We start from the raw sequence: 72,089 nt of genomic DNA on the forward strand, positions 1-72,089 counted from the left end.
CTGCACTGATGAAGATATCCCCATTCAATATGTCCTCCTCCAGGAAGACCCTCAGTGTATCCGCCAGGTGCAGTGGATTCCGACTCCACAAAGGGCTCTGGCACCTGACATCAAAGTGAGCCTGTAATTGCAACACTGATATCTTAAGAAGAAAACGTTGAAGCCAAAATGGCCTTTCTCTCCCCTCCATGCCCCCACCCAGCTTTCACTCTGGAATTCACCAAAGCCAGACTGAAAGAATGTGATGACATCCTAAAAGCCTGTGATTAATTTGTGCTGGTCCCCAAGCCTTGCCCCTCTGTGCCACATGGCGAAGCAGTTACCACCACCTGGTTTTCCTCCTCAGCTAGACAGCACTGTCAAGAATTCCAGTCATCACTTGCATAGAGATAGGCTTGAGTGTGTCAAATGTCTCAGAGTGCCCATATGCAAATCTCTTTTATCCACGCCCCAGGCACCCTGCATAAACAACTCTGTCTATGAAGAGTTATTTACACATGTAACTGATTGCTTTTTTTGTTTTAATGAACTGGTCAATGCGGAGATTCTAGCTCCCTGTTCTAATGTTTTTGTACAAGTAGGAGTCTGAGGTGGCAGGAAATGGCAGTTCCCCGGAGAAGTCTCCGTGATAAATGAGGCCATGTAAGCCTATTTACATACAGGAAGCGACACTAGCAAAGGAATGAGCCAATTCCTCAAAGTTTCCAAGTTGCTTTCAAATGAGTAAGTGGATTTTTTTCCTTTTCGCCAAATCAAAATTTTTGAAAAATGTAGAGATTTTATTGTTTTTTTAAAAAATCAAGATTTACAAGATTTAGTTTATTATCATTATTTAGCATATATAAATATCTCTTTAAGGCAGATATAGAGATAAATATATGATGGATGACAAATAGGTAAGTAGATGGATAGACGAGAGATAGAAAGTAAATGAGATAAATGATAGATGATTAATAGATGATAGATATGCATATATATACACATGTCTGGATGTGAACACTCCTCTTAGAAAGCATAAAATAGGACAACTGGAGCCAGATAAAATATCACTGGATTTTTATTAACATGTTGGGCAATGCCAAGAGGTAGAGAGAATATAAAAGAGCAGAGAGCTTCTGACAGAGGAAGGAGTATAGAATTCTGGATGGTTCTGAATGGCTTTGGTGGTCTGCAAGAGCACAGGTCAGGACCAAGCAGGTGAGGTGTCCACTAATGACCTTGCCTTCTCAACAGCTAAGACTGGGCTGAGATGACCACAGAGCTAAGCAATGGAGAGGCTTCCTTGTATCTGCCTGAGCCCAGTCTCTATATAACAAGGCAAGATCCCTTCTTCCTTAAGTCCACAGCCAACATCGAGTTTTCCTCAGCTGACTTTAGGGCTGTCGTTTGAGGTCACGGTTCTAGGGCTGAACCTCAACCACCATCCCTGACCATGGGTCACTGGTAAAGGAAGGGCATTGTCATGGACTCATGACTCCAAGCTAGGATACAGGGCATCCAGCTCAGGGCTCAGCTCTTCCTGATCTAGAAGAATCAAAAATTCATTCAGTTAATTCCAGAATGTTCTGGAATTTGTTGACCCTGGAACCTGATGGCTGTTTAGATTCTGGATGTAATAAAGCTGAGTAAAACTATCTCAGTGAATATAGAGTGAGATCTTTCTAGAACCTTTAAAAAAATTATTGTAATTATAAAGGTGATGTACAGAGGGGTTACAATTACGTAAGTCAGATAAAGAATAAATTTCTTTTTGGACAATGTCACCCCTTCCCTCACTCTCTCACAGTTTTTCCCTCCCATCTCCACTCACAAGTTGCACTGTTCATTTTCCGCCTAGTATCTAGTGAGTACCACTGCTGTATTTGTTCACCCTTTGTCCCTCTATCTCTAGAACCTTTGGATTATCTTGTAGCCATGTCAGCTTCAGTCCCCAGAGTCCCTCTGGTTTCAACTTAGATTCCTGTGAACAATATGAATGACCAGGACAAGACTTATCCAGAGGTAAGCTGGGGTTCCACATTCCATCCGATGGAGGACTTGCAAGTGCCTCCAGCTTGCTCCAGATTCTCCGGCACGGGGTAAGGGAGGGCTCCAGATCTCACTATGGAGTTGGGAAGTCTCCAAAAGTCAGAGATCCTCCACTCACAGACTCCCTTCCTCGCCTCTTCCCAGCCTCCCTGCTCCCATTGAACCTCCTTATCCACAACCCACTTTTACCAAGTGCTGGCAAGACTTCCTGGCCATAGAGTCTGCTGGGCACTTTCTGGTCTTCTTTGGGTCTGTCTTCTCTGAGACCCTGGATGGCATCCTTTTTAGATCAGTGCTCCTGTCACACACAGTTTTTCCTTCTCCTTCACCTCTCTGGTCACTTCTGCCTGGACTTCTCTTCCTTTGCTAGTCTCCTCTAAGCGTTTTTTAAAACTGTTCCCTCTCACTCACTCATTTCCAAGGAATTGACGCACTCCAAAGTACCCTGGGCCCTCCTGAGTTCCGAGGTTTGAACTCAGCGACAGACCTTGAGCTTTTTTGCTAAGTGTAGCACTCTACTATTTGAGCTATAGCTCCACTTCTGGCTTTTTGTTGGTTACTTGAAGATAACAGTCTTGTGGACCTTTCTGCCAGGGCTGGTTTGAACCACAATCCTCAGATCTCAGCCTGGGTAGTTAAGATTACAGGCATGTGGCCTTGCCTGGCTCCTAGTAATTCTTGGATGTAAATCTTCTTATTCAACCTAGACTCCATCCTCTGGATGTATATTCCCAGTTGCATACTTTGAAAGAGTGAATTTTATGGTGTGTAAATTATATCCTAATAAAGATATTAAAAGGAAAAAAATTCAGTGCTAACCCATTGACGTACTCAAGTATGATGCCTGGCATATTAGCCTTAGCCTCACCACCTGTGGCCACAGCTTCAGTTCCTACCGCTCCCACCACTGCATGATACATTTCAGATGTAGCAATTCATGACCACTTAAAATAGTTCCCACCAGGTGCCTGTGGCCCATGCCTATATTCCTAGCTACATAGGAGGCTATGATCTGAAGATCACGATTCAAAGCCAGTCTGAGCATGAAAGTTTATGAAACTCTTACCACTAACCAGCAAACAGCAAGAGTGGAGCTGTGGCTCAAGTAGTACAACACTAGCCTTGAGTGAAACAGCTGAGGGAAAGTGCAGAGCCCTGAGTTCAAGTCCCAGTACTAGCATCAAAAATAAATAAAATGATGTTTACAAAACATTGAAAAACATTTCTTAAACATTAAGTATCAAGTATCTAGAACATAAACTATTAAAGGATATCCCATTTAGAGTTACAAAGGTAATAATAAAAATGTCCAGGATAAACTAAACAACAACAATGAAAGGATCTATCTGAGAAACACCTTAAATTTCTGAATAACATAAAGGACATTGGCTGTGACCTTGAATATTCTTAAAGATCAACTTGCATCCTTACCACTTAAGCCATACCTCCTCTTCTAGTTTTTTTTGCCTGCTAACTGGAGATGAGAGTCTCACTGACTTTCTTGCCCAGGCTGGCTTCAAAGCATGATTCTTAGTGTAGTTAGGATAACTGAGATGAGCTGCAAGCCCCAGCAAGATATTAAAACAGATTTAAAAGCTGTGCTAATTACAATTCAGGCTGCAAAGCAGACATGGACAAGTTGATCATTAGGAGAGTCCAGAACTAAATCTGTATCAGATTGTAGAATGTTGGGATGGCAGAGTCTAAACTCCTTGGAGAAACATAGATTGCTAATTAAATGACAATGAGTAACTGCACTCATGAGACAAAAAAATCTGGTTCTCATCTCTCCCCTGCATTCATCTCCTCTTCCCAGTGAATCAAAGAGTGAAATTTTCAGAAAGACAACTGTGAAAATTTTGGAGGGAAAGAAAAGGTAAATTAAGCTTGATGTTTTGTTCAGAAAGTATTTAAACCAGAAAGAGAAGCTAGAGCTGCTAAAAAAAAAAAAAAACCAAGTCCAATGCCAGTGGCTCACGCTGTTAATCCTAGCTACTCAGGAGGCTGAGATCTTAGAATCGCAGTTCAAAGCTAGCCTAGGAAGAAAAGACTGTGAAACTCCAATTAATCACCAAAAAGCCCAAAGTAGAAGTGTGGCTCAAGTGATAAAGTGCTATCCTTGAGCAGAAAAAAAAGCTCAAGCCATGGTTCAAGCCCACGGACCAGAGTACACACACACACACACACACACACACACAAATAATGTAATAAATAATATTGATGATGATGATAATGCAATCAAAATCAAAAGGTTTATAAAATAAAAACAGAAAAATGTTAAAACAAAGATTCTAAGATTTAAAAATTGTTGATACGTGGAAAATCTGCAAGTCACTACAAAAAAAATTGAAAATTGGGAAGAAAAGCAATTCACTTTAATAAAATACATTTAATCACACATAACAGGAAGGACATGTAAAAGCCTAAGTGATCTCATTGAAGGGCATTGTATTCAAATAAATAAATAATTTCTCAACTGCTTGTGAATCTCTTAGTCTTGGTTTTGCCTGTGCACGTGTTCTAATTGTGATAATTAATTGATTCTGACTTTGGTAACAATACAGACAGGAAACAAGCAAGCTACTAATAGAGGTCTATTTGAAGAAGTCACATAATGGTCTCACAGTGAAATATAGTGTAGTCATGAAAAGGGTGGCATTAGTCCAATCTGTCTGATGTAGTTTAGATATGGTGAGGTTCCTATGCTTGAAATCCAGTTCTCACGATGAGCATGTTGAAAGGTGATAGGAACTTTAACAACGGGGGCCTACCTGGGAAAACGAGGGCCCTGATCTTAGGAGGGACTAATGTAGCTCTTGAGTGATCCCAGTCTCCAGAAGGGCATAACTTTCATGAAAAAAGCGAGTCTGTCCCCTGAACCACCCAGATTCCAGTCCTGTGACATGATCCTCCCTTTCTGAGTGTGTCCCCACCATGATACCATGCTCCAAATTTTGATGCTGCAAGAAACTGTCTCCTGAAGCTGAACAGAAGACCATCTTGGACTTTCTACTTCCCAAACTGTGAACTAAATAAACCTCATTTCTGCACAAAGTATTCAGCCACTGGCATTTTATTATAGCAGCAGAAAACAGACTGATGCAATATCCTAACAGGATCATACCTAAGACCAAGTTGAAAAGGAAAAGCAACGGTAAAATACTCCCAGCTGCACACAGAGATAACTAAATTTGCCTTAATGTGTTTAATTTCTTTTTAGAGGAATGCATAAGAAAATACTGGTACTATACCTTAGGGAAATGGAGACTCTGGGAAGACAGGGAATTTGTCTTCTTTTTATTCTCCTTGTGTGCATTCAAAATGTCATACTATAGGTAGATATTTTCTCCAAGAAATACTTCTCTATTTTTAGAATAACATTATGAAAAGGATTTAGTATTTCTCCTTGAATTAATATACAGTTTAATCAGTATATGCAATATGTTTTTTATTCAAAGATGATATTCTGGTTGCTTTTTTAGTATACTCTTTAAAATTCCCCTCCATCTTATCATGAGGCTTAATCGCCACCACTCTTGGATATGAGCCTGACTCCTGCTTTGTTGGAATGGCTGACTTTGTTTCAGACACAGAGCAAGACTCTCCAGGGTCACCGCTCCATGCATGGGCCGCAGACTACTCTTCTAACATGAGCTGGGTGACTCTGGTTTGACATTTTCTCCTCATTCACCTTCCTGGGATTGCTGCAGCCTCCTGCAAGTCAGTGTGCTTGGAGCTAATGGATCCATCAGACCATGTGCTCAGACATCTTCCGTGGCGTCACAGAAAGTAACAAACATGAGGCCAGTGGCATGGTGGCACTTCACATCCCCGCACTCCTGGGTATGTCTCAGGATGAGCCTCCTCCTCTGCTCCTCGTTGGTCATGTGACCTCTGGCAACAAAGCCCTCCACACACACTCCTCCTACCCCAGTTTTGCTGCGGGGACTGTCCTTTTCACACAGTCACTGCTGTTCCCTGGCCTCTCCACAGAACAGAACTGAGCTCCTGTCAGTGCTGACACACAGCACTACTCTGAGAAACCCACCAGTCCTAGGTCTTCTCAAGTGGATCACGAGTGTCCTCTGTAGGAGGGTTGGTTTTCTCTTTATTACTGTCTGTTCTCAATGTTGTTGGGTTTATTATATTTATTTTTTGGAACCAGTGGTGAGGTTTGAACTCAAGGCCTGGGTACAGTCACTGAGCAGCGTGTGTGTGTGTGTGTGTGTGTGTGTGTGTGTGTGTGTGTGTGTGTGTGTGTGTGCAAAGCTAATACTCTACCTCTTGTGTCACAGCTCTACTTCAAGCTTTTTGGTGGTTAATTGGAGATGGAAGTCTCACATTTTCCTCCCTAGGCTGGCTTCAAACTGTGACTCTCAGATCTCCGCCTCCTAAGTAGCTAGTTTACAGGTGTGTGCAACTGACACTCACTGATGTTCTTTTATTTTTACCCAGCATTTTTACTTCCTTCTATCTATCGCCTCCCATGGCTCATTCATTCATCTTCCCATTGATGACCATACTACTTTTTGGCCTTTCTTTCTCTCTCCTCTCACCCTTGGCTCACCAACTGCCCTTCTCATCCATCAACCATCAATCACCTCCTCTTATTTCAGTGTTCATGTGGCTCCCACATCAATCCCTGAGTCTGACATTCTTCAGTGGCATTATCCTTTAGCTACCTACTTCCTATCGTCCAGGGAGGAGGCCCTTACTGGGTACCACTCTATCTCAGACACTTGAATTCCAGCACCCAGAGAGATAAAGCCAAGCTTGAAAATTGGAAGAGCATTGGAAAGCATTGAGTGATAAAGCAGGTTTGAACAGTACCACCTAGACAAGCCAAAGAATTTTAAACATGAAAAAAAGAATGACGACTTCATAAAAGGAGAATCCATTAAATCAATGACTGATTTTTGATAGGAACAGTCAATAAACAACAAAAATATGACGTGAGAAAATAACTGCCAACTAGAGAAAAGTTTATTTAAGACTATGATTCAAATATACACATTTTCAGGTAAACAAGGGCATATTTTGCCACCTGAACTTCTGTGAAGGTACAATTATCAAGATTTGTTCAACAAGCAAGAATATGAACTTTGAGGACAGATATATATAGGTAAGATACTGTTCATCCATAAAGGAGGAAATCAGCCATAAAAGATGTTGTTGAATGGGGCTGGATATCATCACATGAAGTCAAAATAAGCCAAACTCAGAAAGACAAATATAGCATGTTTCCTCTCATATCTAGACTTAGGGGGAAAAAATACCTAAAAGAATAGTAACTAACTGGGAACTGGAAGGGGATCAGGAAGGAAGAAAGGAGGGACAAGAGAAAGTAACAAGGAGATGAATATGGTCAGAGTATATCAGAGGTAGATGTGAAAATGTCACAATGAAACTCATTCTTTCCTACAATTACTTACACTAATAATGAGGGAGAAAAATATGAACTAGAAGGGTGGCTCCAAGTGGTATAGCACCAGCCTTGAGGGAATAGTCAAATGATAGTGCAAGGCCCTGAGTTCAAGCCTAGTATCAACAGGAAGGAAGGAAGGAAGGAAGGAAGGAAGGAAGGAAGGAAGGAAGGAAGGAAGGAAGGAAGGAAGGAAGGAAGGAAAGAAGGAAAGAAGGAAGGAAGGGAAGGAGAGAAAAATAAGAAGAAAGGAAAGAAGGAAGGAAAATGAAGGAAGAAAAAATATAAGAAGAAAAATGCATTTATTAGTAAGTATCTAAAATAAATCATGGAAATTATAAAAAGAGACAAGAGAAAGCCTTTGAACTATAACCTAAGTGTACACAAGTTAAAAAAGTATTGTGGCCAGGCACTGGTGGCTCACACCTGTAATCCTAACCACTCAGGAAGCTAATATCTGAGGCTCACAGTTCAAAGCTAGCCCTGGTAGGAAGTGAGATTTTTATCTCCAGAAAACCAGAAGTGGAACTGTAGTTCAAAGTGGTAGAGTCTTGAACACTAGCCTTAACCAGAAAAACTCAAGGATAGCACCTAGGCCCCGTGTTCAAGCCCCATGCCTGACCACCCCCCCCACCACCAAAAAAAAAAGGAAGGAAGGAAGGAAGGAAGGAAGGAAAGAAGGAAGGAAGGAGGGAGGGGAGGAGGGAAGGGAAGGGGAGGGGAGGGGAGGGGAGGGAAGGGGAGGGGAGAGGAGGAAAAGGGAAGGGAAAGGAAGAAGGGAAGGGAAGAAAAAGTATTATGAATGATCAACCATCTATCCCTTTTGGTTTTAGTTGGATCCCACATTTCACCTCTTAAAGCTCATATATACACAACTTTCTCAAACTTAACTAAATTCTTAGCCAGGCACCAGTGGCTCATGCCTGTAATCCAGTCTATAATCCTAGCCCAGGCAGGAATGTCCATGAGATTCTTATCTCCAATTAACCACCTAAACAAAAACAAACAAACCCCCAGAAGTGCCACTCAAGCAGTAGAGCACCAGCCTCTAAAAAACATTGAACCTGAGTTTTGGAGGGGGCATTCAAGCCATGGCAGGGACTCTCCCAACACAGCTCAGCTCAGTCATTGCACAGGGAGGTCAGGAGTCTCCATCTGCCACTTGGCATTGTTCTCAAATGCTTCACTGCAGGCTGGACGTAACAGAGAGGACTCATACGAGCAGGTGGGCGACTGAGACACGGAGAACCCCACAGTTCCAGGTCAGCAGTGGTCCTGGGCATATCCTGGGCATATCCCAGGCACGCCCCGGCCCTCTGGACTGCCTGGCAGTGGTAACTGGAGTCTGTGTGTAGAATATGGCAATGTATACACATGTTAATTATAACTGAACCAAGTCCACTTGGTTAGAGATGATAATAGCAACAGTTTTATTCGGTACCTTACCCACACTGTGCGGATTCCTTTCACCCACCTTGGGTGCACCTTGCCCAGCTATGCAGAGCATGTATTTAATCACACCACGTGGAAAGCTCTTTTCCCAGCAAGAGCTGTCAGCATGGGGTGCTTCCTTCCACTCCACTGCAGGACAAGCCTGCATCTGAGCACCACCTTCCCCAAACAGCTTCACCACACACTGTACTTAAGTAAGCCTGTGATGATTTATGGCCTGCAGGCCAAGAGATATAAAAAAGCCTGCCAGATTGATAAATTCTAAGATCCATTATGCTTTCATCATAAGGACTCAAAGAAGGGGGTAGGGGAAGGGGAGGGGAGAGAGAAGGTGATTTCCTATGGAATGGAAGTGTCTAGAAGATTATTTGGGGTCTTAGGAGATCAAGAATTCCTGTTCCAGACTCTGGCAATGTGTGTGTGAGTGAACCTCTGACTCTATCTGGCGGCTCCTGGTAGCAGGAAATCATGGCTAGCACAAAAGCTCCTCCACTTTGGCAAGGGAGTCAATGTTATGTCAACCACTCCTCTGGATCCGGGACTCCTCTCTGTTCTTTCCTCCATCAATCTCTTTCGATGACTTTTATGTGTAAGCTGCTGTGATTGGATGAAGAGCACTTTTTATGTGTAAGCTGCTGTGATTGGATGATGAGTACTTTCTATGTGTAAGTGGCTATGATTGGATGATAAGGATGCTCCCTTAACTAGAACCAAAGACACTTTGAAAGAAACAGACACCAGGCAGTGCTATACAACATTTCATCAGGAATGAGACAGAACCTTTTATGGCTGCTGAATCCATTAAGGGATGTGCTGGCCACTAGAAATACAACATAATCACCCCATATAGGTTGAATTATTTTATGGCTATGCTTTTTTTTTTAGTTTAAAAAGATGAAATCAATTTTAATAATATATCTTAAACTTGTAAAAATTAATATTCCAGATTCAGTACACACACACACAATATAGACAGACAGATAGATAGATAGATAGATAGATAGATAGATAGATAGATAGATAGATAGATAATTTGTGTGTGTGTGTATGCGTGTGTGTGTGCCAGTCATGGGCTTGAACTCAGGACCTACATGCTTTCCCTAAGCTTTTTCACTCAAAGCTAGCACTCTACCATTTGAGCCACAGTTCCACTTCTGGTTTTTGGTGGTTAATTGGAGATAAGAGTCTCACTGACTTTCCTTCCTGGGCTGGCTTTGAACCACAGTCCCCAGCTCTCAGCCTCCTGAGTAGCTAGGATTACTGGCTTGAGCCACTGGTGCCTGACATAATATATACATACACACACACACACACATATATATGTGTATATATATAATACTAAATTTTCTGTGCAGTTTGCAGCTCAGAGACTCTACTTTTCTGTGAGTACTGGCCATGTTTCCAGATCTTACATCCCTGAGGAACTAAGAACTACTGTCCCTGGGTAGGGGAGGAGGGGGACCTGGGGCTGCTGGGATGGAAATGCATTTACTAAAAGGGTTTTACTGAGGCTAAGAGGAAAGGGGGGTGAAAAGGTAAGGAGGAGAGGGTCCTCTAGAGAAAAGACCCTCCAGAGAAGGAAGTGAGTGTGTGCAGACTGTCCACGTGGAATATAGAGCTTGCTAGGCTCAGGCACTGGTCCTGGGGAGCTAGAGCAGAGGTGGGGAACAGGGCAGAGAGCATGCACGGTGTGAGCCAAAGGGTCAGGAGGCAGAGCTTTAAGGAAACTTTTCGCAGTCATCTGCCCATGCTCCATGGCAGTGGGCTGGGAATGGGTGGGCAATAAGAGGACTTGGTCACATGAGCATTTTTAGACAATCTAGAAAGTGCAAAAGACCGGACTCCGTGACAGAAATATCACATGAAATGAAAATCAGCCAGGCTATAAATTATGGTTTCTTGTAGGCAAACAGGTACCAAGATTCTAGAGAATGTAAATGATTAAAGCAAAATTATTCAATGACTGGATTGATCTGGTTTGAGCTTGTCCTAACAAGCAAGGCACATGCTGAGACAGGCTGCCAGCATCCTAGTTTGAGTCTCTCTTCTTACAAAGCCATCAATATCATCATAGGAGCCCCCGCCACCCCCCAATTACCTCTTAAAGTCCTACTTCCAAATTCCATCAATGCACGAGTTTGGGGATTGAGTTTCCATCACAAAAAACTTTGGGGACATTCCAACATCGTGGAGAGAGCAAGGGGAAGCTGTGGGGCCCATATCATCTCTGCTCTCAGTCCAGTCTTCTCAGAGGGATGACAGGACTCCCTGCAGAAAGTGCTTCCAGGTCATCGGCATGCCTGCCATCGGTAGCAGGTCAAGGGCCTGGTTACCAGCACTAATGCCCAGGCTGCAGAAGACCAAAGCCAAACTTGTTCCGGAAACTTGGGCTTTCCTGAATTTGGTCCCAGGACTCCCAGAATATTTGGGACAGTCCCTCCCAGACATCTCCTCCTAAGTCCCTCTAGTCTGTCTTCCTTTCAACACCCTCTTTCTACTCCCTCTTACGATTTTCCTGAATAAAATACTCCAGTCCACCCCAACACTGGCTCTTGTGTCAGGGAGCTTGGCCGAACCACTGTCTCTGACTAGCTCCCTTCTGGACTCTTGATGGTTTTCATTTCACAGATTGAAAGGCAAGAAAATATGTCAGCGAAACCTTGGTCACACGTTTGCTGCAAACACTTCCCCTAGTTTGTTATGTGTTTTGAGAATTCCACGCATGGTACATTTTGTTGTTGTTGTATTAAATTTTTGCAAAATTCCAATCCGTTTCCCCATGGGTATCTTCTCTGACCCCACCAAAATCTCACACTCCCTCCCTTCCATGGCACTGGGCCCAAGCTCTGTACCCATATTAGGGGGCTCCCAGTGGAACAGAATCCCCATCTTCCTGGAAGATGGCTTTGCAGTCCCCATGCTCATGCTCTCTTCCCGGGGGGGGGGGGGGGGGGGGGGGGGGGAGGGGGGTGATATTAAAAGGCATCTTTTCCAAATTATTAGCATACTCTTTCCAGGTCTTCCCAGGTAGAGGAGGGGGTTTGTGGGGAATTAATTTTCCCCAAAGTATTTTAATGACAATGCCCATGTTCATTCTGGAATGTGATAAATATTCATCTCTCCATCTAGTTTGCTTACATTGCTTCACTTTTACAATATATGCATATTGGAATGCCCTCTCAGATGATTCTCTAATAAGAAATTTGCAACTCCTTTATTTTTCTCTAAATACATTTATTGTTTCGGTATTTGTCCAGCCATCATGTTAGCCCCAAGCAGAGAAGCACACACACCTGGTTAAGCTGTGTGTGCAGCGGCAGCAAGCCAGGCCTGGAAGGGTCCTGGAACTGGGCCAGGCCCCATCAAGATAGGGCAGGCCCTGGAGGAGAACAGGTGAGAGCTCATCCCAGCAGTCTTCAGTGAGGTGGCAGGTGTCCCTCAGCGGTCCAGGAAAGGTCTAGCCATAGAGAGCCCCAGCCCTTCAGAGGGCAAGTATCTGGCCGGGTAAAAGAACAGGCTCCATAGGCCAAGGGTCAGCCAGTAAGGTGAGGGGTAGGGACACTTCAGGATCCCACTGTCAAGAAGGATCCAGAACACTCTTCATATATATGCAGATGGCTAGTGTCAGAAGCAAAATGGAAAATATAAAGTGTGAAGAAGATGCGGAACCCATGAGCATTGCTGGTAGAAATGCAAAATAATGTAACCACTGTGGAAGACAGTCTGGTGATTCCTCAAAAGTGTTATGGGGCTGGGGGGGGGGGGTAGAGGGGGGGAGGAGTGTAGTGGAGATGGGAGGGAAGGGATGGTAGGGGAAAAACAAAGGAGGAAACAACAATGCTTGATAAGAAATGTACTCATTACCTTGCTCATGTAACTGTAAACTCCTCTGTACAGTATTCTCACAATAAAAAAAAAAGAAAGAAAGAAAGAAAAGAAAAGCATTATACAGAGAGCCCTGGTGATCCAGCAGCTCCCCTGGTCAGTGCTCCAAACAATTCAAAGCAAGGGTTTAAAGAGATTTGTCTACACCCATTGTTATGGGGTGTCATTTACAGCAGGTGGATGCACCCCACATTTCCAGCAATTAGTGAATGGGTAGGCAAACGAGGGATGCACATCCAATGTTATATATTTGATTCACTCTTTTTTTTCTTTTTTTTCAGTCATGAGGCTTGAACTCTAGGCCTGGTCACTGTCCCTGAGCTCTTCAGCTCAAAGAAAGTGCTCTACCACTTGAGCCACAGTGCCACTCCCAGTTTTCTGGTGGTTAATTGAAGATAAGAGTCTCCTGCCCAGGCTGGCTTTAAACCAGATACTCAGTTCTCAGCCTCCTGAGTAGCTAGGATTATAGGTATATTTGAATCATTCTTAAAAGGAGAAGGCATTCTTATTCTGGGCCATGCATGGGTCTCGAGGACATTGTGTGCCAATCACAAAAGGACAAAAATGGTCCCATTCCATTCCTGTGTCATACCTAGAGAAGCCATCACACTCTGAAATAAAAGCATAATGGCATTTTCAAGTTTGGGAGCTTGAAGCCAATAGGAAGTGTAGAGTTTGGTTTTATAAGATAAAGAGTTCTAGCTGGATGTAGCTCACGCCTGTTAATCCTAGCTACTCAAAAGGCTGAGATCTGAGGATTGAGGTTCAAAGCCACCCAGGCAGACAAATCCATGAGACCCTTATCTGCAATTAACCAACCAAAAGCCAGCAGTGGATACATGACTCAAGAGGTAGAACACCAGCTTTAAGTGGAAAAGCTAAGCAAGACCATAAGGCCCTGCATTCAAGCTCTAGTACTGGTATAAATAAATATATAAATAAACCAACGAATAAATGATAAAGAGTGCTGGCAACCCAAGGTTGTGGTAATTGCACAATGTTTGAATTTATTTGTTGTCACTGAACTGTATTTGTTTTTTACCATAACAATGAATTTTAAAAAGAATCCAAGCCAAGCACTGGTGGCTCTAGCTTATAATCCAAGCAACTCAGGAGACTGAGACCTAAGGATTGGGGTTTGAAGTCAGCCTGGCCAGTAAAGTCTCTGAGACTTTAACCACCAAAAAAGTTGTAAGTAGACCAGTAGCTCAAGTACTAGAGTGCTAGCCATGAGCACAAAAGCTCAGAGACATTGCCCAGGTCTTGAGTTCAAGCCTCAGTTCTCTCTCTCTCTCTCTCTCTCTCTCTCTCTCTCTCTCTCTCTCTCTCTCTCTCACACACACACACACACACACACACACACACACACACACACACTATTATCCATTCTAATTGTACCTTCCTAAAAACAAAAACAAAATTAAAAGCTATGGGAAAGAAAGGTAAACACAGACCTGTCACTGCTCAGGTCTTGCAAATCTACTCCTGGAGATGCTCTTGCACACCAGGCAGCTGGGGAGGAAAGTATCCTTTCCTCCCCTTGAATTAATATTTAAAGGTAGGCCACAGAGTAGGAATCTATGACCTTAAAAATAAAAAAGAACTATCTTATCCTCCATTAGAAGAAAGCAAAAATGTAGAAGACATTCCAGAAAGTGCTCTGTACGTGATAATTAAGCATGGTTGGGGCTCTATATGTCATTGAAATGAAGCCTCCAAGGTGAAAGTAACTAAATTTTTGGCTCTACTTATCTATTTCTGTGTTTTAATTTCTTTTAAGAAAGTAGATAGGGCATTGCTGCAGCTGGGAGCGTTTTATTTATTGCTTCCCAAACTATTTCTTTGGATTACAGCTTTCCATTCAATGAAACTTCATCAAATTTCACAATACTACTCTATAATAGTATCTGTGCATGTGTGTTTGTGTGTGTGTGTGTGTGTGTATGTGAATGTGCGTGCACTCGCATGAGCATGCCAGAACCAGGGCTTGAACTAGGGCCTCACACTCTTCCTTACCTTTTTCACTCAAGGCTGGTGCTCTACCACTTGAGTCACACCTCCACTTCTAGCTCATTGCTGATTAACTAGATATAAGTCTCTCTCAAATTTGCCTGCCTAGGCTGGCTTTGTACCTTAATCCTCAGATCTCAGCCTTTTGAGTAGCTAAGATTACAGAATTGAGTCACTGGCACCTGGTAATGGTTATACTTTTATGTATGTGCCAAGAGAGTCTAGTTTGTAAAAGTTTGGAAAGTATCAGCATTCACTTTGTTGAGTCTAAGCCAAGCAGAAGCAGAGCACATCTTTTGTTGCTTGTCTGAGATAATTTTCAGATACAAGAAACGATTTGCAGCAGCAAACAACCTAGCCAGTAGGGCAGGGGGATGGGGCAGGGAGGCTTGAAGACCAGATGGAGTAGCAAGCCTCATTTGCACCTAGCTGTGGGACCTTGACTAAGAGACCATGGGTCCCTGGTGTTCAGTGGCGCCTTTTTGTGACAAACATATTTGACCACTTGCTAGTTCACTGGGCTCCGCTTTCTAGAAACACCTGATCAGATCCTTTATCTCTCTGGTCTTAAAGAATGAGTCCAGCCTGGCACTGGTTGCTCATGCCTGTAATCCTAGCTATCCAGGAGGCAGAATTCTGAGTATCAAGGTTCAAAGCTAGCTCAGGCAGGAAAGTCTATGGGACTCTTATCCCCAATTATCCATCAGAAAAAAGAAAACAAAGATGAGCTGTGGCTCAGGTTGTAAAGCACTAGCCTTGAGCAGAAAAGATCAGGGACAGTGTCCAGGCCCTGTGTTCGGGCCTCAAGAATGGCACAAAGAAAAGAAAGAAAGAAATAGAGAGAAAGGAGGGAAGGAGGGAAGGAAGTAGGAAAGAAGGAAGGAAGGAAGAGAGGGAGGGAGGGAAGGAGGGAAGGAGGGAGGGAGGGAAAGCAAAAAGAGGATAAATGAAGAAAAAACTATGGCCCTCGTGATAGTTGTTATCTCCTAGGTTTTCTCAGTGCCTTGAACCCCATCTGTCTTCCAGTTCCCACAGCTCCCAGGCTAGCAAACCAGACTTAGCTCCACTAACAGAACATTCCTTACTGGGGAACAGGGGCTGGCCCTTTGCAAAGCCAAAATGGTTCTGCTATCAGTGATCCCATCAAATGGCCCAAGCATCAGGTTTAAAAGAAAGTGGCAAGCCAGGCACCAGTGGCTCACACCTATAGTCCAAGATACTCAGGAGGTTGAGATCTGTGGATCAGTGTTTGAAGCCAGCCAAGGACAGAAAAGTGAAGACTCATATTCAATCATCCACCAAAAAGCCAGAAGTGGAGCTATGGCTCAAGTGGTAAAGCATCAGCCTTGAGTGGAAATGCTAAGGGACGATGCCCAGGCCCTGAGTTCAAGCCACCAAAAGAAAGATATTGTTTAACAAAAGTAAACTGAGATTCCACTCCATGTTTCATCATTATAACACACTTTTGAATGTCACATTTCTGATTGTTTTTGACAGGGAATGAATTTCCCTCTCCCCCAAATGTTTCCTGTGGTTTGCTGAACGTATTGCATAGTTTTAAACAAGCTGGTCAGCAGCTTTGAGATTTTGGTGTGATTTCTCCTATTGCAATCCTTCCCAAGAATTTCAAATAAATCACCAAACCTCCTACGATACGATAACAGTTTCTCAACCCTCCAGATGGCAGAAGGTGCTATAATTCTAAAACATGTTCTCTCCCTTCTTCCCTCTGCTCTCAAGTTACTATGGTCTGGGTTTGGAGAACAAGTGACATTTTTCTTGGTGGTCCTTGGAGAAGGCTTGGGAGGTTAGTCCTAGGTTTTGTGGCTTCTAGAAATGGCTTGATGAGAATGAGATTCAATACATGTGGAGCAGAGTTCAATGCAGAGGGAGCACAAGGTGCCAGCCCCACTGCTCCTCCTGGCTCTCCAGGTCTTGGGTAGCACATGGGACAAGAAGAGCTGCAAGACCAGCGTGTCCACCATCTCATGCGCCCAAAGCTTAGATCACATGAGGAGGATGGACGTACAGGTCCAGCCTAACAACAAGCACCAAGAGTTGATTAGCCTAGTCCTGGAATCCACTTCTGGTGCTGTAGTGTCCAGCAGATCAACTATACCTTACAACATTTTATATTCCAAAACAACTAGAAGATAGCAAATTTCCTACCCTGTAGAAATGATCAATATTTAAAGAGATGGGAATGTATTAATTTTACCTTGATTTTATCAATACACTTTATATACAAACATGTATAGTACAATTCAAATATTTTATATATTTATATATAAATATATTTATAAGTTAGAATACATTATACATTTATATGTTACATTTATATTGTAATATTTCAATATATTATATGTATATTTCAACATATTATACATATTATGTAAAATATATATAATATTATTATACATATGATATATATTACATATTATATATAATATACCACATATGGTGTTTACTGTATATGCATTATGCCTAAATCTATATATAAATTATGTTACATATGAGGTATATATTATTTTATGTATTATACATAACATATAATGTCTCACATATGATATATGTTAAATATATGTAATATATTTGAATGATACTATATAATATATTGATATACAATATAATGCATAATATATAATATACATTTAAATTGCTAGATTATTCTCTAATAAACATGAACAAATACTATATGTCCATTAACTTCTTTTTAATAAACAAGTTTTGAAAGCAGAAACATAGGATGGTAGACATAGGAGGATTACAGTTCCAGACTAACAGGACACAGTCAGTGGAAAAGCTTATCTGAAAAACAAACACAAGTGTCTGGAGCCAGGCTCCCAGACTCCCAGGCACCAGTGGCTCACGCCTGTAATCCCAGCTATGGAGGAAACTGAGATGCAAGGATCAAGGACTTGTCCTGACAAGAAACTGCTGGACAGTGAGACCTCCAGTCACTTAGAGAACTGTTATGTTACCATAGCAACGCATGCATCCAAGAGCTAGATGAACAGTGAGAAAGGAGGGAGTCTGGAGTCCATGTACCAACACAGGGGACAGGACATGCCTCCTCCTCCACACCTGTGGGCTCTGGAGGAGAAAGGGTGAGCCTTTCTGGATGAGCTGAGCAGAGAGGTGCTGAGCAGGTGCTGACCTCACAAACCCTCGCTCTCTTCTTGGCTTCTGGGGCAGAGCAGAGCCAGAGGTGCTGGTTTCTTATTTCTGTGATATTTGGACATTCTTCTTCATTCAAGTAGAAACCATCACTGGGAATTTCTTTTTGTGGTACCAGAATTTAAACTTAGAACCTCACAATTGCTGGACTTTCTTGTTTTTCTGGTAGTTTACCACTTGAACTGTACCTCTAGCCAGGCTTTTGCTAGTTATTGGGGGGGGGGGGGAGCGGTTGTTTATGGTGGTGTTGCAGTGGTTGTTTTGTTGATTTTTTCTTGAGGGATCAAGACTTGAACTCAAAGTCTGATGCTTTTGCTCAGAGGTTGATGTTCTACCACCTGAGCCGAACCTCTTGCCACTTGCTGGTTGTTTTAGAGATGGAGTCTTGTGGATTTTTTTTGCCTGGGCTGGCTTCAAACTGTGATCCTGAAGATCTGAGCCTTCTGGGTAGCTAGGATTACAAGTGTGAACCACTGGCACCCCGATGGACACTGGGACTTTATAATTCAGCAAAGACAGAGGGAGAATTGCTTCATCTCCCTTCCCCTAGGCTTCCCATTAGCCCTCATGGTCCAAACAGGAAATTCCTGGGCTACAGAAGACACTCGGCTTCTCAAAGGACACAGAGCGGCCACACGGAGTTGGGATTATCTGCCAAGATGTCAACAGCTCCACAGCATCACAAGGTCACAACGCAGATCAACAGCCACAGTCTGTCTTTCTTCAGAAGATCCCAGGGCCAGATTAAAGACCAAAGAGGCAAAAACATCTGTGCTGGAGAAATTTTTAGGATGGCAGTTTCCTTCCTGAGGTCATGGGGTCAAAACCACACTGAATAGGGGAAGCCATCTTGGTCTTGCCCAAGCACAAAAATCACTTCAGGCCATTGAGTGAGACGAAAGCATTTGAGAGGTCATCTTGCACCAGGATCTGCCCTCTCCCTGAGCACTTCTCCTGAAAAGTCACCAGGAGAACGCTCCTCCGGCCCTCTCTGTGCCCAGGCCCTGAAATGTCATCTGGGCTGGAACATGAAGGGACCCCAAGCCAGCTGTGGCCATGTGCTGCAGCTGTATGCTTGACCTTGTAAAGCCAACAGCCCCAAGCGTTAGGTCCAACATAAGAGGAGTTGGCAGCCTGTGGATGGGCCTGATCGGGGTCCACTGCCAAACAGAACTTCCAGGGCTAAGGAATATTTCCTCCAGACACTGAGCCTTACACCTTCACTAATCACTCAGCATCAACCACTCAGTCTGAGGAAGGTGATTCACCACCTGATACCACAGCCCAAAGCCTGCATGGCAGGGCAAGCTGACCGGAAGATAACAGGTGTCAGTGGGGGCAGAAACGCCCAGTGGGCTCTGAGACACATCAAGATGGAAGCCGATGCTGCTCACTGAGGGAGAAGCGGCCTCCATCTCCATGGCTGCCTTCATGACACATGGCCCAGGCTGCCTTGGGCCCAACCAGAGACTCACAGTCCTGAGAATCCACAGCCCAGCTCAGCCCTGGTGACACAATATGAATCCAGTCTCCAGGATTAGGACACAGCTCACTGGGTGATGGTTTCTCCTAAGAAGACACAGGCCAGGAGCTCTGGGAATTCAAGGTAGGGGGGATCAGAAAGACTCTATGGAAATGGTAGCATCCCAAAGTGTTTTTTGGAAATAAGAGAGAGATCTAGACACAGGGTCAGACAGAAGAGATTTCTGGAAGAGGGGAATGTGGAGACAAAGGCAAGGCAGAAGGCTAAGACAGGAAAGCTGGGCAGAGGCACAGTGGGTGACATGCCAGTAAGGAGCTTTATACAGAACTCACAGTGCATCGAGGAAACAGCCGAGCCTCCAGCCTCCTCCCGCAGGGCAGAAAGCCAAACATAAGGGAGGCTTTGCAGGCTATGGGTTTCCCACTCCTCGGTGTGGAATACAAGGCCCTGTATGCTGGACCCACAGCATCCTTTTTGAGATTAGGTTTCAAGTGGTCCATTTAGGTCTTGAGCTCCCTGTGACATTTTCTTTTCTCCAACTTTATACTACACAAAACAAACACCAAAACAGATGAAGTTGGTTCTCCTTTTGTGATTCGTTGATTGTAACTGCCTTAAATCTTGAGGGGATCTTCTATTTACTAGAGTTCTAATGAATGTTTCTCTCTCTCTCTCTCTTTCTCTCTCTCTCTCTCTCTCTCTTTCTCTCCTCCCTTCCCTCTTTCTTCCTCTCTGTCTCCTCCCCCTTTCTCTCTCCACAACTCCATTTCCAGCTTTATGAATACTTTTTTGCAGATAAGCATCTCATGGGCTTTTCTGCTTAGACTGGCTTCAAACTGTGATCCTCAGATCTCAGCCTCCTGAGTAGCTAGGATTACAGACAGGAACCACCAGCACCAGCAACCTCTCTCTCTTTTTTTCTGTCTTCTCTTCCTCTTGTTACCTCCCTCCTTCCAGCCAGCCCTAAATTTTTCTTCTCTTTTTTTCTTTTGCTTTTTACACTACAGTGTGTATAATTTAAAAAATAATGAAGGATGTTGTAATAAAAAAAAAGCAGCAGCTAACATAGAGTTAAACAATGACTAAAAAATACTACCTTCTGAATTTGGGTTCCTTAGTGCTATCAGCAGGCTCCCTTAGTTTATCTGGTGATCTCATCAAGGAGTCAAATTATGTTCTTTAAAATATGTGTAATTTCCACATTGCCAGGTCATCTTCCCAGCTGTTATTTGCAGCAAGCACGTGGTTCTCAGAGACTGGAGTGCAGCCATAAGGAGGAGTCGTAGCCAGGGCCTCCAGTCTATTGGACAGCTCTGAAGAACTGCTTTAATTGATTATCATCTTTCTTTCTGGTCAGAGAACCAGCTTTCTGATCGTCATGGGCAGGTATGAGAAGCATTCCCTTGGCCTCTGGTCACCACCTTGTCCATGCTCTGAGTGACCTGAGGAGCAGTCCCAGAGGGTTGCCATGCCTGGACCAACCTGGATTTTTTCTGATCTCATTTTGCCTGTCTACCAAAAGCATGTGGCATCTCCAGCTTCCTTCCCATCCCCGCCCGGGGCAACTCCCCAGGACCTGCAAGTTGGAGAACAGATGCCCGAGTTCCTCATCAGGGAAAGTCTTGAAGGACAGTCCTAACAACAGAAGAAAAAAATATTTTATGCTATCATATCTATACCTCCAAGCCCAAATAAAAATCTATATGCCCTTTTTATGTGAAATGTGGAGAAAAAAATGACATGACACATAAAGAGAGTACAATGGCTCACATAAACCCAACTCCATAAATAATAATATTAAATATAGTGGATTAAATAATGCAATCAATAGGCAGAGACTGTCAGATTGGATAAGAAAACAAGATCCAACAATACGTTGTCTACAAGTGACAGACTTCAGATTGAAAATAAAAATTGAAAGCACAAGGATGTGAAACTCCCTCATGTCTGACAATGATGTCAGACAAAATAAATTTTTAATATTTTCACAGATTAATAGGACACTTTTCATGATAAAGGGTCAATCCATAAACACACAATGAGTCTAAATATATATGTTCCTACTACAAATACAGCCTCTGAAGCACATAAAACAAAACGTACAGAAATGAAGGGAGAGATAAAACAGTCCACCAAAGTAGTTGGAGATATCAACGCCCCACTCATTCCTAGAACAACTAAGGCTTGACAATGCTCTGAAACGCAGAGTCACCATGAGTGAAGATAACCTTTCCAAGACCTCAAGACAGGGATGGTTAACTTCTGGGAACGCTGTGGAAGAAGGTGGTGCCAGGGAGTTGGGGAGCTGCCTAGAGCTGATCTAGAGGTATGTAGCAGAAGACAAGACTGCATCATTCAGACTTTCTGCAGTGCTCTCTAGAATGACGTACAAAGGAAAGGAATCACTAGGCTGCAGAGTGGTTTTCCACTCGAGGCATGCCACATCCATCCCTTCTCACCTGTATATTATGGGGCAGACTGCCGAGGGTGGGACTGTTCCTTTCCAGATGTGACCTGGCTCCTGTGCCAGATGTTTCCTGTGGGATTCACCTAGATAAAGGACCAGGTGGAGGGGGAGGCTAAACATTTCTCTGTCACACTTGCCCCATGTCTCTAGCTTCCTTTAGTGTCAATGTACCCTGGTCTGTGGTCTTTCCTACACTGTGTAGGAAAGGTCCTCTGTGCTGAATATTTACAGTGGTCTCTCACTCTCTCCCTAGTTAGACCTTGGGTCATTGGTAGGATTTTACTCCGAGGGGGGTGGGGGGGGGGTGCACGCTGGTCCTAGGGTTTGAATCAGAGCCTGGGCACTGTTTCTGAGTGTTTTGCTCAAGGCTAGTGCTCTATCACTTGAGTCACACCTCTGCTTCCAGCTTTTTTATTGATTAATTGGAGATAAAAAGTCTTATGGACTTTCCTGCCTGGGCTGGCTTTGAATCATGTTGCTCAGATCTCAGCCTAAGTAGCTAGATTTACAGGTGTGAACCACCAGCACCACCGGGATTTTACTTTTAAACTATGAAAAGCAATCAAACTAATCTTTGTTGAGTTTCTGTTACTGGACTTTGAGCCAAGACACAAAAAATAAAGCAGCCAGACATGGACTTGAACTCCTAAACACCTGGCCTTATTCCTCTTCTCCCCATACAGAATCTAGCACAAGTACCTGAGCATGGTTGTTACTGGAAGGTTACTGAGACAGCCTGTGCCATGTGCCAATTTTGTGCCCATCCCTGGGCTGCTCACAGGGTGCTCTGCCCATTGCCTGGCCTGTTCACCCAGCAGAGGTGCATTGTGGGCTCTTTACCGCCCCCTGCTGGCAGCTCACATCCTTCTGCCTAGCTGCCTCCCCACCAACCTCCTGCACAGACCTGAAGAATGGAAGTGGGTGAGGTTGGGGCATTTATTTTGGATCAGTCTTAGATCCCTAAAGCACAGCAGCATGCAGGAAAGCCTGCGAGTCACTGAGGGGCTGACTGGGGCCACCAAGGCTCTGGAGGAGCAAGGCACCTCACCTGGACGAGACTACATGGCTGCCCTGCTCCAGTCAGCCGCTGCCTGACCTCCAGGAGGAGTCACGGGATGCCTCACAGGGCACTGAGTTTGTCCAGGGTGACTAACGACTTGAGACACTTGAGAATGTCTCCGTATTGTTTACACTAAAAGGAGATGTATTTTGATTTCATAACAGAGCTGACATTTGACTGTAGAGTCCCTGGTGACGTTCCTGAATTAGTCCTTGGAGGCCACTTGCCTTGACAGTTCGCTATTTATCTTCTTTCAGATGACAATGTGGTGTTTTTTTTTTTTTTACTTTAAATCTTAAAACCCATAAATACCTCAACGCCTCACATTGCACCTTCCCCACACACAGGGCCAACTTGTCTAGGCCTTTTTGTTTGGCAGCTCAGTGGGAGGGTGCAGCCCAAGTGGCCCTGCTATGGTCCAACTCCTCTTGGACCAATTTTCCCTGAGTCAACAATTTGCTCTTATTAACTGGTAATATTGACCCTACTTCACATTCTGGCTTTTGGCTGTGGAGCCATTGATACTTCAAATACTCTGATATAGAGAAGTCACTTTGTCCCTGGAGGAGAAGAAATAGGCTGATAGATTTTCTCCATTACTGTGAAAGGAAGCCAGGCTTTCAGATTCCCAGATTTTGACTGGAAAAACTCAGAGTGTTGGAACAAGGTGGGAGCTACTATGGTGATTTTCAGAATTGGAGTTGATTTTGTTTCCAATCTAAACAATCCATTGTACTTATGTGTATGTGTGTGTGTGTGTGTGTGTGTGTGTGTGTGTATGCATGCAGGCACACACACACACACAGCATGAACTCAGTGCATGGGTATCATCCCTGAGCTTTTGTGCTCAAAGCTAGCGCTCTATCACTTAAGCCACAGCTCTACTTTCAGCTTTTTGCTGCTTAATTGGAGAACGAGTCTCACAGACTTTATGGTCCAGGCTGGCTTTGAATTTCAGTCCTCAGATCTCAGCCTCCTGAGTAGCTAGGATTAAAGGTATGATCCACCAGTGTCAAACATCGATTGTACTTTTTAAATGGCTCTCAGGTTTAAAATTACTAATAAAAATGACAGACCCAGTAAGCCTGAAGTACATGACTGATTCATTAAGTCTCAGGGGTGTCTCCAAGAATAATGCAAACAATTTGGGTTTTGGTGGGGGGAGTCTGCAAAACAGACCTATTGCTTTTAGTTTTTCCATTCAATAAATTCACCAATCTAGACATAGTGAGGACAAGGACCGTTTAAATCAACTTAAATTCCACAAGAAAGTATTTTGAACATGCTAAACATTTCTAAGCACACACTAACTCAAACCAGGTTAGGAGCAGATTTCCTTTGCTAGACAAGAAGGTCTGTACTGATGATTTGTAGTTAGTGTTGGGGTTTAGAGACGTGACTTGGGCTCCCACTTGGGTCTGTAGCAGAAGGAAATGGGAGGGCTTACCTCTGGACCTGATGTCTTCATTGATTGGGATACATGGGAAGGTCAGTCCAGGTGAAGAGAGTGACACTGGGAAAAGCCACAAAGGCCAAAACATGGGTGTCAGAGGAGAGCAGGCAACTGACTTAACCAACAGAGAGCCAAAGGTAACACGCCACAGGGGAGTAGACCTCTCCTGATGACCAGCTGATGATGATCCACTAGGAACACCCCAGAAAAGACCCACACAGGAAGGTAGCTAGGAACTGCATCCTGAAGTCAGTCTCAGAGCTCACTAGGTAGGTACTGGGGGAACCTGGTGCACATCCCAAGGAGCATGGCAGGAAGTAAAGCCAGGAGCCCAGCGTTCCCATGCTGAGCCTTACAAGTGGTTTTGAGGTGAGACACTGTGTAAGCGGGGTTAGGGCTGTGTACCCTGTCACAATGGTGTTTCAGTCACTGACTCACCACGCAGTGATGAGTTCACATACAGCAGGGCCCCCCACAATTGCAGCAGAGCTAAAGTTCCTGCGAGCAAACGCCACCCACAACTCATGTTGTGGTGCTGCTGGGAAAAAAGGCCCCTCCCACCTCCACAACTACCTTCCCTCCCCCTTCCGCCTCCTCCCTCCGCCCCCCCCCCCCACCAAAGTTGTAAAAATTCGTTTTCAACATAGTGTCTTGTACATCTCATTGTTACAATGGGTCAAGCTGTATCTGTATTTAAGCATTTTGTTTTTTCCCTTCCCCTCCCTGAATTAGAGAAGTGTATATATGAGATGCAGGGCACCGACATCAAATACAGTGAAAATTGGGGTTACACTGTTGGGAAGGAACATACAAAGAAACAAAAAAAATCACCAGTATATTATAAATACCTTAGAAACAATAGCAAGAAAGAAAAAAAGATATTTGAGTCCCTATCTTGGGGTTCATTTCACTTAACATCATCTTCTATGGTCATATGTACATAGCTTTTGGCCTTTTCTGCTTGAAGGGATGGTAGGGGGAAAACAAGGGAGGAGTCAACAATGCTTAATAGGAAATGTACTCATTACCTTGCTCATGTAACTGTAACCCCTCTGTACAGTATTTTTACAATAAAAAAACATACAAAATCACATATCACAATCACATATCTATAACGTATCATAAAGTAATATAAAATTACATTGTAAAGTCAAATGTTCTAATTAAATATTCTAATAAATGACAATAAATAATAAAATGTACCCCCCCAAATGTTTTCTAAAAAAGGCCCCGGCAGTGCCATTGTGTAAAAGTGCAAAATGTAGCTGGCTACTAGTGGCTCATGCCTGTCATCCTAGTGAATTAGGAGGCTGAGATCTGAGGATTGCAGTTTGAAGGTAGCCTGGGCAGGAAATTCCATAAGACTCTTAACTCCAATTAACTACCAAAAAGCCAGAAGTGGCGTTGTGGCTCAAGTGGTAGATAACTGCTCAAGTGGTAGGTATTACTCAAGCAATAAAGCTCAGATACAGTGCCCAGACACTGAGTTCAAGCCCCAGGACCAGCACCAAAAAAAACCCCAAAAAGTTCAACATGTACAACGATGCACAGCACATAACACGTGTAGTACACAACTGAATTACTAGACTACCAGCTTACCATGCATGCTACCCTTTCTCTGTGACAGTTACACCCTGGTCCATGCTCCCCTATCACTCCTTAACTCTTTCCTTCCGTCCACATTTTTACCTTACTGATTTTTAAAATAAATTTTATTTTTATTGTTATTATAAAGGTGATGTACAGAAGTCAGTTACATAAGTTAGATAACAAGTACGTTTCTTTTCAGACAATGTCACCCCTTCCCTCAGCCTCTCTCAGTTTTTCCCTCCCATCCCTTAAACATTTTTAATATGCTATCATTATATCATTTACATACACGTGCATGAAGTCATTGTATAAGTCAGCCCACTTCACCCGCACCTTCTGCCCTCCGACTTCCCCACTGGGTCTCATTTGGCACTCCCATCATTCAGTTAGTTTTGGTCTACATTCCAAGTAGGAGAGAGAATGTTTGTCTTGCTCACTCTGGGTTATTTTGCTTAACATGATATCCAGTTCCATCCACTTTCCTAAAATATCATAATTCCATTCTGTGTATGTGTATGTGTGTGTGAGAGAGAGAGAGGTCTAGGGCTTGAACTGAGGTCTTGCTGTCCCTGAGCTTTTGTCACTCAAGGTTAGTGCTCTAGCATTCAAGACTCAGCTCTACTTCTGGCTCTTTTGGTAGTTTGTTGGAGAGAAGAGTCTTATGGACTTTTCTACCTGGACCGCCTTTGAACCTTGATCCTCAGACCTCAGCTTCCTGAGTAGCTTAGGATTACAGACAGGAGCCACTGGCATCTGGCATAATTCCATTCTTTTTTATGGGAGAGAGAGACAGACAGACAGACTGATGACATTATCTTTGTTATTTGTTGAGAACCTAAGCAAATGACATAGCTTGCCTATTATGAATAGTGTTGCCATAAGCATGGGTGTACAGGAATTTCTATTGTATTGTGACTTATATTCCTTAGGAATGTAACTGAACAGAAAAACAACCTAACCAGCTTGAAGGCAGTGCCAAGATAGTGCTAGGGGAGACAGGATGTGGAAAGTCAAGTCACTTACCCAGGTGTGCTTTGTGACTGCTGTACCTTTGACTCCACTCGCTTCTAGATCTCTGTGTATGTGTGCATGCACGCACGCATGTGCACGCTCGCGTGTGCACTATGAGGTGCGAGTTGTATACAACTGCTCAGTTTTCCATTTTCTCCAGATTGAGATCACAAAGCTACGAGGCTCAAAATGTGGGCTGGGACATGGCGATGTGTTCACCCAGATGCCGAAGTCTCCCTGGACTTGGATGGCTGTAAAGACAACCACTTCCGGTGCATGACCTTGAGTCAGGCTAACCCCCATCAATACGCAGCTTCATCTTCATAAATCGCCCTCCCCACACACACAGGACAATATTTGTGTGCCTTCATGGTGTGTTTGTCTCTCATAAATCAACTGCTGGCCTATTTAATTATCCCTGAGTAACTTTACACAACCAACGTTTTTAATGAGGCAGAGAAGGCATGGGGGCAGCACACGGGGCTGCCTGGCTCCAGTGTGGGTCACTCTGTATATTTTTCAAAGCCAGACGCTCCTGAGATAAGTCGCATATGACTCAGATCGGGAGGCAGGGCCAATGGCCTTTCCCATTGCGTGACGAGCGAGACCCTCGGCCACCAGCAGGCTGCGTTTTGTCAATGGCCTTGAAGTGTGTCAGTTAGTGTAAACACACATGATGAATGAGTGTTATGGTTATGTGAGGAATTTGGTCACCTTGGCTGGGGCTGAGAAAGCAACCAAGCTATGGATACCCGGAATGGAAGGTATCTACATCTACCTCAGGAGCCTGGGCCATCGATGTTTGAGCATCATTAACTTCAAGACTTTTTCTTGAAATCCATAAATCTCTCCATCTGGTTTTTAGGTCAGTGGGATTGCTCTGAGAGGCAGTTCCTGGCCACCTCTATTCATGGGAAACATCTTTGTATCTTTACTCAAAGGTAGAGCATGCTTTGCTGGACCCACCTACCAGATAGTCCCTGGGAGAGAAGACTTGGGGTTTCTGCCCCATCACAGAAGCAGACTGGGGAGAGAGCACTCAGTGAGGCTGCAGGTGGAAAAAAACACATATATGGCAGTCTGGGCCATTTTTAGTGTCTGGGTTCAAGCAGGGCCACAGAAACCTTAAGGTCCAGTCATTAACACTTGTATTTGTCAGCTTTGACATTACTATAGCAAAATATCTGAAGCAACTAATTTATAAAGAGAAAGATTATTTGGGCTCATGGTTCAAGAGGTTTCAGTCCATAATCAGTGGTCCCATGGCTCTGGCCTCCAGCCAGGGCAGCACATGATTCTGGAAGCCTATTGTAGAGCAAACTGCTCACCTCATGTCCAGAAAGCAAAAGAGACAAGAAAGGAAGGGAGGCCTGCAATCCCCTTCAAGGTCATGGCATCCAATGACCTAAAGGCCCTCAGTGAGACTCCACCCCTTGGAGGTGCCCAGCTCCTCCAGTGGCATCACCTTGAGAACCAAGCCCTTATTCCACCAACCCCCAGGGAATGCTCAATGTGCAAAGGACAACCTAGAAACCAATGCATCTGCCCTGAACAACACACCCAAGTGTAGCCTGCCCTCAGCAGAGCTCCATCGGACCGACCCCCTCCAGACCTGTCCCAGAGCCCAGATGCGCTGCATGTAGAATACCAACAGCCCCTGTCCTCCAAGTGAAGAATCTGAGACCCCCAGCCTGCAGAACCTGTCTCCCTCTGTCTCAGAACAGACTCCAAAATCAAATATGCTCCATCAGGCTCACAGCTAGGCAACCTACGCTGTGCTACACAACCTATACTGCGCCAGACACCCTCTCACCATCCCCACAGATGCAGCCTGGCTATAGGTGCAAAGTCCTCAGGATGCCCCCTGAGTCCCAGAGCTCCCCGGGTATCCCCCACCCCATTTCCTTCCTCACACAGGAACTGGGCGCTCCCATCCATCCCAGCAGTTACTGATTATGTCACATCTGTTCACACATGGCCCCAGGATACTGGGACAAGTTAGAAGTCTACACAAGAATCCAGGAAGTTGTTATTTGGATCTTGAAGGCTCGTTTTCGTGCCAATCTAAGTAACCTTTGTAGCCCCTGTAATATGTTAACGTTTAGGGTAAGAGTTTATGAACTGCTCACATCCATTTTTAGTAAGGCCCATTACCGCCAAATATACAGTCAAGGTCCCAATTAAAGCTTCTCGTTAGAGAGGGAAAATTATTTGCCAAGCCAGAAGAGGGGAAGGGGAAAAGGGACAATTTTTCATCCCTTTGAAGTTTATCTGCCTAAAAGCAGCGCAGGACTTATTCCATGTTTCAGAGCTCTGACTATAAAGTAAGAATGTTCTGGAAGCCCAGGCTGGACAGTGCCTTTTCCCCAAGGGATGTCAGCACCTCTCACAAGTTGGTGTTCACACATATGCATACACACGTGCAGACATGCCGGCACTCTAGTATCCTACTAGCTTCTACAAGCCAGGTATGTGGCAAGTTTTCAGGAACAATGAGCACCCCAATTTCAGTTTTGGAGGCTCCTAGAGGGCAAGCTTCTTAGCAGTCATTTCAAATAGGTTTTTGAGTTCTTTACAGTTTTACTAGATCAAAAGGACACAAACACTCCAGGCCAAGTTACACAGACTAGCAAAGACAGCTGGACACTAGGGCTTATGCCTGTAATTCTAGCTACTCAAGAGGCTGAGATCTGAAGCTCTCAAGCCAGCCCAGGCAGGAAAGTCCATGAGACTCTTGTCTCTAATTAACCACCAAAAAGCCAGAAGTGGAGGTGTGGCTCAAGTAGTAGAGAACCAGCCTTGAAAGGAGAAACAACAGAGACAGCAAGGCCCTGAGTTCATGGTCTAGTACTGGCACACAAAATAAATAAATAAATACATTCATAAATACATAACTAAAATTTAAAGGTAAAGCCGTCCTCCTCTTGGGACCTGGGTTGAAGAATAATCTGATGAAGTCCTGAGAAGGTAGAGAAATGAAGGAGGAAGGAGTGAGGCCAATTGTCAAGAATGCCAATCACCAGGGCATCTTGATTTCTGAAGGTGTAGGTGAGCAGAGGGTATGAAGAAAGTTAAAGAATATCAAAGCAGCAGCAGATGCCTCAGGCTGGCTTTAAGTGTTGGGTGTAAGGTAGACTAGCAAGGTAAAATGGGGCAAAGAAGCAAAGCTGGGCTAAGGCCAAAGTTCAGGAGAAAGGCTGGGGGGCGGTGGGGAGAATGGCATCCAGTACTTCCACATCCAAAGGACTCTATGGGAACTCAGATTGCTCTAGGGTTCCTGGGCCTGGGAGCCGGGAGGGCAGCGACCCCACTGGGAGGCTGTAGAATTCCCAGTGAGGAGACTATTTCTTTGGTGTGAGGAGCTACAGACTGGATGGCTGTGGAGGCTGAGGCTAATTGAGTTTGACTACCCTGACAGATGTAGAGTCTCCCAGAGGGGTAGGGCTGAAGATGTCATCAGCTTGGAGACAGAGGATGGAACTCAGGACCCCAGACTGAAGGTTAAGGACTCCTTGCTGAGGGGAGGGGGGAGGGGGACTAAGATCACCCAGCTTCTCCAGCTGCCCTGCAAGGGGGTGTGTTTCTGATCACGGGATTAGAATAGAAAGGGGGGAAAGCCAGGATCTTACAGGGTCCATGGCCTCCATAAAGTGTGACCTCAGCTAGAGGAGAGAGGGCCCAGCCTAAGCGCAGCTGCAGGGTGGGAGGTCCAAGGTGGCCCTGAGCAATGCCAGGACCTGAATTCAGGACCCCAAAATGTCAGGGCCTCGGAAGTCAGGGCCCCAAATATGAAGGCCTTAGAAGCCAGAGCCCCAGCTCTCAAGACCCTGGATGTGAGAGCCCCTCCTTGCACGTCCGGGGGCTGGACCAGGTAGGCCCATCTCATGCTTCTTGGGCAATGGTGTGTTCCGAGGACTTCCATGAAGGCAGTCACGTGCTTCCACAGAGCCTGGAGACTCCCCACAGCCCCCTGTCATCTGCCCGCCATCCCCACGCTCCTCCCCTGGAGGCTCCTCTCTACCACACGCCTAACACTGGGTTCTGACCCGGCCACGTCTCTGCTCAGTCTAGCAGTGCTGATGTAAATGCAAGAGCCCTGGAGGCCCAAAGCTCACAGGAGCAGCTCCCTGCCATACTTCAATGTGCTCTGTATGACTTCAGCCAACTTTCCTGAATGGCATGCAGATATGAGGGCCTCTACCCTGCAAAAAAGAGCTCCTCTGTCCTCCCATTAATGTCCTCTGGCCTTAAAGGTCCAGGCACGGACAGAGGGTCACCCACGTTCACCTAAACTATAAAGAACATATGAACACAGCCAGCAGACCTGGGCTTGCTGCCACCAAGCCCTGTGCCAGCTCCCTTCCTCGCTTTACCAAGCCACTAATGCCAACACAGCACTGAGCTCTTCACTCTCAAGCAATGAAAGAATTCAAACCAAGGGCTAGAATGGCTCACTCGGGGGAGAAACTTGCCTGGCATGTACAAGGCTCTGTGTTCAATACCTAGAAAAAAAGAGATAGGAAGGAGGAAAGAAAAGGAAGAAGAGAGAAAGGAAGGAAGAAAGGAGGGAGGGAGGGAGGGAATGAGAGAAGGAGGGAGGAAGGAAGTAAGAAGAGAGGGACGGAGGAAGAAGGAAGGAAGGAAGGAAGGAAGGAAGGAAGGGAGAGAAGAGGGTGTAGGAAAGAGGGAGGAAAGAAAAGGGAAGAGGAGGGGGTAGGGGTGGAAAGAAGAAGGGAGGGGAGAGGGAAAGAGAATCTATCAAATTCAAGCAAAAAGTTCTGACATCACAGTATGTAAGAAAAATCATGCATGAAATTGAGTGTGCACTTACTACAGTCAGTGTTGAAGGAGCAGGAAGAGGGGCAAGTCCAGTCCACGGTCACTACATGAAAGGTACAGCAATTGACAATGTTGAATTGAAATACTTTTGTGCAGCTACTTAAGGATAATTTAAATATATTTATTTATTTAAATAAAAGACATGAAAAAAGTTAGAGCAGCTGAGGAAAGTCTCCTCCCAGAAAACTTTGCTTCTTATTTATATTTACATATAGAAATCTGAAAAGAGTTATCTAAACAAGCATTCTGGTCTCTGGGAATTGTCCTATGGGAATAAAGAAGATAGAGAAACATTTGTTCAAGAGAATCTACTAAATCTCAGTAGAGAGTCAGGAGCATTTGAACTACAGCCAGCTAGTTCCCTCCCTCCCAGTTTATTCCTGGGTGGGAGTAAAATGAGGGGGGCTCCTTCTATTTCAAGATCCCCAGCCTTGGGTCATCATTTCTCCTCCACACCGGGAACTTGTCAGCAAATTTCATCCCCAAGCCCTCTTCATACTGTTGAGGTTCTATTCCAGGCAGACACATCTCCAAAGATTGGACCTGCCTTTCTGCATTAAATCCACATTCCTCATAAGGCTCAGAACACTGGTCTTGGCCACTTTTGCCCTGGACTACATATGGGCAGAGACTCAATAGCAGAGATTTCCCTCTGCATGTCCCTGCTCCCAGTGCTGAGTTAGTGGCAGGGAGATTTCACATTGGATGAGAAAAAAATGTTAAGAACAAGTAGGTCCTAAGTGTTTCCTGCAGGGACTGAGTTTATTCATAACGTGGTTTGGGAACATCATGCTCAAGGATGTACACAACAATGGAGATGGTGGTGGTGGTGAATGAGAGGAGGCTGGTGAGTCATCGTGACATCAGGAAGACTAGAGAACATCATAGCACAACTGGACTTACCAGATGTCTATGCAATGTCCCACTCAACAATAACACAACCCACACACATGCACGTGGCATAGTCCTCAGAATTTGCTAGGCCCAAAAGAAGACCCAAGGAAACTACACAAAATAGTATTGTGACCATAACACAATGAAATAGAAGTTAATAACATAGGAAAATATGTAGAAGTATAAGGTATTATTAAATACATGATGGATCAAAGGATTCGCATGAGAATTTTGAAAATACTTGAGATAAAAACATACATAGGAAAACTTATGAGATGCAGCTGAAGTAGTACTTGGAGGGGAAATTAAGAGCCCTAAAAACCTATAAACTAAAACAGAAAAAACTCAAATCAATAAGTTAACATCTTAAGAAACTAGAAAACAGTGGTATTTCACAACTATAATCCCAGCACTTAAGAAAGAAAGACAGAAAGACAGACAGAGAAGGAAGGAAGGTAGGAAGGAAGGAAGAAGGAAAGAAGGAAGGAAGGAAGGAAGGAAGGAAGGAAGGAAGGAAGGAAGGAAGGAAGGAAGGATATCAAATAAAGAAGGGAAGGAGGAAGGGAAGGAAAATCCTAAACCAAAGGAAACAGAAGAAAGAAAATAAGACATTGTAGAAATACATAGAAAATCAATTTAGAGAAATGAAACATAGAAGAATGGAGGAGAAAAGTAAGTGAACCCAAAAGTTCTTTGAACAGCTGTTTACCCTGACCAGGTAAAATCAGGAGTGACAGAGAAGATATTATTCTGATACTCTAGGAATAAAAGAGATTATAAAGGAATTCTATGTACAAATGTATGACAACAAGTTAGATAAGGGGAACAAATATTTAAAAACTCACAGACTACTGAGTCTAACTCAAGAACAAACAGAAAAATCACAACAGACCTGCCAGAGTAAAAATGTTGAAATAGTAACTCAAAATTTCTCACAAAGAAAATTCCATATGGCTTCACTGATAAATGTGATGAGACATTTCAAGGGAAATCCATGCACCCCATCACAAACTCTTTCAAACAACTAGAAGAAAATGAAATACTTTATAATTTGAGGCCAGTATTATTCCCATATTAAAACCAGACAAGTTCATGATACATGAAAAGAAACTATAGACAAATAATACTTGCAAATATGGGCACAAAAATCCGTAACAAAAATAAGAGCAAACCAAATCTAGGAAATATGTATTTGAATGGCTTTCTAATCATGATAAATCCCATGATCAAATAGGGTTCCCAGAATTCAGGAATGCAAAGTTCATTTAACAACTGAAAATTGACTCAAGTCATATAATAATCTATATTAATAGACCAAAGTCACACAAACCACATGATTATCTTAATAGATACAGAAAAGTACTGGAAAAATCCAATGCCTTTCCTGATTCAAAACAAAAAATAAGAGATTCAATAAGCAAGGGGACCTTTTTCAACCTGATAAAATTCATCTGTGAAAACTCTACATTAACATCACAGATAATAATGAGAAACAATGCCATTTTTTAACTTAGAAAAAACAAAGCAGGGCTATGTACTCTGATCTCTTATGCTTCTATTCAACATTATACTTGATTGGAGAGAGAAAGAGGGAGAGAGTGAGAAAGAGAGAGAACTAGCTGAAGAGAAGAGGGGGAAGAAAGGGAGGAAAGGAGGGAAAGAGAGGGAGGGAAGGAGAGGAAAGAAGAAGAAGAAAGAAAGCTCAGATTGGATGAAATAAGAGACTATCTCCTCTGATTTTTCAAGCCTCAGTCTCACAGCTAGGATACACGGACAGATACAACACGGTCAGTGCCACAAAGCTCAGATGTGGGACACGGCATTGCATTCAAGCCTCGGCACTTATGCTTCAAAGTATTTTAAGTAGCTTCTCAGTTTCTCTGGAGAAATTGATACCTGCTTCCTATAGTTATGACAATACATCTCCTGCCTGCTAAATGATAGTGCTTGATAACTGATAACAAATGGTATCGTTGCTCTCTGCTTTAGATACAGGGACCAGATTGGAGCACTTGAACCCTTTGAGCACCCCAAGCTACAACCAACCAGCTACTTCTAGTACAATCAAACATACATTTCACTACAAGATTTTTGTCCTAGATTTAATGAGCAGAAATGAATGGCATTAATTGATTGGTGATTAACTCTCAAGTATTTATAGACTATTTTCTATTTATCTATTTATTTTTGTACCAGTACTGGGGCTTGAACTCAGGGCCTCTTGCTCTTTCGAGTTCTCTACCACTTAAGCCATGGTTCCACTTCTGCCTTTTTCCTGGTGAATTGGAGATGAGAATCTCACCCTCCTGAAAAACTAGACTGACAGGCATGAGCCACCATTACCCAGCTAGGGTTATTTTTATTAGCATTAGCAGTGTTAACTTACTCATTTATGCTCGCAGTGCATCTTGATCATGGCTCTCCCTCCTATCCCTTCCATCTCCCTATACCTCCTTGTTTCATTTTCACACAGGTACATAAAGTATTTCGACTGTATTTTCTGTTCTTCTCCCTCTCGATTCATCCATCCGCCTCCCAGTAGTATCCACATCCCCAGTAACACAGGTTTCAACTAGTTGATAATTCATTTTTATTAGCAAGTTAATTAATTGCTCACAGGGGGCTTTTATGATATCTCACACATGTATATACCATACTTTAGTTTAATTGATTATATATATATATATATATATATATATATATATATATATATATAACACTTCTGGCTTTTTGCTGCTGAATTGGAGATAAGAGTCTCAAGGACTTTGTTAATCAGATTGGCTTCGAACCACGATCCTCAAAGCACAGTTCAGAGCTGAGATCCTCAAATCTCAGCCTCCAGCATAGCTAGCATTACAGCTGTGAGCCACTTCCTGCTGCATAATCTATTTTTAAAAAGCACCTCTAATTGTAGTCATGAAAGAATTACTATACAAGTTTAAGAAATCACATCAAGGATTACTTCCACTCCAGTTCATAGATCTCCATAGCCAAAGGCTGTCGTGTATCTGATAGACATGTGCAGTTGGATTTCTGAGGGACTAAGCTTTCCAAATGGCCACCTGCCTTCAATACAGGGATGAGATTGCTTGCTGCTTCCATATTAGGAACAGGGGAATGGAGAAGTTTGGGACTTGGGCAGTAAGAAGCTGAATCAGAGCAGCAAATCCATAGTATGGATGCTACAGCCTACCCTGAGCTTCCTCTCCAGGAGCAGTTCCTAGAACTCACAACAATTAATAATCCTACTGATGCTGGGGTTAAAGCTATATAGTTCACATTCCCACTGATTTCTATGCAGCTTGCTTGTATCTCCAGCATGGAAGCTAGGGAGCCATTTTGCACCTGAGGTCAAAATCACCACTCAGCTGGATGCCTGTGCCTCACACATATAATCTTAGCTGCTGCCCAGGAGGCTGAGATGTGAGGATCAAGGTTCAAAGCCAGCCTGAGCAGAAAGTTCATGAGATTTTATCTCCAGTGAACCAACAAAAACCCAGAAGCAGGGCTGTGGCTTAAGTGGTAGATCACTAGCCTTGAACACAAAAGCTCAGAGACAGCACCCCAATCCAGAGTTCAAGCACCGGGACTGGCACCAAAAAAAAAAAAAAAAAATCATCACCACTTGCTTGATCTTGTGCGCTCAGAGCTGGCAGAAGCATGTGTGTCAGATCACCACACAGATTTCTGCAAAATCCAGGCAACAAGTACTTCTACAGGGGAACCCCTGTGTAAGGGGATGAGGAGGAATTTACTGCTGGCTCCTCCAAACATGCCAAGGGTGGAATTCACTCAGCATCCCAGCAAGAGAGACACATGAGGGCCAGAGCCTGGCTCCCAGTGCTGAAAAAGCTTTCAGGACTGAGGTGTCATTCCTGATTGAGAATCATTTCTTCCTGTCTGTACTGTCTGGGGGCTTGAGCTGGAAGAGCGCGGATCCCTGAGCAAGACTGGTATGTGTCTCCCCAACTAGAAAGGGAGGCTCTGCAGGGAGGTGATGGATGGCAGGCGCCTTCTTGCTAACAGATGGCCACTGTTCGCCACTTAGTGTGCTTTTAACCTCACGGTGTTCTCAGAGTGGGTCAGAGATAGACGTGTGGGAGTCAGGCGCTCTCTCTCTCTCTCTCTCTCTCTCTCACACACACACACACACACACACACACACACACACAGAGGACATGATCCTTCACAGAGTCAGAGTCCAATTTATTTTTACGCTTGGATTTGTGTGCTGGATGAGGTTAAGCCATCTGTCACCTTAACGACTGGTGAATGAAGGGCTAAAGTCTCAAAGCCCTGCGATTCTTTACTTGTAAAGATTGTATAGATCTAGATTCCTAGATCACAGGGCAGATGGGCCATCTGTGTGTGTGTGTGTGTGTGTGTGTGTGTGTGTGTGTGTGTGTGTGTGTGTGTGTTGCTGGTCTTGCAACTTGAACTCCAGGCCTAGCCACTGCCCCAATCTTTATTGTTCAAGACTGTGCTCTACCATTTGTGCCAAAGGTCTACTTCCAATTTTTTGCTAGTTAATTGGAGATAAGAATCTCACAGACTTTCCTGCCCAGACTGGCTTCAAACCACGATCCTCAGATCTCAGGCTTCTCCTGAGTAGCTAGGATGACAGACATGAGCCACCGGCGCCAGCAGTCCATCTATTTTGTAATGGACAGAATTCTGCTCAGGAAAAGAGAAATGTCTTCATTGCTTCCATGTAAGAAGGTGCCAGGGCTCCAGACCCAGGTGAGTGTCCTATCTCCAAACTCGCCTCCTTCCTCATCTGTCCATTCTATTTCAAAACACTATCATTAACCATAAATATGCTTAATAAACTTCCCCTGCAGTGGACTGTTTCTGTTAGAAGGAATTCTTCTTGCCACAACATAAATTTCCTGGGAAAGATATGGTCAGGTCACACAATGTAACCTATTATGAGAAGCAGAGTAATAAAAGAGCCAGATAATTTATGTGTCTCTCTGGGTTCCTGAGACTTATCTCAAAGAAAAAGGAGCCAAAATGTGAAGACAAATAGAGAAGTAATAGGTGCGGCTGGAAATACTGTGTGCAATTTGTCCAGAACCCTCACCCCCTTTTTTTTTTAATGCAAGGCACTTATAAGATTCAACTTAAAACATTAACACTGCTGCTGATGAGCAGGGTTATGCTGGGAGAGAGCCAGCCATTCTGTCTGTGTCCTTTCAGGAGAGCAAGGGAATGGGAATAAATTACCCAGAAATGACTTCACAGCCTAATGAGGGCAGAACAGGAGCCTGAGAAGAGATCCCTGATGAAGGTGAATTCTGCAACACTCCCTCAGTGTTTGCTGTCCTGTGCCCCCTACAGCACCAGTGGCTCAAAGTAACAGCCCTGGCCTGGGCAGCCAGCATAGGTGATCAGCTAACTCTCACCTCAATGGCAGACAAGTCACACACCCTTCTCACATCATACCCCCCGCAGACACTGCACTGAGACAGAAGTTGAAGGAACATGACCATCACTGTCTAACTATTCCTCAGTCCCTCCAGCAAGCTGATCTTGCCAGCCAGACTCAACTTGGTCCTGGCAGTCATAATAATTCCTCATCTCTGGGTCCCACCTGCCACAGCTGCCATCTGCATGCAACTCTTCTTGCGGAAAAGGTGCTGACTTGTAAGAAGGTCTTATCTGCAGTAGACAGCCTCTGAAATTGTCCATGGGGAGTCAGGAGCCATACATGGCAGGTCAGGGGTATGGCTCTTCCCAGTGCCAACATGTTCCACTTACCTGTTCTTCTGGCCCAGGGGTGTGGCATTAGGGCTCATACATAGGAAGAGGTTGGGGGACACACAGATGTACTCTGCTCAGAGGCCCACAGACACCCTGCCATCTCCTTTCTGCCTTTCTGAAGTGGGTAGCCACTACATCCTGAGATCTGGGCTCTAGCTTCCAGCTAGGGTCTCTTTCCAAGTTTCACCTTCCTTTGGGACTTTGTTGCATTCCCAGAATATTCTGAAAAGTGATTATTTTCACTCCAGTGTTGTTTCTTCTTTGGGAAGAATTACAGCTGGGTACTGGTGGCTCATGCCTGTAATCCTAGATACTCAGGAGGCTGAAATTTGAAGATCCCCCCCCCCCAATCCATAGCTAGCCATGAGACTCTTAATTAACTACCAGAAAACCTGAAGTGGAGCTGTGGCTCAAAGTGGTGGATCGCTAGCCTTGAGGAAAAAAAAACAGCAAAACAGCTCAGGGATGGTGCCCAGGCCCTGAGATCAAATTCCACGATTGACAAAAAAAGAAAAAAAAAAAAAAGAAAAAGAATTACATTAAGTATTCATGGTCTAAATTAGTGCAACATCTGTCTTCAAAGCAGACTTTTCACTCCTTGACTAAAGCCTGGTCATTCTATTATCCAAATTTCTCTTGTTTTTAAAAATTATTATCTTTAAGTAGTTGTACAAAGGGGTTTTCATTCAACCGTTATTTTATAGTACAACGCATCTTTTTTGAGTTGTAGAGGGAATTGCCATTGGACAAAGCAGCTTATGAGTGCAATGCATCTTGGTCCATGTCAGCCTTCCATCATTCTCTCCCATCTTTCCCAACCCCACCCAGCCCTCCATGTTCCCTGGTTCCATTTTCATATGTACATTGACTATTATGACTGCATTCACACATCCTTCCTCTCTCCATTCATCTACTCCCCTCCCCCAAATGTTTCTTTTTTTTCTTCATTTACATTTATTTAAACACAGTTCTCAAAACATTTGAGTGAACTTGGGTCTCCTTTGGTAAGCAAAGGACCTGAAAATAATATTTAAAAAATGAACAGGCAATCAATCATCAGTTCATCCATGTCACAGGTGTAGTGTTCCCTTATACCATACTTTGAAGCACCCAGTTTTAGTTTTTTCATAATCTAACGCTAGAAGAACAAAAGTACATTTCTGGTGGAATGTAGTATACTCACTGACAACTAGTTGAAATACCATTATCCTATCCCCTTGTAACAAGCTTTAACAACAGCCTTTAAAAGGCATCCATCTGTAACTCTTCTCTTATTCCCTGCTATACATGTATATATAATACAGATTACGTAAAGGTTGACAAATCCACATTTATATAAGCATTAAGCATTTGCTGTATTGTAATTTTTAACTTCTAATACTAGCAGTACAGAGTTACAGAGCGTTTTTTGTTTTTTTTTTAACAGTTGCAGGTATATTAAATATGGTATGTTTCATGGACTGGAGGAAAACAGGTATTTTGCCTCTAAATTTACTACTGAGAACTTATTCTGGTTTTTCCTAAGCATTAGAAAGAAAAGTAAAAATCAAACTGTTTATTGTTGCTTTTTGCCATTTGGTAACATTTTACACACAGGCTTCGATCTTCAGAATACCCTGGATTCAGTAGAAAAACCTTTTAAATGAAGTTTTGTACAATAGAAACTTCCTAGCAGTCAAAATTTAGACTGTAAAAAAAAATACATGCAAAACATACTTTTTTGAAAACACTTAACTTTAAACTTGAACAAAGCACCAAACTACACAAATGCAGAATGAAAACAGCATTTCAACTCCACCAAAAGTAGTCATCATAAAAGGTGTAAAAGTCACCTAACTCCACTGGGCACTGTTCACTTTTTAAACAAATAAAAAATATTGTCAACAAACAATATTCCAGCTCTATGGCAGGTTTCAGAAACTTTCCAACTTCATGCTCTAATAACGACGTGGTGAATAAGATCTAGATTGAGAACGTGACCTGTATCCTCCTCGACTGTAGTAAGGAGAAGGTGACCTTCTTCTGTAAATTTGATCCCGGTCTTGTGCAGCTCTCCATCCACCTCCTCCTCCACCTCCTCCCCTGTATGACCTGCTGTAGTAATCCCGAACATCATATCCTCGATCATAGCCTCTGTCGTCATAATCACGGCGATGTGAGCTGCCATAGGTAGGTCTTCCCATGTAAATTCCTGGTGTTGGGGTATGTGGTCTGTTTGTTATAGAGAAATCAACTCTTATCCTACGTCCATCAAGTTCCATTCCATTGGCACGTTCTTTAGCCTCCTTGGCATCATCTGCATTTTCGAAATACACAAAGGCAAATCCTCTGGAACGCCTGGACTGCTGGTCATACACAATGGACACATGGGCAATGGGGCCATATTTAGAGAACACTTCTCGGAGATCTCTTTCGGTGGTGTACAAGCTCAAACCAAACACGCCAAGACAACAGTTGGGATCAGGATTTGCCCGATTCCCAACATGACGCCTTCGCGTAGCCATAGGAGAGTGGCTGTGGCTGACTGTAAGACCTGCTACGGGAACGTCTATGGGAGCGGGATCGAGACCGTGACCTTGTATAATGCCTCCGAGAACTTCTTCTAGATCTAGACCTAGATTCAGATCTGGACCTTGACTTTGATCTTGAGCGCCTGGAGTCTTCCTTGGAGCGAGACCTTGCAGGGGCATGCCTTGCAGACTTCCCCGATCCATGTGCACTTCCACTTCTGGAAGCAGAACGGGATACCCGCTCGCCGTAGTTCTGCTCGCCGCTGTCGCTCAGGACTCCTGCCTGTTGTCGCCGCTCGCCCGGCTGCCACTGAACCTGCCAACCCTCGGGCGCCTTCCGGCCGGGCCGGTGCACCCGATGCTGAGCCGCAGAGACGAAGCGCTCAGAGCCACCTCCGCACGGGCTCTAACCCCAAATGTTTCTTGAGTCCTTGTTTCTTCTTTTTCTCTGTTTCTCTTATCATTTCTTTCCGCCATCCTCCTCATAACTGCCTTCTGCTCCTAGTCTGGCCTCTTCCCAGCCCAGCCATCTCCTCCATCTATGTAGACTGGCCATCTACTAGAGAGCTGCCAAAGGAAAGATGGTCAGGAAAAACATTCACCTAAATCTGACCTCCTGTGATCCCTGTCCATCCTCCTCTATCCTTCCAAATCCTGGGAATCTCTGCTTTTCTCTGTGGTCAGTCAACCTTACTGGTTGAATATACTGTTCTAGAATCTTGTCTTTTCAAAAACTAGTTTTGATTTGGTTTATCTCTTATTTGCAGATGCTTCTTCACTAACTTTTCCTTTTTCATAATTTTATTTTTACTTAAATTCAACTTGCTCAGTTTAACTCTGTGTGTGTGTGGGGGGGGGGGCTATATGTATCTATGAATATATGCATGAGTGTCAGTACTGAGACCTGAACTCAGGGCAAGGGCACTCTCAGCTTTTTCACTCAAGGCTGGCACTCAACCACTTGAACCACTTGAACTCAAGAGAGTAAGGCAAACTAAGAGCTGATGGCTCATGCTTATAATCCTAGGCACTCAAGGGCTGAGCGCTGAGAATTCCAGTTTAAAGCCAGGCAGGCTTACTTCCAATTAACTACCAAAGATCCAGAAGGGGAGCTATAGCTCAAGTGGTAGAATACCAGCCTTGAGTGGAAAAAGCCAAGGGAGAATGCTCAGGCCCTGAGTTCAAGCCCTAGGACTGGTACCAGAAAGAGAAAGATTGAGAGAGGGAAAGAGAGATTGAGGGAGAAGATCACGTATTTAAGGACAACTTAGCCTACAGAGCAAGATTTAGTCTCAAAAAATAAAAAAAAAAGAAAGACTTATAAATGTGAATGGACTTAGTGCCACTGAACTGTGTAGTTAAAAATAATTAAGATGCCAATGAGGAGCCTGGTAGCATATACCTTCAATTCCAAGATTTGGAAGGCTGACGGAAGACAACCTCAAGTTCAAAGCCAACCTAGATTATCATATGACCCTGCCTCAAAAAAAAAAGGATTTTAAGTTTAAAATATTATGAATGATCCACTTCAGGTTCTATCACAATTTAAAAAATACTTGAAAAAAATTGAAACCATATCATTTGAGCAATACCTGTTGGGATGAGGCATGTGGCTTGCTCTGTGTGCTGGAGCAGCAGTGAGTCTCACTCAGAGTCCTGCTTCTTACTCAAAGGAAAATGGCAGCTGTCCTCAGGCCTTCTCAGACAGGAAAAGCTGGTCATGGAGCCATGTCCTTGGTCCCAGAGGAAGGAAAAGTACCCAGCTCTTATTCAAAGATGAGTCAGCTTTTTCCTGGAAATATCTAAAATTGCTAGACATGAATTCATTTATTCAAAAAAAAATATTCATCACCAAGCACAATGACTCATGTCTGTAATCCTAGTTACTCAAAAGGCTAAGATCTGAGGGTTGGTGGTTCAAACCAGCCTGAGCAGAGAAATTGGAGCGACTCTTTATCTCTAGTCCACCAGCAAAAAGCCACAGGTGGAGGTGCGGCTTAAAGGGTAGAGCAGTGCAGGTTGACTGACTATACCAGGCCGCCCAAAACCTCCTTCCAGTCTTGTCTTCTGAGTTTCCTGCTGGATGCTCAGAGTTCCCCATGGACCCAGCCCTCTCCACTCAGGACTCCCCACCTACACGCTTCTCCTGGAGGGTGCCTTAGCAGTGGAATGTTCTGGAGCCTTCCATCCTCAGGGCTGAGGGAGAGGGGTCCATACTAACACTCCTGGGGCTTGCTGGGGAGCCAGTCCTGGCTCTCCACCAGGCCACTCACTTAATGAGAGTCACACAGTTTCCACAGTTCTCCCACCTCATGCTTACGAAATGAAAATGACTTCTGGAATTAATTTCCACATTTTTTTTCTTTATTCCTGGAAGCTTTAGCCTTGTGAATCTTAGCTTCATTTGTCATTTTGTCAAATTTGCTTCCACACAAGACTATTCTCTCCACATGGGACCCATTTGCAAAGGTACTGGGCTGTTAGGTAAATGTCTCCCATGGGGTCATCCCACCCATTGATTGAAAGTGTTCAACGTGAACCTAGCACTGGTGCAGGTTTAATCCAAGCTGTTCAGGAGGCCAGGATCTGAGGATTGTGCTTAGAAGCCAGCCTCTGGGTAGGAAACTCTGTGAGACTCTAATCTCCAAAGAACCACTAAAAAAACAAGGAGAGCTGTGGCTTAAGTAGTAGAGCACCATCCTTGAGTAAAAAAGCTAAGACACAGTGCCCAGGCTCTGAGTTCAAACTCCAGTAGCAGCGCGCGCGCGCGCGCACACACACACACACACACACACACACACACACACACACACGTCGAAGATGACATGCTTAGTGACGGAACTCTGTGGTCATCCACTATAGACAACTAGACTGACTTGACAAAGAGCCCATGTTTCACATTTTTAGATGCAATTGTCTAACTGTTCTAGTTTAGCAGCATCTAAACCAAAAAATCCAGCAGCCCATGGGTAATTCTAAACAGATTCAAAGGTTCATGCCTAAATTTTATCTCCAATTCTCATCACCAGTGCCAGAGGTCCTGGTGTCTCCTCCTGAGGCTTCCTACCTCTCCCAGGATGGCCCCTAGCAGCCTCCAATCCATCCATCCCAGACCTGGCACTATCTCTTCTCTTTTGTTTAATGCCATCCTTGGGGCTCGAACTCAGGGCCTGGACACTGTCCCTGAGCTTCTTTGCTCAACACTGGTGCTCTACCCCATGAGCTACAACTCCACTTCCAGCTTTTTGCTGGTTAATTGGAGATAAGAATCTCATGGACTTTCCTGCCTGGGCTGACTTTGAAACAGGATCCTTCAATCTCAGCCTCCTGAGTAGCTAGGATTACAGGCGTGAGCCACTGGTGCCAGCTACTGTCTTGTCTGTTGCGCATGCTATTGTACACACCTTCCTAAAGCAAGTTTGTTATAAAAAACCTGCTGATTTTGACTTGCTGCAAAAGATGTACAATCTCTTACTAGTTTTCCCTGGGAGACTCTTGAGGAATCTCTCACCCACCCCCCTCTCTCTCTATCTCTCCTCCCTCCTTCCTTCTCTCCTCTCCTCTTCTCTCTTCTCTTTCTATTCTTTCTCTTTCCCTTCTCTCTTCCTTTTTTCCCCTCTCTCTGTCTCTCCCCCCCCCCCACAAGGGCTTACATTTCCTCACTAACTAGGGTTTATGGATGCACATGTGCACATGTGCCTAGGCGCGTGCGCTCACACACACACACACACACACACACACACATACACACACACACACCTTCTTCCATAGCTAAGTATTTAAACACTGCAACCTGGCAGCTCTGGCAGCTCCCTGCCTGAAGCTATAACATGAAGGCCACCAAGCCCAGCCTGTAGCCCAGCCTCCTGCCCCAGCAAACCTTCCCTGACTTTCCTGAAATAGCACGGCTCCGCGGGCTGGCTTCCTCCCAAGCTTCCCCTGGAATAACCCAGCACGGATACTCTCCACTTCCTCCCCCAGCCCGCTATATTTGTGACCACCCAATGAGTCCATATTTGGAGAACAAAAATCTCACTGCTGGCTGGGATGAAATCATGCGATTGTAAATGACTAGTGGAAGTTTTAAATTCAAAAGTGTTCACAAGAAGAACCCATCCATGTGTGATAGGTGTGTGCACATAGAGTGTGAAGTGAAATCCTCTGAAAGAAAGCACTCTGGAACAAGACAAGGAGACTCGGATGGCTGAAGACATCTGGCAGCTGACAAGCTCCAGCCCCTGTTCTTTTTGTCCAAGTCTCCACTATCTGTATGAGGACAGCCTGGGAATTCAGCTCCTAAAAACACAATGGGCCAAGCACAGTGTCTCATACCTGTAATTCTAGCTACTCAAGAAGCTGAGATCTGAGGATCATGGCTCAAAGCCAGCCTGGGCAGGAAAGCCCATGAGACTTTTCCTTCTCCATCCAGCAAAAAGCCATAAGCAGAAACATGGCTTAAGTGGTAGAGCACTAGCCTTAAGAGAGAGACAAAAAAAAAAAAAAAGCTCAGGAACAGCGCCCAGGCCCTGAATTCAAGCCCCAAGACCACCACAACAACAAAAAACCATGGACAAAGTTACTGCTTAGAGTGCTCCATTGGCACTGATGAGAATGGACCACAGGCAGCATCATGGAAGGAACACATATGTTCCTCCATGATCAAAAAGAACCGATCAGAAAGAACCAGCTGGTCACCCGGGCTTGTGCCTATGATCTTAGCTACTCAGAATGCTGAGATCTGAAGACTGTGGTTCAGGTTCAAAACCCAGGCAGAAAAGCCCATGAGACTCTTATCTCCAATTAATCAGCAAAAACCAGAAGTGGAGCTATGGTTCAAGTGGTAGAGCACCACCTGTAAGTGGAAAAAGCCAAGCAAGAGTGCAAGGCCCTGAGCTCAAAATAAGAGTCTATAACAATCACTTTATTAATGGGCCTGATAAATTTAGTTTCACTTAGATTTGTTTTGTGGGGTTTTGTATGTGTGTATGTGTGTGTGCCTGTGTCTGTGTGTCTGTGTGGCTATGTGTCTGTGTGCCAGTCCTGGCACTGTCCCTGAGCTTTGGTGCTCACGTCTAGTGCTCTACCACCTGAGCCACAGCTCCACTTCTGGCTAGTAGTAGCCTATATGTTTTATTATTGTAATCTCATGACTTTTCTGATTTCAAATACTTTCCTCTGTGTGTGTGTGTGTGTGTGTGTGTGTGTGTGCGCGCATTCCTGTGCATACACACAGATGCGCTAGTCCTGAGGCTTCAACTCAAGGCCTGAGTGCTATACCTGAGCTTTTGTGCTCAAGGCTAGCACTCTACCACTTGAGCAACAGATTCACTTACAGCTTTTTGGTGGTTAATTGGAGATAGGAGTCTCACAGCCTTTCCTGCACAGGCTGACTTTGAACTGTAAGCCTCCAATCTCAGCCTTTTGAGTAGCTAGGATTGCAGGTTTGAGCCACCAGTACCACACCGTTTGTGGTTATTCTTAACAGGCACTTTAATAGTGAAACTCTTCTTTTTTTTTCATCCAATTTTTCCTTTGTACTTTTGGAAATCATATCTCCATATTTGATTTTCTTAATAATAACATTTAATAAAATATGCATCAATCTATTTTCTCTTTATCATCAAAAAAAAAAAATCAAGCAATGCTGGGTGCCAGTGGCTCACACCTGTAATCCTAGCTACTCAGGAGGCTGAGATCTGAGGATCATGATTCAAAGCCAGACCAAGCAGGAAAGTTCATGGGAATCTTTTCTCCAATTAACAAGCAAAAAAAATCAGGAGATGGAGCTTTGGCTCAAGAGATAGAGCACTGAAAGGAAAAGCTAAGGGACAGTGTCTAGGCCTTAAGTTCAAGGCCCAGGACTGGTACCAAAAAAAAAAAAGCAATGATAAGCACCCTCTCCTTTTCCTTCTGTTTTCTGTCACCTAATTCCGTTTGGCCATTTTCAACTAGATCCTATGACTAAGTTGACGTTTTAACCAAAAATTAATTTGAGCACATACGTGTGTGTGTGCGCGCGCGCACGCACGTGTGCTGGTACTGGGGCTTGAACTCAGGGCCTCTCATTCTACTCACCATTTTCTGCTCAAGGCTGGTGCTCTACCACTTGACTCACAGCTCCACTTCTGGCTTTTTGCTGCTTAATTACTGATAAGTCTCATGGACTTTACTGCTGAGGATGGCTTTGAACCAAGATTCTCTTGAATAGCCCAGCTTCCATTCAATGTTCACAATGAACATTATTTTAGGAAAATTCCCCCATGGTCCTTGCTAACCTGCTGGTTTGAGTCTGCTCAGATTTCATAGAAGACATGTCCTTTTGAAGTTGACACACAGCAGAAGCGATCTACAAATTTCCCGTCTCCTACAGACAACGAGGTTTCTAGGAAAATATTTGCTCTGGTCCTCAGAGTGAGCGCTTCCTTTGAACTTGATGGTTTCCTCTATGTGCTGTTTGGGGGGGGGAGGGCAGGGGGAGGGCCGGGAGGGCCATGCAAAGCTCCGCCCAGGGGACCCAGGGGAGAAAAGGAAGAGATTGGAAGAGAGTCCTTCTGGGGCTAATCCAAAAGGACCCCTGGCCATGTGGGTTGTATGGCTGACATCCACAGCCCCTCCACAGCCCCTCCACCACGTCCTTGTTTGTGTCATAACAGGACATGTCAGTGCAGATGCTGCTGGGGATAGTTCTCATATATCACCATGAGTATTTTGCTCCATTTTTTGCCTTCAACTAAGAGGCAGGTTTGAGCCACCAGCGCCATACCCTTTGTGCTCATTCTTAACAGGTACTTTAATTAATTAATGCTAAGTAAAATTCTGTGTAAACTTAATTTTCATTTGGAAGCTATTTCATGGGATATATTGTCCAACATAACAATAGGGCCCATTGTCAGATTTATTCTTGATACAAAGGCCAGCCATAGATTATGGGTCTTCTATAGGTTTCTGGCAAGATGTCTTGTAGATAAGATTTTGTGTAGGAAGCAATCACAGCTTCATTCTGTGATAGGCAAAATGCCAGGAAATACTAAATCAAGTGGCAAGAGAGTCCCTAAAGAAAGTTGTTCCTGATTTACAACCAGAGTTCTAACAATACAGCTGAACTTTGTACACATCGCCCTGACCACTGAGTTCTGTCGGGAGCAGCCTGCCTGCCACATTCCCATTGCCGCTGGAATTCAGAAATCTCCACTAGGCTAATACCCAAAGTGTATGGAAAATGCTTTCTTATTCCCAAAATGTGTGTGCTTGTTGGGTTTTTTTCCTTGTTCATACCTTACACCCCAAATCTGTGGTAGCATTGGAACACCCATACTGGGTTTAAGGTGAAGGTAGGAATGGAGGACAGAGGACCCAGAGAAAGATGGACACTGACCACTGGGGAGGAGGGGAGGAGAGTGGAGGGAGGGGGGAGAGGGAACTTGTGCTTCTCACCAGGCCTCACAGGTCTCTGGCGCCACACAAGCCATACCTGAAAGCACTGGTCTGACCTGATCCCAGCGTAGAGTGGGGCTTGGGGTAAGAGAACGCTGCACCACAGGTCCAGGCCGCACACAGACTGCCCCCCACACACCCCCATGCCAGACTACCCAACTGCGCACCCGCCTCTCTGTGGAGCCTCCACAGAGCTCCCATGGCAGCCCTGGCCCTCGCTCAAACTTCTTGTTTGAGCAGCTTCTCTGGGCATTCAACTGAGCACTAGTCAAGAGAAGCTGCTTGCCAGATACTGGTGGTCACACTTATAATTCCAGCTACTCCCAAAGCTGAAATCTGAGGCTCTCAGCTCAAAGCCAACCCAAACAGGAAAATGTGAACATCTCATCTGCAAGGAACCAGCAAAAAGCCAGAAGTAGAGGCGTGGCTCAAGTGGTAGAGCACCAAACTTGAGCCACCAAGCTAAAGGACAGCACCCAGGCCTTGAGTTCAAGCCCCAGTACTAGCAACGAAAGAGAAGAGGAAAAAAAAAAAAGGAGCAGCTTCTAGGCAGGCGAGGCCAGGTGAGCGGATGTCTTAGTGCCCTGCGTGTGTGTGGCCATGGCAACCTTTGGCACACAGGAAATGGTAACCCAGGTCTAGCCCGGGCACGCACAGGAGGAGTGGAAAAGGGGAGATGCAGGGCGTGCATCTCCCACAGCGGCCCCTGCCCGCTGGCCACTCGCTGGCCTCACACGGACCCTGGAGGACCCCGGGGGCCAGCGCGGGGCAAGAGTGGTGGGAGGATGGAGGCAGAAATAGGGGTTACCAAGCCAAGGCTGAGGGCAGCGCCGTCCAGCCCGCCCGGGAGCCGGAGGGGCGCAGGGGAGGGACAGCAGGCCCGCCGGGGCTCAGGCGGGCAGCGCCCGGAAGGTTACAGATGACCCGGTCCTAGCACATGTCGGCGAAGTACAAACTGCAGGAGAGAAGCGTGACCACTGCGGAGCGGTGGCCGGGAGAGTGGCCAGCATGCGGGGTGCAGTGTCCACTGAATGAATGCCCACGGCCTTGGCTCCATCGCCATGGAGATACACCACAGGGCCGCCATGGGTGAGCCTAGAAAAGCATGGAAAGAAACCGGCCCTCTCTCCAACAACTGTTGTCACTGGGACCCAACAAAGATCCTGGCTCAGGGTGTCTGATGGTTTGGGGTGGGGGGAAGGGGGTCGGGGAGGTTTCTCTGTAAATTGGGTACAGTGTGTTGCCTTTTGTGCCAGTCCTGAGGCTTGAACTCAGGGCCTGGGTGATGTCCCTGAGCTCTTGGGTTCAAGGCTAGTGCTAGGGCTGGCTAGGAACCTTGATCCTCAGGTCTCAGCCTCCTGAGTAGCTAGGATTATAGGCATGAGCCACCAGCACCTAGTTTGTTTGTGTTTGTTTTTCATCTATTTAATATTCCACAGAACATTCTTGCCAATATCCACAATTACCTAATTCTTCCATCTCTCTTATTGACAAAAACCCTCTCCAAACCAATACATCTGCCAATGTCTGGTGCTTATACCCCAGGTGCTTACTGTTGAAGAAAAACCATAAAGCTGAGCAATTTGGTACCATTATATAAGCCATAATAGTGGGCAACCAGTATTGAGGGCTTCGTTCCGGCCAGGCCTTGTTGAAAGTGGGTTACATAAATTATCTCATTCTGCCTCCTACATCTTGCTGAAAGACAGCTCAAGGAATCCTGCCCTCAAATCAGACAACTTTCTCTCCCACTTCTCAGAGAAAATAAAAGTCACCAATTTAGAACATAACAGCGTTATTTTTCTGGATGCCAGTGGTTTACGCCTGTAATCTTAGTTACTCTGGAGACAGATCTGAAGATCCTGGTCCAAAGCAAGCCCGGACAGGACTTATCAATTAACTCCCAAAAAGCCAGAAGTAGAGCTGTGGTTCAAGTGGTAGCATGCCATCCTTAAGTGTAAAAGCTAAAGGCCCTGAATTCAAGCCTTGTTCCTGGTGCGTGCGCATGCACGCACACACGCGCATACACACACACACACACACACACACACACACACACACACACACACACACACACACACACACACCTTTCTTCCTGCCCAGCTGTCTCTAGCTTCCTTCCCTGTGTTCTGTTGTTTGTTCTTTGACTTTGTCCCTTTTCAGTGTTTTTCTATACCTTCCTCTCCTACCTTCTTTAAATTTTGGTGATTCTCAGTTCTTTCTCTCCTGCATCAACACAACTAGTTATCTCATTCAATGGCATAAATTTCATCACCATCTCTTCAGAAAATATTGCTCATGCTAAGTGCCAGTGGCTCAGGCCTGTAATCCTAGCTACTCTGAGGGTTAGATCTTAGGATCACAGTTCAAAACTAGCCTGAGACTCTTATTTCCAATTAACCAGCAAAAGGCTGGAAGCAGAGCTGTGGTTCAAGCAATAGAGTGCCAGCTTTGAATAACAAAGCTAAAGGAGAGCCCTCAGACCTGCATTTAAGCCTTAGTCCTGGCATAGATGAGGAGAGGAGAGGAGAGGAGAGGTGAAAGGAGGGAGGGAGGGAGGGAGGGAGGAAGGGAGGAAGAAAAGGTCTCCAATACTTCAATGAAGTTAGAAAGTAAAAGGCAAAGAGAAAATGATTCTCCAACTACATGCCCAATCCAGATCTCACCCCTAAGTTCAGACTTGCTCAGCATTTCCATTTGCATCTAAACAACTGTGATGAGAAAACAGGAACTGATCTTGCATTAACCTGCTTCTCTGACTCAATCACCTTCTACCCAGCCAGCAACAAGTACCAGGCTCTGGACTCTCCTGCTCATGATCATCTACCCCGAAACCTTCTAGTAATTTCTCTAGTTTTGTATATATGTGTGTGTGTGTGTGTGTGTGTGTGTGTGCACACGCCCCCCCACTCTATGTGCGCATGCGCACGCACACTAGCCAGAGCTAGGACTTGAACTCGGTGCCTCATGCTCTTGCTTGGCTTTTCCACTCAAAGTTGACACTTTATTACTTGAGCCAAGCTCTATATCCAGCTTTCTTCTGATTACAGATAAGAGTCTCACAGATTTTCTTACTCAGGCTGGCTTTGAACCACGATCTTCAGATCTCAGTCTCTTGAATGAGTAGCTATGATTACAGCCATGAGCCACTGGCCTCTGACCATTAATCTCTCTTGATATATTTGGTCTTCAAAAGCAGGATCATGGACGGACCAGACCAAGCAGTAGCAAGCATGTAAGATTACAGGCTCAGCCAGTGTCTGGGAAGCCATTATGGCGCCCAGGATGAAGGCTGAGACATCTCTCAGACACTTGATGAGAAGAACGAGCCTGCTTGTCTGTGAGCTGGTGTGGAAAGTACCAGGGCAAAGTAGGTGCCTGGGACCCTGAGCTGTCTCTCATATGTGCATATCTCCAGCAATAAAGAGTCCAGGGCATTAGCCAGTGACACCACATCAGCCTGTCACCATTTAGTTCTGACAGGCCTGAGTGCAAACTCTCCATAAAATGTCACACACAGAGGGAACAAGAGTGATGGGGAGCCGGGTGACCTCTGCCGATGGTCCGCTGTTTGTCGCTGATGAATGCTGGTATTTCTAGACCTCCAGGGAAGCGTGGGTTTAATGTTCTTTATGGAAGCAATTCGCTCCCACAGGACGGGGCAGGAAATGTTTGGGGAAGGAGAAAGTCCTCCTGGACACTGCACAGATGCTTTACATCAATGGCAGGGTGCCTGGGGACGCCCCTTCATAGTCTGTACCCCCAAAGGGCAGACATTGTCTGTCTGGGGCCCTGGAGTCACTCATTCCAAGAATTTGATCAAAACCACAGGCTTCTCACTTGAAATAACTGTCATTGCTTTATGATCAAGCCACAGAGCCCAAGAGCTCCTGGGTGAAAAACAAAAATCCAGAGTCACAGAGAAAGCAGAACGCCTTGTTCTCTTACGACATGGCGAATTCGGAGAACCCCAGCCCAGCCCAGGTCTGCAGAGTAAGTGGTGACAGTCAGAACTCTCCAGCCCAACTGCAAAGCTTTCATTCTTTACACTTACATTTGTTTATGGTGTTTTGGTGCTAGTTACTGGGACTTGAACTCAGCACTTCACAACTCTCACTCAAGGTTGGTGCTCTACCACTTTAAACACCCACACTTTTAGAAGAAAAAAAAAACACCCACACTTTTGGCTCTTTGGCTGTTTCATTGGAGATAAGAGTTTCATGAACTTTCCTGCCCCATCTGGCTTAGAACCAAGATCTTAGAAGCTCAGCCTCCTGAGCAGCTAGGATTACAGATGTGAGCCACCAAATGAAAGAAAACAAAGATATGATGTACAGTCTCAGTATTTCCCAATCATTATAGATTCAGAGATACCAATTCTCTCCAGCAAATAAACATACATGCCATGAGAAATAAGCACTGGTACCCTGGGGGAGGGGTGGGACAGGAGGAGTGATAGGAGAATGCTATTCCTTCCCAGCTGTCACCAGTCTGCAGTGACAGAAAGCCACATGAAGACAAGCCATCCAAATGCAGATGACCCATGTCTGTTCCTGATCATTGTTCTTCAAAACCTAACTTGGGTGCCATGGCTCATGCCTGTAATCCTGGCTACTCAGGAAACTGAGATCTGAGGATCACCATTCGAAACCAGCCCATACAGCAAAGTCTGAGACTCTGATCTCCAATTAACCACCAAAAAAAGAAGAAGAAGAAGCAGATGTGCAGGTGTGGCTCAAATGGTAAGAATGCCAGCCCCAGGCAAAAAAGGCTAAGCAAGAGCTTATGGCCCTGAGTTAAGCCCTAGTACTGGCAAGTAATCACAATCATAACAAATAGTGCCAGTGAACTTTGGGAGCATTTCAAGCAATCAAATGTTATCTATAGGTTCATCCTCCAAACAAGTTGGTGATAGCCTGAAAAGAAAAAAGAAATAATTTCTGAAAATAGCCTACATGTAAGGAAAATTATACACTGACAAATTCATGAATTAACCAAAACCAACTTGATTTAAAAAACTGAAATGTCTGAAAGCAACCAGAAGTAAAGGATACAATGCTACAAACAAGCATAAGTATAACAACAGATCTCTTGGAGGGGGACGTGGGGGAGGGGAGCATAACATCTTTGAAGTGCTAAAAGAAAAATCTTCCGACTTAGAATTTTTAATGAGTAAATATTGTTTTCAAGTGACTCTTTCTGACTTACATGACCTGAAAGAATTCATCTCCAACAGACTCATATACAGAAAGTAAAAGAAATATTGAAGTAGAAAGAAAGTAACACACCCAGTGGATCCACAAAGAGAAAAAAAATACTGTTTCTGGTGAAACAGTAACTACACAGGTAAAGTATAATACATTTTCTTATTATTTAAATCTCTTTAAAAGATAAATGAAGCTGGATATAGTAGCATGTGCCTGTAGTCCCAGCTCTCGGGAGGCTGAAGTAGGAGGATCAAGTCTTCTAGCCAGCAGGATCTCATCTCAGAAAGCAAGATACAGATACAGACTTGAGCAAAACATCAACTCTAACCTAATTGACCTGAAGATACTACCATCCTTAACACATACAGAATGTACATACTTTCCAAATGGTGTGGAACACACATCAGAACAGGCCTCCAGCCAGAAAACCACGCGGTAAAGTTGGGGAGACACAAGTCACATCGTGCCACATGAAGCCATTTCAATGCCAGTACAAGAAAACCGTGCCCCCAGCCTCCAGCTCCCTTCACATATCACCTTTATAATAACAATAAAAATGCTTTGAAAAACCCAGTTGTCATAAGTTGTCGTGCTGAATGGAAAGCCCTACATACAGCGACTTAAAAATAATAAAACTTAATATTTTAATTCTCCAATTATTTGGGGAAAACCCACTTTTAAATAATTCATGAAGGAAAAAAAAAGAAATTAAAAATAGCATTTAGGAGTATTTAATTGGTGATCACTAATGAAAACACAGAATAGTAAAATTGTGTCCAGTAGCCAAATCAGAGTGTGTGAATACTATTTTACACTAATTCCCTGTCTTAGAAGAGAAACTTCAAGTTAACAACCTAAGCTCCCACATGAAGAGAGTAGAAAAAAACATTTCAAAACACACGGTACATGATAATTACATGTACAATTTCAAGTATATCAATAACTGAGATTAAAAAGAGCAAAGGAGTCAGAAGGACCAAAAAACGAGGAAATAGGGTGGCACAGTGAATCTTGGTGTCATATCATAGCCTTACCGGAAACAGAAGCCACCAATTCTCGCCATCCAACCCAAGACCAGCTGTGTAATGAATAAGACAGAGACAACCAACATGGCAGAAATGGGCTTACTTGCCATCTTACCCATGGAGTGTCTATTCCCTGGTCTTTATTTCTCTGCCATATTTTTTTTCTATCACCATGAAAAAAAGGGGGGGGGAAAGGAAAGATACACATAACACTTTCACACACACACACACACACACACACACACATACACACAAAGGTCCCAGGAAAAACAAGAGCCAATGAAATTCAAAAGAAGTAGAAAAAAAAAATTCATTCAAGATTAGAGTAGAAATCAATAATAGAAAAAAAAATGAGGAAAAGTAATACTAAAGGTGTCTCCATAAAGTGAGGACTATTCTCCATGAAATGTGGGGAACTCTTTCCATTTGTTGGCCCAGAAAGAGCATCTCCCACCCCACACTGAAATTAAGCAATAGGTCAGAGAGCAGTAGTTCCTGTGTAATTACAATTCTGTGAAACTATTGGCATGTGTTAACAGGCATAAAGAAATAGCTGAACAAATGCTGCCCCCACTGATATTAATGGGCCTCCAAGCCTAGTGAGACTCCAGGGATTTTTGACAATGAGCTTATTGCATTTTACCATAAAACAATAAAAACTATTTCCGAATCTTTTCCAATTAGAAATCCATGGTATTGAGGATGTGGCAAGAACTACCACACCCTACCATACCCTAACAGCCTTTGGGACAGAAATTGTTCAGATATAAAGCAAGAATATATATATGTACATATATATACACACACATATATATATACATGTAGAGAGAGAAAATATCTGGTTTTCTATTAATAAGGATATTTACACGAAGTTTTTTTTTTTTAATCTATGCAGCCGCTAGGAGCTGGTGGTCCACACCTGTAATCTTAGCTACCCAGAAGTCTGAGGTCTGAGGACCGCTGTTCAAAGCCAGCCTGGGCAGGAGAGTCAGTAAGACTCTTATCTCTAGTTAACCACCAAAAAGCTGGAAGTGGAGCCGTGGCTCCAGTAGTAGAAAAGAAGAAGCAATTCAGAGACAGCACCAGAGTTCAAGTCCCAGGACCAGCACACACACAATACCCCTACAACTGAGAATCCTGGCCACCATTTTCTTAATCATGATGGATTGACACATGATTTATGACAATTTCCTTTCTTAGGAGATAATGCTCCCTAATTACAGTCTCCATCTGGGGCAAGAGTGGTATCTGAGAGAGGCAAGGATTCCATTTCAATAGTAAATGCCAGAAGAAAGAGGAAGAGAAGAGCAAAGGCAGGACAGGAAGAAGAGAGAGAAGGGGAAAAAAAGGAAGTTAGAAAAGAAGAGAAGCAAGAAAGAAGAGGCTCAAAAAGGACTAAATGAGAAATGAGTGTCCATGGCTCATACCTGTAAGCCTAGCATCAGGTTTAAAAGAAAGACAGTGGCCAGCCAGGCACCAGAGCTGAAGATCACAGTTCAAAACTAGCCTGGGTAGAAAAGTCTATGAGACTCTTCTCTCCAATGAAACATCAAATAGCGACAGATGGAGCTGTGGTGAAAAAAACCAAGCAAAGCCTCAAGGCCCTGAATTCAAGTCCCAGTTCTTTTCCAAATGTGAGCCAGGTGTGAGTTGATGCACAAATCTCAAGCCACAAGATGCTGCTGGCAGCTAAGTGTGCAGGGGTGAGTCAGGGCTGACGCCATGCCCTTGCTAATGCCTTTGTCACGTGCAAATGATTTAAGATCACCCATTCGGAACCGCTGACAGCAGCATTCTTAGTGTCACTCAGAACCCAGCAGGCCCCAGGCAGCCAAAGTTCATATAGATATTACGTCTTAAGTTCTTATCAAACATCAGCTTTCAAGGATTTCTGTTTCCAATTTTGTACCACCTTTTGTGGATGGGGCAGGGAGGGCTGGAGTGAATTCTTGGCAAGAAAATTTTCCAAGTGACTCCCAAGAGAAGAAGGAGCTGAAAAGTAAAGAAAGAAAATTTCCAATGTGTACAGCAGCCTGGAGCAATGGAAGAAGAGGCTTGAGAGGGCTTGCCTGGAAGAGAGGTACAAAAAGTGATCATCATTATTGGGAGGGGGAGAGGGTACAGGTACTAGGGTTTGGGACTTGGATGTTGTCCCTTAGCTTTTTCAATCAAGGCTGATGTTCTACCACTTGAGCCACACCTCCACTTTTGACTTTTTGCTGGGTACTTGGAAATAAGAGTCTCCCAGGCTTTCCTGCCTAGACTGACTTCAAATTTTAGTCTTCAGATCTCAGCCTCCTGAGTAGCTAGGATTACAGGTGAGCCACCAGCACCTGGCTTTTTATTGTAATTATGATTATGATTATGATTGTGATTGTGTGGGTGTGTGTGCATGCACACAAGCACACACATGTTCAGGTGAGTGTCTGCACACTTCATAACCAAACAAACAAATGTAAAATCAAATCAAAGTTCAGCTTTCTTCTCTATCTTTTGGCTTCTCCAATCAATCCAGAGGGAAAGATGTTATTTCTCAAGTGGTAGAGCACCAGCCTTGAGTGAAAAAACTAAGATCCCAGCCTTACCACAAGCCTCAGCAGTTCAAGCTCAGCACACAAAATTCCAGAATGTGTTCCAAGCCTGGAAGAGGAGTCTCAACTGCACATGTGCAGAACAGGCCACCAAGATGGAGAGAAATCTGAGTGAGTGTCAGCCGGGGAGGGGTAAACATTTTGCAACATCCTGAGATATGTAGAACATTTCCTTCCCCAATAAAACTTCTTTACAGAACAAAGCTCTTTGGGACAGGACTAACACTTCCATGGATGCCATGTGAAGGTACCTTCATTGCACAGGTGCAAGGGGTCCCCAAGATTAAAACCTTGGGGATTATCACCAGGATCATTGTATTAGGGGCTTGAGGTTAGCTCACTGGGGGGACCAAGAAGTACAGAAAACTTTGCTCTGGAAACAGGAGGGTCCAGCTCAGCCTCCTTCTCTCTCTCTTTCAGGACAAGGTCATAAGTACACAATGAGGTGATGGAGAGTGGGAGAAACAAAGGAAGAGGTATTTTATAATCATGACCTCATTTAATTCCTGCAGAAGGGGAGGGAGAGAGTATTGTTCATTCCCTAGCCACATTCCAGAAAAACAGCTGGAGAACAGTGAAGGAGAGAGAAAGAGAAAGAAAGAAAAAAAATCACCCTTAATCCCATAATTAAAACCAAGCTATTGTGACCATGTTGACCTTTCTTCCACTCTGACATATGAATGTATGGCTTATTATTTTTATATAACTAAAGACTAGAATGAGACAATGAAACAGCCCCCATCTTAATTTTCCATTAAGCATGGTAACAGACCCATTTCCATGTTGTCAAATTCTTCAAGATCATCACCTTCCAAAATAGGAGCGAGTCATCTCCACCTGGTCAACTACATTATTTGAGGCGATGGGGATGGGGTATTACTTTATTCTCATTGCTCTCAGGGTTTTATTTCTGAGTTCTTTTAAATAACATTACATGTTGGGGTTTTTATTAAGATAAATGGCCCCATTGGATAGAGGTGAGGAGCCCGGAGAGAAACTGAACTTCAGGCCATACTGAGATAGTCACATTGTGAACTTAGAAATGAGATTTCCTTGGAGGATTGCAATGTAATAACTGATCTGTAATTGGTGAGATTGTCTACTGGAGAAGTAGAGGCTGAGAACAATGGTGCCATGTTAAAGATACCAATACAGGTGGTAGCTCACACCTGTAATCCTAGCTACTCTAGAGGCTGAGATCTAAGGATTGCAGTTGGAGGCCAGCCTAGGCAAGAAAGCCCATGGGAGTCTTATCTCCAATTAACCAGCAAAAAGCTAGAAGTGAAGCTATGGCTCAAGTGGTAGAGCACCAGTCTTTAGTGAAAAAGCTAAGTGAGACATAAGGTCCTGAGTTCAAGCCCCAATACTGGCACACACACACACACACACACACACACACACACACATACACACACACACACACACACACACACACACACACACACACACACATACCCCACAAAGTTACACATAGGTCAGGCTCACCTTCTTACATCTTGCCCCATGGGAGGTATTCAAGGCCCTTGGAAAGCTACCTCTCTCTGCGTGGTTTCTGAAGGGCCCACTACCTTTTTTTGTCAGTCATGGGGCTTGAACTCAGGGTCCAGGCGCTGTCCCTGACCTCTTTTGCTCAAGGTGAGGGCTCTAACACTTTGAGCCACAGCACCACTTCGGATTTTCTGGGTGGTTCACTGGAGATAGAGTCTCATGATAGAACTTTCCTTGCCTGGACTGGCTTTGAACTGTGATTCTCAGATCTAAGCCTCCTGAGTAGGTAGGATTACAGGCGTGAGCCAGCAACCCAGGCCCGTTACCACTTTCTATATAAGTAGGAGTCTACTCTAAAATAAAACCAAAAATATAGTATAATACACAGCTATTCGTTATCAATTATTATGTACTATATGTATGTTGTACTTTCACACAACTAGTATCAGGAGGTTTATTTACAGCACCGTCACCACAAATATGTGACTGATATGTTTTTCTAGAACATTTCAACATCTCTGATGTCACTAGTGAGAGATTTTTCAGCTCCCTGAGACTTTCTCATGGGACCACGATGGCATACGCCATCCCTCTAAGACCCTCACAGCTGTCACAATGTGGCACAGAACTCTATATATCTCAAGGTCTTTGAGTTATTTATTCTGTTTCATGGACTTCTCCCTTTACAAATCAAAACCACTTACTTTGAGCATTCTATTTTTCAGAACATAATCCAAACTGGAAAGGGAAGAGAGTGACATTGTCCAAAAAGAAACGTATTCATGACATGACTTACGTAACTATAACCCCTCTGTACCTCACCTTTATAATAACAATATAAAATATTTAAAAGAACATAATCCAATAATTGCAAAAATTAATCATTAACTCAAAGATTTATTTTGGATGCATTATTTCCTACAGTGACTTCAGAATTTATTCTGTTTCTAAAATACAAGGATATTGAAATAACCTATAATAAATATATGCATGAATTTTGGAAAAACTAACATCACAACAGCCATTTCCTCACCCAGGAACGTGATACTTGTTCACATATACATGTTATCACATGTTTCCTATAAAGGGTTGTTCCTTAAAAACCCTGCTAATTGTTTTATGGCATTTACTGTTACTCTTTGTGCACACATATAAAGAAAATATTGCTGGGTGCTGGTGGCTCATGCCTGTAATCCCAGCTACTCAGGAAGCTGAAACGTGGAAGATCATGCTTTAAAGCCAACTCAGACAGAAGAGTTATGGAGACGCCATCTCCAATTAACCAGCACAAAGCTAGCCTGGATGCATGGCTCAAGTGGTATAGCACCAGCCATGAACAAGAAAGCCGATAGAAAGTACTGGGCCCTGAGTTCATGCTCATGCCTGAAAAAAAAAAAAACCTGGTAGATGATTATATGTATGTATGTATGTATGTATGTATATATATGAAGAATACATATATGTATATAAACATAGTTAAATTTGTATCATTATAGAAAGATATTAATGTGGCCAGAGGTGGGAGTTGTATGTGTGCTCATATGAGCTCAGAACCTTGTGTTCTTGTTTGCCTTTTTTCTCAAGCCTCATGCTCTACCACTTGAGCCAAGATCTATTTTTGCCTTTTTGCTGATTAATTGGAGCTAAGAGTCTCATAGACTTCCCTGCTTGAGCCGGTTTTGAACCTTTATATTCAGATCTCAGCCTCCTGAATAGCTAGGATGATAAGGTTGAGCCACTGGCACCCGACTGAAGTATGTTTTTTTGTTTGTTTTGTTTTTGGTCCGGTCATGGGGCCTGAACTCTGGGCCTGGGCACTGTTCCTCAGCTCTTCAGCTCAAGGCTAGCGCTCTACCACTTGAACCACAATGCCACTTCTGGCTTCTTTTTCCTGCTTATGTGGTGCTGAGGAATTGAACCCAGGGCCTCATGCATGCAAGGCAAGCACTCTACCACTGAGCCAATGTGTTTTTTATCACAGTCTTGTATATGGCAGTACTAGAGCTCAGAGGGTTGATCATTTCCTGCTTGTTTATTCCATAATTAGCAGGCGGGGCTGGGGGACAGCAGCAGACAGAACATGAGGATGAAGTCCAGCCCTCAGATGTGCTGTTTCCATGATTCTGCAGTTTCCATGGCTCTGGGTAAGACACAGGTGTCATGACCCCCCAACACCCACTGTGCCCCTCCATGTCTTTATTAAGACTGGCTTCCTTTCCTCCCTTGGCCCAACTTCTGTCTCCAACACTTTCCAAAAATCTCTCCCTCTTCTGAGCACCCCTGCATCTCCTCTTCCTCCAGGCAGTCCCCATTATTACCTACCATCCTGGTGTGCCTTTCCTAGTGGCCTGGAGATCACTTAAAAGGTAGAGTTGTGGGGGCTCTGAGGGCCCATGCCTGTAATCCTAGCTATTCTGGAGACTGAGATCTAAGGATCAGTTCAAAGCCAGCCCAGGCAGGAAAGTCCATTAGACTCTCATTTCCAATTAACTTCTTAAAAGCCAGAATTGGAACTGTGGCTCAAGGTGGTAGCACACTAGCCTTGAGCAAAAAAGCTCAGGGATAGCACCCAGCCCCAAGAGCGACAAAACAAAAAAAGAAGGAAAGAGAGGTAGAGTTTCAGGCTGGGGGTGTGGTTCAAGAGGTAAAACACTTGCACAAGAGCCCAATTTCAATTTCCAGTACCACCGAAAAGAGAAAGATACAAGCCATGTGAACTGGTAGCCCACCTCTAATCCTGGCTCCTGAGATCCAAGAATCACGGTTTGAAGCCAGCCCAAGCAGACAAACCTGAATTATCTCCAGTGAAGCACCAAAAAGCTGGAAGTGAAGTTGTGTCTCAACTGGCAGAGTGACTAGCTTTGAGCATAAAAACTCAGGAACAGTGCCTAGGCCCTGAGTTCAAGCCCCAGGACTGACACCAAAAAAAAAAAAAAAAGAGGGGAGAGAAAGATACAAAAAAGGTGATGCAGGATGCAGAACCCATGAAGACAAGGTGTGCATGTGCCCCTCAAGATCAACTCAGAAAGTGAGATCAGATCAAAGCACCTGAGTCACTGGGCCTCGGCCTGCCCAACACACCTGTGGCCTGGTGTGGGCTCTGGAGTCTTACCCAGCTCTGGAAACAATACTGGTGTGGAGCTTCTACTTCAGGCCAGAGATCCAACACCAGGGGTTTTCATGAAGGAAGAGCCATGTGTGTCACGCAGAACATTAACACCCTCTGAGGCCAGCTCCAGTGCTCAGCTAGCAACTTCCGAGGATTCCTTCCTAGTGTCCAAGTCCTAGTCCCACATGTCTGTGCATTGCTGATTATAATTCAGGGAAAATAACACTGACTGTGGAACACAGAGTAAAGCCTGTCTTCAGTCCGTCCAGGATGCTCTGGTAGGCTGAGGTCAGTGCCTCCTCTGGGATCTTGGGTCTCAATTAGCCATTAATGCTAAATCCGTGCACTCCTTTAGCTCAGCCTGACTGGCTGTGGCAAAGGATCCTTTGTAGAACCAGGGACTGAGGAAAGAAATATAGACTCAGCCTCACTCTACTGAGACCATGCTGACATGGGCAAAAGATGACATGAACAAGGGATAAAGGATCAAAGCCAGCAAGCACCCTCAGAAAACAGAGTAAGGAGAAAAGGCAAGTCAGCTCACCACCCAGGAGAGCCTTGTAGGAAAGAAGTGAGAGGCAAGTGAAGAATAAGGAGGAAGAAAAGAAGAAGAAGAAGAAGAAGAAGAAGAAGAAGAAGAAGAAGAAGAAGAAGAAGAAGAAGAAGAAGAAGAAGAAGAAGAAGAAGAAGAAGAAGAAGAGGAGGAGGAGGAGAAGGAGGAGGAGGGAGGGGGAGGGGGAGGGGGAGGAGAGGAAGAGGAGGAGGAGGAGGAGGAGGAGGAGGAGGAGGAGGAGGAGGAGGAGGAGGAGAAGGAGGAGGAGGAGGCGGAGGAGGATCCTCACCTTTGTGTTACCTGAAGCAACTAACTTTATAGAGTTTGCTTCACTTACTATGTTAGCCACTCCAAGTCCAGGGTTGGACAGCTCCAGTAGTTTGGCCACTAATTAAGGAGCAAGTAGCCACAATTCAGAACACGGCCAAGGGAGAAGATGAGTCCTGTCAAGGACACACATGACCTCCCGCTAGACCCACCTCACCAAACTTCCTCCATCTCCCAAAAGGGTACCCTGGCTCTTGAGCCTTTAACAAGTGAACTTTTGGGAGACCCTAAGAGGACTCAAAGCACAAGAGAAGAGTCCTTCTTAGCAAGAGTTGGTGAGCTGCTCTTCAGCACCCAACTTCAATCACTTCACCCTTCAGTAAGGGACTCTATAAATACAAAAGTTAGGACACACTCAGCCCTGACTAAAATATGCATATATATACACATATATATGTACTTACACATATATGTATATGTTAAAATACACATATATGTATATTTATATGTTCATTTTTAAATACTGGGGCCCACAGAGGCACAAAGCCTATTTGCATCTGACTTTATAAAATGAAATTAATCAAAATGAATTCCAGGAGATGGAAACAAGGGGATTTTTTTTTTCTTTGTTGCTGCTCTTTTTGTCTTGTTTGTTCATTTATCTGTCTTTGGGAGGGGGGCAGAAATGGGGAGACAAAGGGTGAACAAATGCAGCAGTGGTACTTGCAGGATACTGTGTTGAAAATGAACTGTACAACTTGTGGATGGGGACAGGAGGGAAAAATCGGGAGGTGAAGGAGGGACACTGTCCAAAAAGAAATGTACTCTTTACCTGACTTTACGTAACTGTAACCCATTCTGTCCATCACCTTTACAATAGCAACTTCTAAAATTAAAAACAAAAAAGACTGGAGCACAAAGGCTCCTCCAATTGTGTGAGCGTCGTACATTATTTTTAGACTCCTCCAAGTTCAGAGCAGACGTGCCAGATTGGGAGAGGTGATACCGGCTTGCTGGTTGAGTTCCAGTTTGGTCCTCAGCCCCGGAAAGTACTGGATCCTTGATTGTTTTGTTAAAAACATCCCAGAATGGATTTTTATTGTCAGCTGCTCTTGATCTTTGCAAATTTCCTGCATTTGCTATTGACTGGTATTCCTGGCCTTGAGAGAAATATCCAGACCAAATGACTAGCCCTGGGGGCCGGGGCTTTGTCATCGGCAGCGTGAGCCACCCTGGCGACACTTGCTGTTCAATGTGCTGGCAGGGGGCCGCAGGAAGTCAGACTGCAGAGCCACACCCGAGGGGACTGGCCCAGGGCCCTCTGCATCCCGGTCTCCGCAGGTCTCCTCGCGCCTGCTCAGCATGGGGCAGCCATGATTTTTCTAATGCTAGAACCCGGGGGAGGAATCCCACACACAGAGCAAAATCGCAAAGATGATTTCTAATTCTGCTAACTAGAGTTCCAGCCACACCTGGGCCATGGAGAGACCTGGGTTTCCTCCTGGCCTATGCCTTGCTCAGCCCCAGGCCTGGAGCCCAGGGCTTTCCACATGCAGGGCAATCCTGGCACTGTAACTGGACATCTAGATTGTTATGACTCCTACAGTGCTCGGAGTTGAATCGTCCTCACGTTCTTCAAAGAGCTGCCCAGTGACCCGGGGCTCTCCTGGTGAGAGGCAGGGGACCTCAGGCAGCTCTGGGCCTAATCAGGACCAAATACAATGAACCCTTTATCCTCAGGGGATTCATGGTGAGGCCCTCAAAGGACACTTGAAATTATACAAGTCTATGTATAGATACTGTTTTTACCGGTCTATGCAAACTACAGGGAAAGATTATTTCCCAAATTTAGAAAACAGTAAGAGACTAAGAACAACGCGGACTAAAGTAGAACATGTAACAACAGGTACATGTCTGCTATAGCACTTAGCAGTCATGGTACATGGTTTTGTGTACTTACTAAGGAGAGAACTTTCACCTTTTCCCACAAAGAAAGCACATGATCCCACACATGGCTAGCTAGGGAAAGATTAAAACTCAAAACATGTTTCTAGTGAATACATACCACTTTTGTGAATTGGATCACCATAAGTTGATATGGCATGAAACACAGCCAGGCACCAGTGGCTCACACCTGTACTCCTAGCTATTCATAGTTCAAAGCCAGCCTGGTCAGGGAAGTCCATGGGAATCTTATCTCCAATTAACTACCAAAAAGCTAGAAGTCCAGCTGTGACTCAAATGGCAGAGTACCAGCTTTGAGCAAAAGAATAGTGCTCAGGCCCTGAGTTCAAACCCTAGTACTGGCACGAGCACACATGCATGTGCACATACACACACACACACACACACACACACACATTCAAAATATGTTTCTACTGAATGCACAATCTTACAGTTGAAAAATTGTGAGTTTGACTATTTTAAGTCAAGATGGTCTATATTTAAAATGAAGCAAAGAGCTGGGTACTGATGGCTCATGTCTGTAATCCTACCTACTCAGAAGGCTGAGAGCTGAGGATCAAGATTCAAAGCTGGTCTGGGCAGAAAAGTATATGAGATTCTTATCACCAAAAAGCCAGAAGTCAATGTGTGGCTCAAGTGGTACAGCACCAGCTTTGAGTGGGAAATAGCTAAGAGAGCGTGCTCAGGACCTAAGTTCAAGCCCCAGTACTGGCAAAATAAAATAAAATGAAATAATAATTGATTTAAAATAATTCTTTAATCTCTTGAGTTAAGTATAAAATTAAGTATTCTAAAATTCAGTGCAAACATATCCATATTCTTGTTGATAATACATTTATTTGCCTTTATGTCAAACTTCTAAGATCTTAACTTATACCCAATTTTAGAAACTCACCAATGCTAAATGCAGATGGAGCCCAAGCTTCCTTCAATCTTCCTGGTGAACCTGAGGTACTAAATATCTCCAATATCAAATATAAAGTCACTTGTAGAAATTTTCAGGACTTGTATTTTTTTGTGTGTGTGCCATTACTGGGGCTTGAACTCAGGGCCTGGGAGCTGTCTCTTAGTTTTTTCATTAACAGCTAGTGCTCTATCACTTAAGCCACAGTTTCACTTCTGGCTGTTTGCTGGTTAATTGGAGATAAGAGTCTCACAGACTTTTCCTTCCTAGACTGGCTTCAAATCATGATCCTCTGATCTCAGCCTCCAAAGTGGCTAAGATTACAGGCACGAGCCCCCTGTTGCCCGGTACTTAGCTGCAAAAAACAAACAACAAGGGGGGACTGGGCGGGCAGGGATGGGAAGGGGAAACAAAGGAGGAGGCAACAATGCTTGATAAGAAATGTACTCGTTTCCTTGCTCATGTAATTGTAACCCCTCTGTATGGTATTTTCACAATAAAAAAACTTATTAATAAAAAACAAACCAAAAAAACATAAATCCAAAGAAAATTTTCATTTAACAAAACTGGATTTGTTCCTTTTCACAACCACAAACTTTCTAAGCTAACAACAGTATATGCCTGCGCTGGGATGAATGCTGATCAACTTAATCAAGCCCAGGCTTATCTAATTATCCATTTGCTCCCCAAGGGCTCTCAAACCACAATAAATTTTTGTCCAAATGTAATACCTCTATCTCTAAAGTCCATTTTATCATCAAAACAAAACAAAAATTAGTAACTGACTTTTTTATTTAAAAAATATACAAAGGAACTCTTTTCTGGGACATTTTGAATAATTGAATGAAACTGGCACATGAAGATCTCCCCATAATACATGATAGCTAGATAGGGGTGTGAGTCTCACACAGACAAGCTCTGCAGCAAGGTTGACTCAGCCCAGCATCTCTAAACACCAAGCAGCTGTGTGTGTGTGTGTGTGTGTGTGTGTGTGTCTGTCTGTCTGTCTGTCTGTCTGTCTGTCTGTCTGCACGTGTACCTGTGTGTGTCTGTGTATATCTGTGTGTGTTGGTACTGGGATTTGAATGCAGGGTTTCACTTTCTTGTTTGGCTTTTTTGCTCAATGCTGTTGCTCTACCACTTGAGCCACATCTCCACTTTGAACTTTTTCTAGTTAATTGGAGATAAGAGGCTCTGGGACTTTACTGCCCAGATCTCGGCCTCCTGAGTTGTTAGTGGTCTCCTGTCTTTATACTCTAGGCCTCCCAGCTAGACAGAAATGATTTCTGACTCCTGCCTAGGGAGCCTTGTCCTGTTTTTCCTTGCCTCCTGTGGTGTCATGACCAATTTATTTATGACTCTCAGTTCTCTTCTGGAATGCTCTCATAAATCCATCAACAGGCCTGGCATCTGTGGCTCACACCTGCAGTCCTAGCTACTCAGGAGGCTGAGATCTGAGTATTGCAGTTCAAAGCCAGCCAGGACAGAAAAGTTCATGAGACTCTTATCTCCAACTAAGTCAGAAGTGGAGCTGTGGCTAAACTGGTAGGGCATTAGCCTTGAACAAAAAAGCTTAGAAACTGCACCCAGGCTCTGAATTCAAGCCCCAGGACTAGTACACATACACATATACACACAAATCCAGACATTAGTGGCTCACACCTATAATCCTAGCTATTTAGAAGGCTAAGATCTGAGGATCATGGTTTGAAGCCAGCGCAGGCAGAAAAGTCCATGAGACTATCTCCAATAAGCTACTCATAAAAAGCCAGAAGTGACACTGTGGTTCAAGTAGTAGAGCGCTAGCCTTAAGCAAAAGAAACTCTCATGGCCAGTACCCAGGTCCTGAGTTCAAGCCCAAGGACTGGCACGCACACACACACACACACACACACACACACACACACACACACCATCACCTAATTGCCTTTTAGTAACACTCACAGCTAGGGCCACAAGTGTCAGTGGGCCACAATTCAGTTTGAACCCATCATGCTCACTGGCAGCGTTGTCTCCTTCCAGAATGGATTCTCTAAGCCTTTGGCAGCCATCCACCACCCACTTCTCATCTTTCAAGTCAGAAGGTGATTTCACTTTTTGGCTTAGTGGATGAAATAGCAAGCCAAGAGGGTCTGATAGCCATCTAACTTGGAATCAATGTAAAGTATGAATCCAGAAAAGTCAGTCTACAGTGGAATTCATGACCTGGTCAATTGGTTTGCAATGTCTCAGTACCAGGAATAAAAATGCCCATCTTGTGCTTTCTTGTTGAAGTCAACTATCTAAGAATTCAAAGGGCCTGGCAACTCCAGGCTCCTGCAGTGATGGGAGGGCGGGCCATGGCTCCATACGCAGGCTCAGGTTGTAGCCCAGTATTCTGCCTCTCACCCTTCATGGTCCCCCCACCTCCATCTCTACCTGGGAGCAGAGCATATTTACATTACAATGACGTCCCAATCCAGGTCCAGCCTTGGGACATCACAGGCAAGATTTATTCCTACATTCTGCACTGTCTCCACCTCCCTGGTGAGGTGTTTTTACATCCTTGTCCAAACTAATCCTGGCTTTGTCCTCTACCCCAGAGCCCCGATTATTTCCTTTAGGTATTTTTTTAAATTCAGATTTCATTGTTTAATCAGATTCATGAAGGACATCCTAAACACTACACAAGACACAACAGAATATCATTTTTCTTCCAATATTAAAAAAATGACATTCACAGACATTTTTAAGGAGCTTTTCTATATAATCAAGGTGGTGAATTTAAAAAAAATCTGTAAGCTAATTATGTTCTTGATGCAGATTGCTGATAGATACATTTAGAAATTGCTTTCTGGCCATGATAAACATTGTATACAGGTTTTAAAAACGTCCCCAAATACACATCATTATTATTAGTTTTTAAAAGTCAGTCTGGCCAACCGTTTTAACCTTTTTGGTCAGAAGGAAATAATCCTGAGAGCTTAACAGAAAACCTGATAAAAAGATAAAAGAGCTAAACATTCATTTTAATTTGTCTTTGAATGGGAAAAAAAATACATGGAGCTTTCTGAAAGGTATTTCACCACAGGCTACCTTGGGAGCTCAATGAATTAAAACATATAACTCGATGTACTAAAACAGATGTTTCAACGTAGCTCCAAAAATCTTTATAAATATAGCAATTTGGAAGGACAATCCTGGATCAGAAGTGTTATTCCTTGTGTATCTACATATGTGTGCATGACTCGTCTCAGTTGTCATAATTTTCTCTGTCATTTCCTCCTGAGTAGCGGTCATAACCACCCTGGCTTCTGCCACTATAGTCTCTGGAGCATCCATATCCACTTCCATATCCATATCCTCCAGGCCGACTGTCATAGCTGCCACTCCCTTATCTCTGGTCCCTGCCACCTCCAGAGTAGCTGTGATCACTCCATGGTCCTCAAAGGCACCCCCTTCTTGGGCCCCAGGCAGACTTGCCTGCATGGTCCACTCGGATCTAGCGACCATCCAGAGACTCTCCATTCATGGCATCTGAGGCATTCTGGGTTGGTGACGGTGATGAAGCCAAAACTTCAGATCGTTGAGTCTCGCTTTTCTTGACATCAACCACTTCAGAAATAGGCCCGAAGCTGCTGAAGTGGTCTTCAAGTACCTGCTTATCAGTGTTAAAGTTCAGTCCTCCCACGAAGAGTTTGCCTTCTTCAGAGACATGGTGGTGAATTTGAATCCTTTGAAAGTGAAAAGACGGACATGCCAAGTTCAGTGGAGCAGGGAGAGCTCCTTTAGGTATTTATTCACGCCAATGGTGACTCACCTACCCCACACACAGCCGCCCTGAGCACCACACCAGAGAGAGCACTGAGCCATTCACCTCAAGGCCCTCTACAGGGTGCCAATCACAGAGCAGGTCCGGGCACAATGGCACACACCTGTCATCCTCGCTGCTCACGAGGCTGAGAACTGAGAATCACAGTTCAACACTAGCCTGTGCAGATAAATTCAAAAGAGTAAAACTGAAAGTGCAGGTGTTGTTCAGGTGGTAGAGCACCAACTATGCACAAAAAGCTTAAGGGACAGAAATCAGGCCCTGAGTTCAAATCACACACACACACACACACACACACACACACACACACAGCATGTACTTGGTCTATTTATGATCTCCAATCTCCATTTAGGCACCAGTGGTTCACACACCTGCAATCATAGCCACTTGGGTGGGTGAGGTCAGAATCAGGCCTCACAGTCAGCTGGGGAGTATGTTCAAGACCCCTTCCTTTTTTTTCTTTTTCTTTTTTCTTTTGCCAGTCCTGGGGCTTGAACTCAGAGCCTTGGGTGCTTTCCCTGAGCTTCTTTTGCTCAAAGCTGGCACTCTACCACTAGTCACAGTTCCACTTACTGCTTTCTTGGTAGTTCATTAGAGATCAGAATCTCATTGTCTTTTCTTCCCAGGCTGGCTTCAACCTGTGATCCTCAGATCTCAGCCTCCTGAGTAGCTAGGATTATAGGTATGAGCCACTGGTAAGACCCCTTCTTAATCAATAGCTGAGCATGGTGGCCCACCTACCATCCCAGCTCTATTGGAGGCTAAGATCGGTAAGATCACAGTTCCAGGCCAGAACAGGCAAAACAAAAATCCTCAAGTCTCCATCTCATCTGACAAAACTGGGCTTGTGGCATTTACCTGTCATCCCAGCTATGATGTGAACCCTAAAATAGATCATTATGGTCCAGGTGCTGGGCAAAAAGAAAGACTATATCTCCAAATAACTAGCATAAAGAGACTGGAGGCATGGCTCCATGTCGAGAACCTGCTGGCAAGCAGTAATGTTTCACCACCAATGTGATGGGATGCCCCATCCTTGCTGAAGCACCTGTGACATGCACCTGGGCAGCCTATGTCTCCCAGGGCTGCCAGTGTCGCCATAGGTCACCTCATGCTCTACAAGCTCGAGACTGAACCCAAGTCTATTTTCCTGAAGTTTGGTTCCAGTTCTAATCTTATCTCTTTTATTTCCTTTCTAACAGTTAGTCTAACAGAAGAAATCTAAAGAGTCTGAAACCCCATGATTAGACTTCTTCCTGTTTGACTTGGAAGACAGGAGCCCAGGAGAGCTGGCAGTTGAGAAGGGAGTTCAGAAGCAGTATTGCCAATGTTTAAACTAAAATGGTAAGGGGGGGATTAAAAGGAATGCTTAAAGTACTACTGTTTTAAACTCATTAAGTAAGAAAATTGATATTGAGCATTGAAATTAAAAGGCTGGCTTTTTTCTTCTTCTTAACTCAGCCTAGTGGAAAAAAGAGTGTTGGGGTAACATTGTCTTTAAGGGGGGGAAAAAGTGAGCAGTAAACCCTGAAAGATCTTCCGTATCTATCAAATGTAACTTGAGCCAGGTACCAGTGGCACCAAGATCCTGAGTTCAAGCCCCAGAACCAACCAACACACACACACACACTCCCTTCCCACTGACATCCTGAAAATCAGGGGGAAATGATGACCCTAGCAGAGACTGTCCCCAGTGAGGACAGAATTTCAGTGCCATTGGTCCTCTGCATGCAAGGCTTTGCCTTTAGGGATTCAGAGGCTACAAAAGAGAGAGGAGCTGGAGGGGATGCGGAGAAAGAGGAACCCTACTGCATTGCTGGTGGGAATGTATACTAATACAACCACTTTGGAAAACAGTCTGGAGATACCTCAGAAGACTAAATATAGACCTCCCCTAGGACCCAGCCATACCACTCCTAGGCATCTATGCTGAGCAACAGGAACCAGTATACAAAGACACATGGACCTCCATGTTTATTGCAGCACTGTTCACAAGAGCCAACATTTGGAAACAACCCAGATGCCCCACTACTGATGAGTGGATCCAAAAATCGTGGTACCTAGATACAATGGAATATTATGCAGCCATTAGAAAGGATAAAATAATGGCATTTGCAGGGAAATGGATGGAACTAGAGCAGATTATTTTGAGTGAAGTAAACCAAGAACAAAGAGACAAAAGGCACATGGTCTCCCTGATATGTGGATGCTAAAGCCAAAGTACAAGAAGATATGGCAAACAGGACTAAGAAACAAAGGACAGCCACCCATTTTGTCATATCATTGCTAAATGAGTCCATGTTCTGGACCATATATAATGGTAGATATATGCACACAACAGAGGGAAGACAGGAAGAGGGACAGGATAACTGGAAACAGCCCACACTAAGCAAAAAAAATGAAATGTAAACATCACCTGATGTGAAAAAAAATAACTTTTAATGTCAAAGTTCATAGAATTCACAAACTGTGTAGACCATGATCATGACAATTTGCCTTGTGAAAGTTAAAATGTGTTTGTGACTCTAAGTATCACTATTCCACAAGACTGTGAAATATGTGAAATTTATGTAATCATCTAATCTCAATTAAAAGAAAAAAAGTGAGAGAAGGGATGGGCTAGGAGAGATGGGTGACAGTGTTGTCAGACACCTTGTACTCATATACTGTTTTGTAGAATGGGAATTTCTT

At 44.2% G+C, this 72,089-nt stretch overlaps 1 protein-coding gene and 1 pseudogene across 1 annotated transcript; both read right to left on the reverse strand.

Moving 5' to 3' along the window:
- Nucleotides 1–40,405: 40,405 nt before the first annotated feature.
- On the reverse strand, nt 40,406–46,405 carry LOC122122285 (transformer-2 protein homolog beta-like; the record flags this gene model as incomplete). The annotated part of the gene is given in 4 exon segments (XM_042696395.1): nt 40,406–41,057; nt 41,059–41,382; nt 43,448–43,450; nt 46,401–46,405. Coding segments are annotated over 4 exon segments (918 nt in total), but the record flags the coding sequence as incomplete, so codon positions are not given.
- A 22,194-nt stretch (nt 46,406–68,599) lies between these two features.
- Nucleotides 68,600–69,508, reverse strand: LOC122122244 (annotated as a pseudogene).
- Nucleotides 69,509–72,089: the final 2,581 nt, after the last annotated feature.

This window comes from Dipodomys spectabilis, unplaced genomic scaffold (genome assembly GCF_019054845.1).
Source record: "Dipodomys spectabilis isolate Male_0828 unplaced genomic scaffold, ASM1905484v1 ptg000207l, whole genome shotgun sequence".
In the NCBI taxonomy this organism is placed as follows: Eukaryota; Metazoa; Chordata; class Mammalia; order Rodentia; family Heteromyidae; genus Dipodomys; species Dipodomys spectabilis.